Source organism: Mercenaria mercenaria, chromosome 12, assembly GCF_021730395.1.
Source record: "Mercenaria mercenaria strain notata chromosome 12, MADL_Memer_1, whole genome shotgun sequence".
In the NCBI taxonomy this organism is placed as follows: Eukaryota; Metazoa; Mollusca; class Bivalvia; order Venerida; family Veneridae; genus Mercenaria; species Mercenaria mercenaria.
In genome coordinates, this window is record NC_069372.1 from 79,183,741 (window position 1) to 79,251,059 (window position 67,319).

Genomic DNA, 67,319 nt, shown 5'->3' on the forward strand with positions numbered 1-67,319 from the left:
TGATTAGTGTTTTTAACAAAAATTTGGTTTAAGTCTAAACTTTGCCCTCCTTTGAAAAAATTTATTTGGTTTAAACAGTATACATGTGTGTTAGATAAATGTATATTATCTCATAAAAGCAATAAAATTCAGAAGAGTTTTATTGTAATGACAGGGGGATATTGGTGGCTAAGAAATTGATGCGAAAAAACACTTAAAGCATGTTGAATTAATCATATCTGACAATGCAGTTAGTTATAGGGAACTGTGTCTCAAAGCATTCCTGTTAAGCAGGTCTATCCAACTTAAAACAGGAAATAGATTGCTGATCCGTGTAAAGTGCTTCTCATTTTGAGGGCATTTGGAGAAATAACCAGGCAAAAATCTGGTAGCTTAATGACATTCTCAGATTTAATCGTGCCCATCCTCTCCCCCAACCATATCGATAGACTGTTTATAATCTGCTTGAGGCTTGCTTGACGACATTGTAAACATGTTTATTTGACGTTACAGAACAGAATATTAAAATCGACATTTGGGCTATACATTAAGCAAACATTTAAATGAATTACATCAATCGAAACGTTTAAAGGTGGTCAGTCACATTTGAGCAACATATTATAACATTTTTCAGTTTTAATATTTTTTTGTCAGAGATCTCTTTAAGGAACAAATAGACCCATTACATAGAGTTGGATCCCTGTTGGAAATGTGTACTATATTACTTTTTATGAAATTTTGTAATTACCTCCCTTTATTATAAAAGTATCTAAAATGTGGACTATTTCTTTTGATTTCAGTATAATCTATAGTTTTACATTTGTATATAATAAACATTGAGATATTTCAACAACCTGAAACAAAAGCTAAGCTTTAAATCAGCGTGTACCTTCGGAATTCTGTTTTGGTTTCGTAAGCGAGATAGACAAAGGGAGGTTATTATAATTTCATAAACTTGCATTTCTAATGTATTTTGGTAAAATATGTCATTGGCGATTCTAATCTTTGACAATTTTAATACAGTAGTGCTTGGATTCATATTATTCCATAGGTAAAATATGTTAATTTAATTCATACTTATGCTAAAATAACGCTATATTTGATGAGCAACCAGGATATTTGATTTGATTTGGGTTTTACGGCGCACCAACACAGTATAGGTTATATGGCTCCAAACAGGACTAAAAATTTTGATTTCACTTTAGACGGTAATATAGTGTTGATAATATTTTCGTATACTATGCAAAATAAAAGAATATATAACATAGTGTCCTGTATTTTACATGATTGAAAAACAGAATTAAACCAAATTGTTACTCTGTATGTAACCTGATACATATAAAGACGACTATATTTGCTGTTGTTGTTTACCGGTACTTAAAATTAGTGTAAAATAAATCACCCTTCCCACTACGTTTTTACAGTAGATCTCTAATCCATGTTTTTTATGATCGGCACCTCCCGTGATACGATAAGCGGAGATAGCCGAACCATAATTATAACGATCTGCAACACTCGCTAAAAATATCCGATAGTGATCGATATTTAGCTAGACGGTCGAAGGGAGACAATAATGTATAGCGTTGATCTCAATAAACAAGGAAAGATAATAGAATCGATTTTTGCCCAGTTCTTCAGTATGTCATTTAAGGGCAACCAGGATAGGAAAATCAAATGCTAAAGATACTTCCAGTAAAAGAAAATCTGACGAGTATTAACAAACTCGGTGAATAGAAATAAATTCAAAATGATTATTTGATCCAATTTTAAACAAATCCATACGTTGACTAAAACCTGTTTAACAACTTCTCAGGTACTTTAAACGCACATATTTTCGCGGGTTCAAAATTTCATGAATTTGAAATACACACGTATTTTCTCGAGATCAAAATTTCAAGACTTTGAAAATTTAAGTATGTTCGCGAGGTTTGATATTCACGAAACTGTAAAAAATGGTATCCTGCTTGAATTAGAATTATACTAATGGTGAATATTTACGGGAGGATTAATTTTTGCGAGATGTAGGGCCTCGAAAATATAGCGAAAATTAAACTCTCGCGAAAAAAAATCTGCTTTTACAGTAATGAACCCGCAATGACAATTGATAATCTCCTTTTGATAACGTTTCTCTGCATCTGATTTCGTCTTTCCTCGGTTGTTACGGAAACCAAGCACGGGTCGTATGACAATTACATTGACTGAAGAACGCCGAATAATAACAGATAAAAATACCAAATTGTTCGGATAGGAGTGTTAAACTGCGACACAGTTTCATTCTAAGAAATATCTTAATCCATAAACTTACGGCTGTAAAAAAAATGAAAAAAATGTTACAGCTGTAAATATGGCCTATAAGTTACAACTGTAGAAATATTACAGGTGTTGAAATAGATGGCATTAATTTAAAGGATGAAAGCAGAGGTACAAAACGTTTTAGAATTAATTGTAATTCTCTAGAAATGGTAGCAATTCCTACAAAAACAATGGCAAAATATATGATCTAGTAAGTAAAGAATAATATGAAATATGTTTACTGTAAAGCAATTGCAAAATTCAAGAGTATGATACAAACTATGCACCACTACTTGTTTATAAAACTTTCTTTGCCATCAATTGAAAAACATATGACAATCTTATCATGATGGCTTTTAAACTTATCAGGTTCAAATATAGTGTAAATAGTTAATATATGTTCTTAAACATGTCCTTTCACAACTATATTAGATAATTAAACATTTGCACTTACTCCATAACGGTTAAAATTGCAATATTTTAGATGATAATTTCAGTTAGGATATCCCGCCAAAATGCTTAAAAATGACTGATAATACTCATGTTTCCCTTCAAAATTGTTGAAACTGTAATTTTGAGACATGACCATTTTACAGCTGTAACTTTCAATAGTATTTTACAGCTGTATTTTTTTTTCAGAACTACATGTTTTACACCTGTTGATTTCAATTGTATTTCTGGTCATAATTTTCATTTAGGCATACAGGTCTTTTACATCTGTAATTTCAAAATACAGGCCTTTTACAGGCGTTTTAGTAAATTACAGCTGTAAAACGTGGGGGGGGGGGGGGGGGGGGGTTCGTACAGCTAATCTCGACTTTTTTCACTCCATAAATCATGAAATCTTCAAGTATAAAATTAATGTGACTCATGACTACACATTTTATTTTAATCTCAAGGAATATGAAAAGGTGAAGTTAAATCAAAATCTAACGGTTTTATGAATTATAAAAAATAGAAAAAATTTTAAGTGTGGAAAAAGTAATGTTAATTATTTCATACTTCATAATTCTACGTTTTATGGGATTTTAGAAATCGAATATATGCTTCAACCTATTGATAAAGATGAAATACAGATCTATCTAATTCTGTAACTATAATACAAAATATAAAAAAAATCCGTTCAATAGAATTAAATAAGAACCAGATATTGCAATAAACCTGGTATGTACGAATCTCGCGCGAAGACTGTGGTTCTCCATTATGATTATAACCAAAAGATTGGCTTCGCATAATAGTGTATAGTCCGATATGTAAACATAAAAATCCTCAATGTTCAGCAGACGGTTGATCAAGCGGTTGAGCGATACTGAAAGCTTTTTTTTTCTTTTATTTTGTTTTGATCACTGATCAATCTAATGATATCAAAAATTATGTTTTGATATATCTTTATAGACATTTATTCTACAGACCGCGAATATTTGTATGTAACCATCGAATTCCATCGCATCCTAATCAACATTTTGTGTTCGTACACAAAATTATTCGAACCAGTAGTATCATGGAATCCGCCGGTGGTCAGTCTAGTCGCCAGGATACTGCTTTGGTACAGAAAGTAAAGGGGTTACTGATGAGGGCCTGGCGTGAAAGATGGAATGAAATACAATGGGGAATCCACCTGAAAAAGTTAATTACTTCAGCACAAACTGGAACAGATACAAAAGAAATTGCTGGTAATTTTTCATTTAATATGAAAAAGGCAAAGCCTCTGAGCGAGCGTAGCTTAAACGACAAAGAAACTATTCACTGCTTAAATAATTCGCAAGAACCTATTCACTTGAAAAGAAACAAAAAAATTAGTATCATCATACCTGTAACAGCGAATATCCCTTACGGAAATATTATAGTTTGCCGCAAACACTTGCTGTGAACATGCAGCGAATATCCGGCGAACATGCCGCGAACACTTTCAATACAATTGGTATAACTGTTCGCGGAATGTTCGTTTGGTGTTCACTTTTCACATGCATATTAGTTTTGCCGCGAACTTCCCGCGTACAAGTAGCTGTGAACTTCCCGCGAACAAGTTGCTGCGAACATCCCGCGAACTAGTTGCTGTGATCATCCAGTGAACTAGTTGCTGTGAACATGCTGCAAACTAACTGAAAACCATCACTAGAGAAATTGTGTACAAAAAAGCATGTACATACAGAAAAAGTGCAAAAACAAATAAATTAATAGGAATCAGGGATATAAATTTATTGAATAAACTTAAGTTGAACACTGAGGTTGTAACAAATTCAAATTGTCAATGTCTGAACTTTTTCATATCATATTTGGACAATGTTGGACGGTTAAAACCGCCCCCGGTTTTAACCAGCAGTTTTAACCTGTTAAAACCGCCCCGGTCAATACTCCCTGAAGTGGTCAATACCGGTCAATACTGGTCGATTGGTCAATTAGTCAATACTGACTGTTAAGATATTTTGCAAAGTTTATGAACAATTAAATAATTACTGTTTAAGAACATCTGGGGCCAGATTATGGTAAATGCAGGCATTAGTATTTAGTTAAAGCAACCAAATCAATACATGTACTCCCAAGTTGGTCAGAAGTGGTTGATTGGTCAATACTGATTGATACTGGTTATTAAACATTTTTTGTTAGATTATATTACAAAGATATATAGTTTTGCTGAACTTCATTTGTAGAAAGTATTTCATAAACTGTAGCAGTAACTGTTTTATTCACAAGTGATAAATCTAATGATTTTTTATATTGGTATAAATAATAATAAATTTAATGAAAAACTGCTGCAAAACACCTGGACCCTTTCATGGAAGTGGTTTAATTGTGTTTTGATAGCAATTGTCACATTGCCTAACTGACACCATGTCTTACAATATACCGGTACAAAAGATGTTGCAGACCAGTCTATCTAGTCACTAATTAGCTGTCAAGATCAATAATCCCACTGTATTTATTGAGATGCTTGAACATGGTAAAATAAGTCATGCAATCAAAGTATTCAACTGACCAGTATTGACCACTATATGTACTAATTAGGGATATTGCATAGGACCAAAATTTGAATTGACCAGTACTGTCTGTTTCAATAAGTGTAATTTATATTAATAAAATCTTTAATTAATTAATTAAATAAAGGCTACTGTAAGAAGATAAAAGCATTGAATAAACTAGTATGGACCACTGACCAGTCTAAGTATATTGTCCAAAACTGAGCCTGACCAGGACACATTGCCACAGACCAAAACTGAATCGACCAGTATTGACCACTATACTTTTTAATGAAAAATTTTTTATATTATTCAAATTGCTTTATTATTTTTATATTACTATCACAGCCTGTGCCAATCTGTGAATGTGCATTATGTAAAAGTGTTGAATAAACCAGTATTGACCACCCAAGAGTGACCATAGTATTGAATCGACCAGTATTGACCGGTTTTAACCAGTATTGACCGCCGGCCTGGTCAATACTCATATTGACCGGCTTTTTGCCAACATTGTATTTGGAGCATTTTGAGTTTTAATGATAAAATATGTTTGAATTTTAACTGTTAATTGTTATTTCAATAACAGTGTCTGAGTGATTGTATTCATTTCATCCCAATGTTTTTTCTTCACACTGCTTATAAGTTATATGTATCACTACAAGTCTGTCATAGTTTTACATGTTTATTATCAGACTTATGATTTTTAATATGAAGCTTAAAAATTGTCAAAATAAGCTAGTTTTATATTTCATTTTAGATAATCTGATACAGCTCTGCAAAAGTTTAAGCATATCTATTTCATTTTTAAAATTCCATTTTGAGATATATGAGTATAGATATTAAACATAAATTATCTGACTTACCATAAAAAAGAATATATTCCTATCAGCCTCCAAGAATCACTTATGAAAACTGTCTGTAATGCATACAGATTTCCTTCTAAACATGTCCAGAATATCTGGTTGTAATTAACTTATCAGACTCATACTGTGACCTTACAGATAATGTTACAAATTAATTGATCTACAATTACCTGCTCTTATAAAAGCTCTTCATTAACAGTTTACCAAAAGATTACAATCTTCTAAGTTCTTCTCGCGAACCTGCCGCGATCATTGGTCTTCCTGCGAATATCCCACGAACTAGTATCAAATCAGTTGCGGCATGTTCGCAGTTACTAAGCAGCGAATATCCCGCGAACACTTCCTGCAAATAGGTATGTCGCGGCATGTTCGTAGCATGTTCGCAGCTTTTTGACCATTTTGTAAGGGATCATACGTTGCATAATTTATGGAAAGCTTGGGTGTCAGATTTGCAGATTTTTTATTAATGAATGCTTGCTTGCAGTTATATAATAAGTACAGGCCTATGCCACAATTCTTCCCAATTCAGTCAGTACCAGACCTTTTCCCAAAGTGACAAAAAATCGCTTGTGATCGGGTTCAAAGGGGCGATTGCCCCCCATCCATGGAGGAACTGGGGTTCAAAGCCCCCTAGAAGCCGGAGACGACCACATGGAAAATTCAGTTTTTTTTTCAACACAAAATAGACCTGGTTTTGAATCGTCTCCCTCCATATTTACTTCTTGTGATCTTTATTCATGCGGTTGAAATTATACATTGCACCGATGAATGTAAAAGCTGTATTATATGGTATGAAACGCTTTGAAAATACAGTGTCAGCATTGCCAGGCAAGTTCCATTCAATAATCTTCTACGAAAAAATTTGATTGTTTCATTTTTAGCTTGACTTTTCAAAGAAAAAGTAGAGCTATTGCACTCGCCCCGACATCGCCGTCGGCATCGCCCTTGGTTAAAGCTTTTTATAAAGTTAAATTATCTGTTACTATCAAAGCTATTGACTTGAAACTTAAAATAGTTATTTACTATCAAAGTCTACACCAGGAGAAATAACCCCCATAACTCTGATTTGAATTTTGACAGAATTATGCCCCTTTTTAATTTAGAATTTTTGGTTAAAGTTTTTGATAAAGTCAAATATCTGTGACTTGGAATAGTAGGTATGTGAGCCTGATCTAGAGCTGAAATGCATGTGACATACGCACAATGTGTCTTGACAGGTATACAATTTTTATGTTGCATTTTATCTATTAAAATACAAAATCATTAGTGAAATTTTAGGATACCTGGAAAGAATATATCCATTTTTTCCTTCCATTCAACTGATGTTTATGTGATTAAACAGCAAAACACGAGTTTGTCACTGTTTTAATCAATGCACCCTAAAGATTACACAGACTTTACATGGCTCCGCTCCATGTCTCATGATCGATAGTGACCAACCGCACTGTCAGCTGTACTTAGTGTAATGGCTGACATGTAAATGCAGCAAGGTTACAAAGCTAAATAACACATGTAACTTATTTACACTTTATTAACGCATTTTACAGTTATGTTTAAGGCATAAAATGATTCAGTTTTATTTTGTCTTACGATTTCATTGTTTAAGTATATTGCCTGATCGTGTTTTTACTAAAGCTATTTTCACCACAGAAAAGGTCTTTACTGGTTTTTACGTAAAGGGAGGGAGTCTGCCCTATCATGAAAATATCTCAGAATCAGTTCTGACGTCAAATTATTTAGACTAACTCCCAGAGTAGCTGGAGAAATATCGATGTTAGACACATGTACAATAATCATAAAACTAATGATAAAACACTTTCGAAAAAGATGTTTGATATATATCGTATTCAAAATAGAACGTGAACAGTCAAAGTACATGTAATATATGACACAGTGTGTTGTTTAATAAAAAATTACCTGTCTTGAAAGTTTTTCCTACTTATTATCAACGGCTTGGTATACTATGAAATTATTAATATTCTTTGGGGACTAATTTTTGTGGATTTGAGTCAGTCCACGAAATTTAATCCCAAATATAGAACAAGTAAAATTTCCATTCATTTTATGTTCAAAAGTTGAACTCCACCAAATCACATCCCCACGAAATTGCCATTTTGACCAAAACAACGAAATTAAATTTTTTTTTACAGTTACTGTATTTTTTATGATGAACCAAAGAAAAAAACTCAAACAAAAATTAACCCTAGGGAAGGTTTCAGAAGGCTTTACGAGAACCTTAATGAATGTTTGGGGACGGATTCAGGTACAAGTATGGGCAGGGACCTGTCCTGTCACTTGTATAGAACCATTATTGATTAATTAATGGAAGTGTCTAGAATTTGAGTTCAGAGATACAGATCCGATTCTAGAGGTAATTGAATCTGTACATTTAGACATGCCTATAAAGGATTGTTTAGGAGTATGGACCTCCTTTTTCCAGATATTTTTGGTTATTTACACCATAAATGTTGTTGCAAAGGAAATACCAGATACAACTTTATCGAAGTTCACCTAAAACTTGAATTTAAATGATACCCGGTTTCATCTGATTGTTTACATTTTCCTCCAAAACATAAAACTTAAATAGGAGGCCTCTGTGGCTGAGTGGTTGATAAGGTCGCTGACTTCAAATCAATTGGCCCTTCAGCGATCTGGGTTTGAACCTCACTCAGGGCATTGAATTGTTCATGTGAGGAAGCCATCCAGCTAACTTACGGAAGGTTTGTAGTTCTACCCAGGTGGCTGCTCATGATGAAATAATGCATGGAGGGGCACCTGGGATCTTCCTCCACTATCAAAGCTGAAAAGTCCTGTATGACCTATAATTGTGTCGCTGCAACATTAAACCCAACAAAATAAAAATATACATAAAATTTCAATAGATCAAACTTGTCTAGAGGTAAGTATCAGTATCTCTAGAAATTACTTAGATAGTAGACTTATTTCGTAGAATCAGACTCTGCATTGTTTGTACAAAAACATTTTGTTTTAAAATCTTTGTTTTGTATGTGTTTCACGTACATATGTACCTGAATGGGAACACTGTTTATCATACATTTTAATTATACAGGGGAAGCAATGTCACAGTGACGTCATTTGCTGTGCACTCATTTACTTGAGGAATATTAAAACACAGTTCCCAATTTCTTTCAAAATTGTTTCCTTAAAAAGAATGTTATCATTTTTTGCAACTAACTGAAAAGGCCCTAATTTGGATTTTTAAGTCATAAACAATTTAGAGCAGCGAGGTGCACCTTGTTAGCTTCATGGGTAAGTTTTAAAATGCATCAATATCTGTGAAAATAGTAAGCTCACATTACACTAAAGCTCAATTCTCAAGCTTGCTAAAGATAAAGCACAAAGAGATGCAGAGAGCTCTATCTTATCAATTTGATAATCAAGTTGTCTCTTAGCTAAGACTAGGTGAAGAAAAAAAATGACCACCACCTATTGATCTACAGTTACAAGATTTTTCAACTCATCAGTGTGCAATATTTTAAATATTGTATACCTTACATGTTTTCATTCTGTTCTTTTTCACATGTGTATTGTCTACCTGAGAGCACAAAAAAATGTTCTAAGGAGTGCCTTATTAGAAATGCTAATTCCTTTTGTTTGTATATTGCAGTGTTGCTCCTGCAGCAAGCCTTGGTTGGGGCACATCCAAACAGCTTAATACTGTCATATGTAAAACATGCTGTCTTCACCAAGGTTTGTATACCAACATTGTATAGAGGATATTTGTTTGTTTCAGTGAAATATCAATTTTATTTCACAAGTGAGCATCAAAAACTGATATGACTTTTTTGGTGCTCACGAGTGAAATAAAATTGATATTTCACTGAAACAAAAAAATTTTCTTTTTATTTCATGTGTAAAACTCTATTTTTGTTGCGTGATTTATAAAAATGTCGAAAATCGCGGGACAGATCAACAGAAAGCATAACACAAATGACGTCATTTTAACGACGTCATCGTCATTATGGTCCCCGGTATTCATAACGCCCGGTATACAATTTGACTTCAGTTGCGACGGAGGACCGGAACAAGTTCGGCAAAAACAGTGAAAATAAAAATGATAATCTACTGTTTCAAAACTGTGGATTATCACTTTTATTTCACTTAGAAAACTCTATAATTCACTGAAAAACATAAAATAAAATAGTATATTCTAGGGATGGCAACAAATACATGTATTGAAATATTCGTTCATTACATGAATATTTGCATATTGTTTTACTGTTCGAATATTGGAAAAAATACAGATCTATGAGAAATAAGTAGAAGTTAATTGACAGAACTAAAATGTTCATTAGTTATTAGCTCAACTATTCCAAGAATAGTACGAACTATTCTACTCACCCTGGCATCACACTTTGGTAAAGTTTTGCCTGCAAGTAAATATAGCTATTATTTAAAGGCATAGATTTGAAACTTATTTTTTTTTCTTTTTCTTTTGGTCAATTACCAACCACACTCAGTTCAAGTCCCATGCAAGTTACTGTCTCCAAAACTAATACAGATATTGATTGGAAACTTCACATGTGTCTACAGTGTTATAAAACTATGTGATAGCATCAAGTCCCATAACTCTTGACATTTTTTTTGGCCAAATTATGCCCCTTTTTGGACTTAGAAAATCCTGGTTAAAGTTTTACATGCAAGTTACTATCTCAAAAACTAATGGAAATATGGAATTGAAACTTCACAGGTCTCTTCAGCTTTATAAAATTAGGTTGTAGCATCAAGTCCCATAACTCTGACATTGTATTAATTTTTGCAAAGTAATGTCCCCTTTTGAACTTGAAAACTTCTGGTTAAAGTTTTGCATGCAAGTTACTATCTCCAAAACTAATGCAGATTCTGGATTGAAACTATAGCTGCATTTCATTTTGTAAAATAACAAAGTGGAAAACCACAGGTTGTCCAACATGACATAAACAAAATTCAATCAGGCTCAGTTTGATTGAGCCTGTTCATAGACTGTAGTGGGGATGCAAGGTACCATCCACGCCCTCTAGCCCTAGGTTGAGCAGTTTGCACATGTTATAAGTACTAGGATATAATCTGGAGACATCCGCAGATGTTGTCATAAGGTGGTGCACATGGAACCTTCAGTGATGCACAGAGTGCAGGGCCTCCTCTGCCATTCGCCAATGTAGCCAAATGCTACAAATTCAGAGAACTGGCTACAGATTTTTGAAAGTGGCTACGAGAATTTTATTAAAATCTGGCCAAATTTCAGCAGTTCAGCTTCCAGTTGGCAGTTTCTCTCAAAAAGTGGCTACATCTTTCTGAGGCTCAGTTAGGAGGCCCTGAGAGTGCAGTTCCACAAAAAGCGGCGTACCGTCCCAAGATAAAATAATGGTTTTGCCCTAAACGTGAAAACAATGGGCAAAACTTAGTAAACATTTTGATTAAGTACTACATGTATATATTCAGACAGGTAGTGTACTAAGCTCAAATATTTCTTTATATTGCCTTCATTAGACTCCAGCAGTTAAGAATACCTCATTTGATCGAAAAAATGTTCATTCTACTGCAATAATCTTCTCTCAAAATACCTAAGTTTTATTTACCGTCGCTTGGTGAAACAATTTACATAAGCTCCATAGAGCTTTTCTTCGACCCTATATTAAGAACATTTAAAACCAATTATACCTCACCCCTAGCAATTTGCTGGTACCCATTTACAGCTGGGTCGACTGAGGCAATCGTGATAAAGTGCCTTGCCCAAGGACACACCGCAATGGGAGTAGCCAGGATTCGAACCAGGGGCCTTCACCTCCGTAGGAAAACATCTTAGCCCTCTCGACCATTGCTTCCACGGATGGATCCTGACCAGACTGCACGGATACACAGGCCGGTCTGGATCCATGCTGGTCACAAACGCACTATGTTTGTTTTCTCATGGTGTGGCTCAAATCAAATGTATTATATTACAAAAGATGAACAAGTGACAAGAACGATTAGTCAGTTTTAAGTTGACTTTGTCTCAATCAATTCCGGTTTAAACTAAAGTAGAATTAATGGGAGTCGCTGATTGGGATATGATAAAAACGTAAGTTTTTGAGTTGTTTTGTTGATCAGTTGATGACTGAATAAAATATTTGATTACCAAAAATGCTATTTGTTGCCATCCCTAGTACAGTGTAACTTCCGAAAACCGGACCTTCTGAAAACCGGAAACCTTTGAAAACCGCACAAAACTCAAGGTCCAGTTTTTTTCTGTTCTTATTTCTATATAACATTAACTTCTGAAAACCGGAACTTCTGAATTCTGAAAACCGGACAATTTTTGAAGGACATTTTATATTTTAACACTAAAATTGACTTCTGAAAACCGAACAACAAAATATTTGCCAGATTAAAATTGTCACCTGTTAATCCAAAAACGCCGGTGGCAAGTTGTCAGTATTTTATTTTGTTTATCTGTTAGGGGCCCACATGTATTTTGACACGCTTTATTATCACAATGATCATTTGATGCAAAAGTAAGGAAGTAATCAGCGGTTACTTTCATTTGTATTCAATTTATAAAAACGTGATGAATTAAATATCTTACATGCGAAAAACTTTCATTGATGTTTGAATGAAAGAAAGATCTGTGTTTTAATTGATTTAGATACATCGTTTAAACTATGCATTATCAATGTTAATTAAATATTGACGAACTCGGGACTCCAAAGATGGTAAAATGTAAGGGAAAATGTTTACGTAAATGCTATTATTAAAGATTTTTTTTTTTTTTTTGCATTTGTTAATTATGTTTTTTTTATTCTTCATGTTTGTATTTTTTTAATTAATCAATTAGTTAATTACTTTATATTAACTTGTAAAATTATAAAGGATAATCATCTCCTTCATCCTACATGTAAGAAAACATAACATTTGTGCAAACATCCACTTTGCCTACCAAATTTCAAACTTCTGAATTCCGGAAACTTCCAAATACCGAACTTTTATACTGGTCCGGAGGTCGTTCGGTTTTCGGAAGTTACACTGTATATTCTCATGTATAAGTTATTTTGAGACATCATAAAAGTAACATTTTTCTGTAACTGAAGGTTTTTATTTAATAGTTTAATTGCATAGAGTTGGAGACTTAGTTTCTGGCAGCAATATTATTTCCCTAGGTTTTCAATGATTCACTCTATTATTGTGGTTATTTCAGTACTGTGCTCCACAGGGGTCCGGCTCAGCCAGACCCCTGTGCTGTGCTCTTGGTAATTGTTTTTTGGCAGCAGATTTTGTAGCCATTATTGGGACATACTCCCAATTGGAAAAGCAATCCCCCCTACCTCTCTCCCCCCCCACCTCATCTGAGACAGCATTTGGTGAAAATGATCTTTTAGACTAAGCACAAATTGCAGAGCAAAATTTATAATGAATGCGAGTCAGTGTAAAGAAACAGATGTCTGTTAGATAATATAACAATGTTGTTATTTATAATACGTGGTTGACTGATACTTTTTCACAATTTTGATCAAAATACCACTCAGAGTTGCAATGGAGAGGGTATATACCTTCTTTCTACATTACTGAGTAAAAAAAACCAGTATATATTATTTATCATTGTTACATAAATATATTAGCTGCAATAAAAACTTTATTAATTAACATGTTGTAAATTAGAAAATGTCTAAAACTGTTTTATTTTGTCTTTCCAGTTGATACCAAGTGTTGCAGCCTTTAAATATATCTACAACTATGAGGATTTCAATAAGCCACACTGTGTTCTTGCGCTGGTGGAGATGGCCAAGGAATTCGCTATACATATGAGGTAATTGGAGAAATGTTTTAATTATACTTTGTCTTCCGAATTGTTTTTATCAGGTTTCATTAATGTTCTTTTTCAAGTTGTTCTTGAACAGTTTTGTTGCGAAATTGGGATCAGTTCCCATGTCTTATATTTCTAAACAAAATCCTACTATATTTATATACAAATCATACTAAATGTTTTAAACTGATATTTAACAGCCAAAATTTGAAATGTACTTTTTTTGTAAGACATTTTTTATATTAATTTATTTTATGTATATTTCCGTTACAGCAAATATTGTCATTGAGCAGGATTTTTAATTGATGTTATTTTATCTTGTGTTTGCAGTAAACTGGTCCAGTTATGTTTATTCAAGCCTATGCATTGTTACATGTTTACAGTAAACCTGCCCAGTTACAGTCATTCAGCCCATACATTGTTATGCCCCCCTTCGAAGAAGGAGGGGTATATTGATTTGCAGATGTTGGTCGGTCTGTCGGTCGGTTGGTATGTAGACCAATCAGTTTCCGGATAATAACTAGGTAGGGTGGTTGGTCATAACCAGCAGAGGACCCCTATTGATTTTGAGATCAGTAGGTCAAAGGTCAAGGTCACAGTGACCCAGAACAGTTAAATGGTTTCCTGATGATAACTCAAGAACACTTGGGCCTAGGATCATGAAAGTTTATAAGGAGGTTGGTCATGACCAGCAGATGACCTCTATTGATTTTGAGATCAGTAGGTCTAAGGTCAAGGTCACAGTGACCAGGAACAGATGGTTTCTGGATGATAACTCAAGAACGCTTTAGCCTAGGATCATGAAAGTTGATAGGATGGTTGTTCATAACCAGCAGATGACCCCTATTGATTTCGAGATCAGTAGGTCAAAGGCCAAGGTCACAGTTAAATCGTTTCCCGATGATAACTCAATAACGTTTTGGCCTAGGATCATGAAAGTTGATAGGAAGGTTGTTCATGACCAGCAGATGGCACCTATTCATTTTGAGGTCAGTAGGTCAAAGGTCAAGGTCACAGTGACCTGGAACAGTTAAAATGTGTCTGGATGATAACTTGAGAATGCTTTGGCCTAGGATCGCGAAACTTAATAGGGAGGTTTATCATGACCAGCAGAGGACCCCTATTGATTTTGAGGTCAGTAGGTCAAAGGTCAAGATCACTTTGACCAAGAACAGTATAACTTTTGTGCATAGTGACCAAATACTTTCAGTCCCATGTGCAATTACTGAATGCATCAAGGGGGGCATTGTTCTACGAGCGCTTGTTACGTGTAGACCTGCCCAGTGAAATTCATATACATTGTTACATGTAAACAGTAAACCTGCTCAGTTAAAATCATTCTAGCCCATACAGTGTTACATGTTTACTGTAAACCTGCCCTGTTACAGTCATTCAGCCCATACGTTATTACATGTAAACCTGTCCGATGAAAATCACATACATTGTTACATGTTTACAGTAAACAGGTTGTTGTTATTAATAGTCATTCCAGCCCATGCATTGTTACATGTTTACAGTTTACCTGCTCTATTTTAGTCAATCCGGCCCATGCATTGTTACATGTTTACAGTAAACTGGCACTGTTACTGTCATTCTGGCCCATGCATTGTTACATGTTTACAGTTAACTGGCACTGTTACTGTCATTCTGGCCCATGCATTGTTACATGTTTACAGTTAACTGGCACTGTTACTGTCATTCTGGCCCATGCATTGTTACATGTTTACAGTTAACTGACACTGTTACAGTTATTCTGGCCCATGCATTGTTACATGTTTACAGTTAACTGGCACTGTTACAGTCATTCTGGCCCATGCATTGTTACATGTTTACAGTTAACTGGCACTGTTACAGTCATTCTGGCCCATGCATTGTTACATGTTTACAGTTAACTGGCACTGTTACAGTCATTCTGGCCCATGCATTGTTACATGTTTACAGTTAACTGACACTGTTACAGTCATTCTGGCCCATGCATTGTTACATGTTTACAGTTAACTGACACTGTTACAGTCATTCTGGCCCATGCATTGTTACATGTTTACAGTTAACTGGCACTGTTACTGTCATTCTGGCCCATGCTTTGTTACATGTTTACAGTTAACTGGCACTGTTACTGTCATTCTAGCCCATGCATTGTAACATGTTTACAGTTAACTGGCACTGTTACAGTCATCCAAGACCATGCATTGTTATACCAGTATGCACATTATTGTTCACATTTCTGATCACTGGAATCTGTGAAATCATTTAGTTTCATTTGCACAGGATTTTGTTGTTTTAGTCAACAGCTGTGTATTACATGTAAGCTTTTTCAGTTCAAACTGAAAAAAGTCTACTTTCCTTAACTATTATAAACAAGTCAACTTGACCAATGTCTCCTATATTTAAAACAATGTCAATGTCAAAGCTCTATTACACTAGAGTGTATTATCAATTTTAAATAATGGCTTTATTCCACTCCCACATTGTCAAACATGTGATAAATGTCTGTTTTAACTTGATAGCACAGAAAATGACCGTAGACAATAGATTTATATACAAAATAGTTTTAGAATCAATGTATCTTGACTTGAATAGTTACAGTTTTGTGTCGGAGGGTGGTGTAACATTGTGCCAGACGCTGCAGTCTCTTATCCACTGGCTCCTGAAGGTGATGCTCAGGTCGGTACAGCAGTACCAGGAGAGTCGGCAGGCCGAGTACCAGAATGTTCTCCATGCGGCGGCACTCGCTGCTGATGCTATAACAGATAGTAAGACGGTGAATGGATTGCTTTATATAGCACAAAGTGAAGACTCGGGTAAATATTTCTCTAAAAAAGCCATGGGTTCTTGTTTGCTTTACACTAAATTGTGTAAACGTCCTTGTAGTGGAAGCTGCAAGCTTATTGAGTCATCATGAGATCTTATATTACCTTATTTTAAAACTTGACAATGACAATACACAGTGGTTAATAAATGATCATACATGTAGTAGTTTCTCAGTTTTTAGCTTGACTGTTCAAAGAATAGTCTAGCTATTCTACTCACCCTGGCGTCGGCTTCGGCGTCGGTGTCACACCTTGGTTAAGTTTTTGCATGCAAGTACATACAGCCATCAATTAACCCTTTACCACACAGAACAGAAGCCAAAGTAACCTCTTTTACATAACACTGATAAGTGATAATCAATAATCAATAATCGGTATATGGCTGATAAAGGTGACTGTCTTATCTGAACAGAGGTGTTAGCATTATTTTGTGATTACACACACTTATGTTAAAAATGTCATTATTTTAATATTTTCTGTAAGTTTGACATTATTTTTGTCAATATAAAGTTTGTAGCAATTTAAATTCTCTTTCCGATGATACAAAATTTATTGTAGTTTCTCTTTGAGTTTCGAAGATATAAAGTGTTAAAGTACGGGAATATATATTTTTAGGCATAAAATTCTGTTTTGGATTACTTTCACATTGAAATTCATATACAATTTCATTTTGATGTTTGAAAGTTTGATTTATAGTTAATAGACTTATCTTCCGAATCGGAATCGGTAAGTATTTATATAAAAAAACAACCATCAAACTGAATAACACTACAAAAATAACGGATCATTAAATTTCCGAAAGTGCAAAAAGATCGCCGAGATCGAGACTCGTAACCGACTACAGTATTCTTGTGCTAAAAATTAAAAAAATTAAGATAATATTACGTAATATTTTGATGATCAAACGTCGGTACATCACGGGTGACTTCCGCAGCAATTAACTCTTGGGGTGTCATAAAATATTTGAAAGCCGCGGTCCTTCTGTTTTGATTAACACTTCCCGTTATGTAAGGCCATAAATTCCAAGCCATCGTATACACAAATTGTTGTTTAGGGGAAATTCGCATGTATCACGCGTGACCTTCATGACCTAACACATTTAAAAATACTTTGATGTTAAATGGTTGTTATTTTTAGAACGAGGAAAGCCCGCGAACCGGCCAGTTGCAAGCAGTTTTCTCAGTAATTTTCCATGACGTAGCGTCGTGCACATGTAGGAAAAAACCCCGGTGTCTTTCTTTGCAAAGTACTCGATAAATTTAAATAGTAACCACATGATCTTGTACGTAAATAATGATGACGAAATCCCATATTTTGAGTTAGTAAACATCCGGAATTTGTTTCTTTAGGAAAAGAACGAAAATAAAGCGATTGATTATGAGACACGGGATAAAACGATTCTGTTCAAATGGCCGTTAATCGGTATAATACGTTTCTATCGGGGAACCGATAGACTCGGGTCAATACGTTTCTGTTCGGTAATCGATAGATACGGTGATAAACGTATCCATGTGGGAAAGGGTTAAAAGCATATAGCTTTGAAACTTATTTTTTCTTTTTCTAGGTCAATTACCAACCTCTCTGGGTCAAGTCCCATAACTCTGACATGTATTTTGAGCAAATTATGCCCCCTTTTGGACTTAGAAAATTTTGGTTAAAGTTTTACATGCAAGTTACTATCTCCAAAACTAATGCAGATATTGAATTGAAACTTCACACGTGTCTTCGGGGTTAGAAAACTAGTTGATAGCACCAAGTCCCATAACTCTGACCTTCATTTTGGCCAAATTATGCCCCCTTTTGGACTTAGAAAATTCTGGTTAAAGTTTTGCGTGCAAGTACATACAGCTATTTCTAAAAGGCATATAGATTAGAAACTTATTTTTTCTTTTTCTAGATCAATAACCAACCTCACTGGGTCAAGTCTCATAACTCTGATATGTATTTTGAGCAAATTATGCCCCCTTTTGGACTTAGAAAATTCTGGTTAAAGTTTTACATGCAAGTTACTATCTCCAAAACTAATGCAGATATTGAATTGAAACTTCACATGTGTCTTCAGGGTTATAAAACTAGTTGATAGCACCAAGTCCCATAACTCTGACCTTCATTTTGGCCAAATTATGCCCCCTTTTGGACTTAGAAAATTCTGGTTAAAGTTTTGCGTGCAGGTACATACAGCTATTACTAAAAGGCATATAGATTTGAAACTTATTTTTTCTTTTTCTAGATCAATTACCAACCTCACTGGATCAAGTCCCAGAACTCTGACATGTATTTTGAGCAAATTATTCCCCTTTTTGGACTTAGAAAGTCCTGGTTAAAGTTTTGTGTGCAAGTACTTACAGCTATTACTAAAAGGCATATAGATTTGAAACTGAATTTTTCTTTTTCTAGATCAATTACCAACCTCACTGGGTCAAGTCCAATAACTCTGGCATGTATTTTGGGCAAAGTATAACCCCTTTTGGACTTAGAAAATTCTGGTTAAAGTTTTACATGCAAGTTACTATCTCTAAACTAATACAGATATTGAATTGAAACTTCACATGTGCCTCCGGGGTTATAAAACTAGTTGATAGCAGCAAGTCCCATAACTGATATGCATTTTGGTCAAACTATGTCCCCTGTTGACTTAAAACTCTTTTGATATTTAACCTTTTTGGGTAATATTTTTCTGCATCTGGGAAAATATTTCGAATAGTCGAGCTTGGCTGTCTTACGGACAGCTCTTGTTGATTGCAGACCTGCAAACAAATATATAACCTCAAACATTTGCTAAGAATCACATATTGTGGAAAATAATGTAACTAAGAGCTTCTTAATTTAATGTATCACTATAGTTAGGCCAAAATTAAAACTATGTTAAGACTTTGGCGGTTTGCCCTTTATCTACCCACCTTTTTAGCACTGAGTAAGTAGGTAGGTAAATTATGCCATTTCAAGCATTGCTTTTTCATTTCATGATCTATTTAATAATAGCCTGAAAATCTACATTCCAAAGATTCAGATTTCTTTGTAGAAAGATTTAATTTAGCTTTTGACTATTTCCAACTTTTACGCGTATTTTTACAAATCATATTACAGTTATCACATCTGAACATGAGTTAAAAAATATCTAAATATCTGATTAAAGGAATTCACAGGTGAAATAGTGGATGGAATTTTTAAAAACCTTTCAATTATTGTACAACCAATGTTTTTATAATAGAAAATAGTTATACCGATGCAGTTACTATTGACTAATCAATAGAATCAAACACACATTATATAGAAGATATTTGTTTGTTTTAGTGTAAGATCGAAATACATTTCACCGAGTGAACACTATAATGCAATATTTTCACGAGTGGCACAGCCACGAGTGAAAATGTAAATTATGGTGTTCATGAGTGAAATATATTTTGATCTTACACTGAAATAAACAAATTTTCTATTTATTTTAGGCATTTTTAATGGTTATAACAAAATTATATCCAGTTTGTCCACGCAACATTTAGCACAGCAATTAATGCAATTTATTTGAAATTGATTGAATAGGAATGTTCACTTGAATATAAATGGTTCTTTCTCTGACAAGGCAATATATTAAATATTTTGAGTTTGGGCTGAAATCTTGGGTTGATAGGTAAAGACCAAACATACTCAGTTTTAATTTAGGCCAGTGTGAAGATGTGTCGTTTGCCAGGTGTTAACCTGTCAGCTTATGATTGTTTACAGAGATATTTTGTGAGATGGAGCAAACAGAGTTGAATGTTAGAGGTACCCTGTCACAAATCTCCCAGGATGCTATATCAGAGGACGTCAGACAAGATGTTTCCAACTTAAACTTTCTTAAAAGGTACACTAATGATAGACCTTGTCCTCTTATTAGTTAATATGGTTCTGTTTTTCAAGACCTTACATTTCAATGTGTGTTTTACCTGTTTTTTTTTCTTATTTGTATTTGAATGTATGTTTTAAGTCTTATATAGCTTCACACCTCTGATTATTCTTGTATCTTTGCCCCACTATAAATTTAATTTTGTATCTATTGTATCTTTTAATGATGCCATATTTTTCCTGATTTCAGTGCTACATGTGTCTTTAATTATTAAGTAAAAATACATGGCAGTGTTACCAGATTTTTCCCAATTTTACCAGATTTCCTTTCATATCAGTATGAAAGATGGGAATATGCCACTATACTTCTCCTCATTTCGTTCAATGTTAAATTTATTGGATTGCCATCAGATTTTTCCTTATTTCAGTATAAAGTTGATGGACTGAAGTTTCTGGAACACAGAAATTTTCCCCTTTTCATAATTCCATAATTGTATTAAAGGAAATACCATCAGAATTTTCCCTATTTCAGTATAAAGTTTATAGTAATACCATCAATCTTTTCCCCATTTGAGTATCAAATGTATAGAAATGCAACCACATTTTACTGTTTTTCGACATAGATGATATGGGAATGCTGCCATATTTTACTTAATTTCAGTTCAAGTGTCTGGAATTGTCCCAGATTTTATCATGTTTCAGAATATATTGTATAGTTATGCCACCAAATTTTACCCAATTTTAGTTCAAAGTGTGCATCATATTTTTGCTGATTTCAGTGTAAAGTGTATGGTAATGCCAGCAGATGCTCTGTTAGATGTTGCTCACCTGCCAATCTGTCCAACAATTGTTACCATGGTAGGATTAGAAGCTGTCCTCAACCCAACAAGTGACATGCAACCTTTTGTAGACCAACTGTTTGTCCTGGAAAAACTCATGGTATATCTTACTTGTATACTGTAAACGATTAGAATGAGCAAGAACTTTGTATCACTTGCCCCTCATTGACGTGGGTTCGAGCCTCACTTGGGGCTTTGAATTCTTCATGTGAAGAAGCCATCCATCTGGCTTACGGAAGGTTGGTGGTTCTACCCAGGTGCCCGCTCATGATGAAATAATGCACAGAGGGGCACATGACATCTTTCTCCACCATCAAAGCTGGAAAGTCGCCATATGACCTATAAATGTGTCGGTGCAATGTTAAACCCAACTAAATAAAAAATAAATAAATTGGATTTGCTAACAACAAAGAGATTCATTCCTTGCAGATTAAAAGTTGTTTTTTTGCATCTCGGGGTTAATGTATGACATTTCCTTTCACTTCTTGCAGCTTTGCTGATTTAGCATTTCACAAACAGATAAAGTAAGATGAATTTGGGCAAATTTATTTAGTGTAAACAAAGTTTTGTTTGTTTGAATTTGGTTTAATAATTCAACAGATTTTAGTTACTGTGAATTTGCCATGAAATGTCATTGTTTCGACCAAGATGGCAATTTTGTTGAGATATGAATTCATGGATTTTTGGTAAGCACCCCTTTTAACAGTTAAATGGTACTATCCAGATAGAAAGAAGGACAAGTTCATTATAGAAATTAGCAGGATAAGGGTTAAGTAATTTTTCATTGACTATATGTATAGAGTTGAAATTCAGTACCTGGAATTCCATAGAACCAAGTGTTTTACTTCAAGATAACTAAAATTCAGCTTATAATGACACCAGCTGCATGTGCTTTTCACTAAAAATGTTACAAAAGCATAATATATATATGTATATGTACATGTGAAGAAGGCATTTACATTTTATATACATTTTGAGGATATATTGTAATTTGAAATACATTTTAATCATAGTTTTTATTTGCAATATCATTTCAAGGTTTATTTTAGAAACAAGATTTTAATAGACACATTGAGGGCTAAACACATATGAGTTGGATTGAAAGGGCTTTACATTTAAACCAAAATAACTTAGCTGCACTGTGTCAAATTTGGCTTAAAAGGAGTGAAAATACAGTACCATTTGACAGAAATATAATGGATATGGAAAAATTTGAGTTAGCCAGAATTTCAAGGTAAACAAGGTTGATTTACGAAGTTCCAACTGCATACTTTGTGATTGCAAAGTTTGATACTACTTTTGATTTCTGTTACAATTGTTCACTCAGACAATTTTTTTTGCAGAAACTTCAGAGGCCGTACTTGTTTTGTGAGCTGTTCAGGGCGTGTTTCATGGGCTTGATTGACCTGAAGTCAGGGGAAAGTCAAGAACAGTATAGATGGTGTGCTTTTACTTTCCTAAAGGTATGTATAGAGTATCCTCTCAGTAACTCTTCAGTCTGTTACACAGAGACATGGTGAAAAATATATGTAACTGGTTGTGTAACAGTGTTTTAGATTGGTTGTAAATGTGCCTATTTTAGTTTACGCTGATTTATTTTAGCTTGATTATAATTAAAGCTTGAAGATTATGGAGTTTTTGACTTATATGAAGGGATGGTGATGAATCGAATGGGGTATTGAGCCTCCGACAAGTGTGTGACTTACCTTATATTCACTGCACTACAGCTCTACTTTTTATCACATCCCGTTTTAATCTAGACTAGACTAGCAAGCCTTTGCTGGGCAGGTGGAGTGAGGGGTAGTACGTGGGAATGTTTTTACAAAAATTGAATATCTGGGTATTGTTTTTACAATATAATACAACTGGATTACTTTTTTTAAAATTGTTCAACTCTAAATTCGGTCCAGAATGTCAAATAAAATCTCTTTCAGAAATAGGCCCAAAAAGCATTATGGTATCAAGTGCAGGTAATTTGAATATGAATTCTTTGGAAAAACTTGAAAAATGATTGTAACTTGTCAATTATGAAAATTTCTATTCCAAAAACATAACATTTTATCCCAAACTATAAGAAAGAAATTGATATATGGAAACATAAGTCATACTTACCGGTAATCTGATCTAATCTTCAATTTCAAATAAAAAAAAAAAGCTTAATATGATCTTACTTTACATGTTAAAATTTGACATTTAACAAAAAAATATTTTCAGAAAAGAAGCAAGTAATAAATTAAGTTCAGAGGTAAAATGGGAAAGTAAAAGTAAATTTTCTGTGTCTAATCAAAGCAATGAGTGGAATGATTTTTGGCTAATATTTACAATTTGTAATGTTAGAATGAAAATGAAACACTTTAATTTTAGGAGTTCAATTAAAAGTCGTGGTGAATTTTGATGCAATATTTTTTATATCAAAATAAACATAAAACTATAGCACATAATTTCTGATGTTTTATTTTCAATTCTAATATGGCTAACAATGCTTTAATCATCACAACGATGTTATGTTGACGTCACGTCAACGTGATATTTAGCGCCATGTACGCATCTAGAAATAGCGCTTACAAATTTCATGAAATATTTTACTTAATAACATGTTTTAAACGAAATGTCACATTGCACAAACGTTTTGATTAATTTATACACATACTGAATTAGTTATTCGCTTTGCTGAATAATTCACAATAATTTTCCCTCGAAATGAATTCTGCCACAAGACGTATTACTGTTTCCGGTCCTGGCGTGTTTTAACAAATACCTACTGTTGGCGCCATGCTTGCGCGAAGAAACAGTTCCATCATATTTGATTTAAATTTTACAATAAAGAACATTTTAGAATCAAAATAATTTATAGCAAAACAGTGCTTTATCACTATTTATACACTCAGGCGGTTATACGTCGTGCGAAATAATTTCACTTGGTCTGCGCCCTCGTGAAATTATTACGCCCAAAGCATAACCGCTCATCGTGTATAAATAGTGATAAAGCACTGTTTTGCAATAAATTATTTCTTAAATCATTCATGCATAAAAATGGAATAAATAATTTAATATTCATATCACAATTTCAGGGTGATATATGAGGCCCATAATGATGTGTCCCTTCTCTATTAACTGTCGGTCCTGTAAGACATTTTGCCTGTAAAAGATTTTGACATGGGTGATGTCAACATTTTCCCATCTTAAGGCACATAGAGGGTGGTTTAATAACACAAAATGAAATATCAAAGTTCCATATTCTAAAGGGTTGATTTCAAAACATCTGAAGTTTATCATGAAACAACATGCTATATTGGCAAAATATTTCGAAGTATGAAAAAATTCTTAACTGTAGAAAATATTTTCATCCGACATCCGCAAAACAACTTTCCTGTATATGACAGGTACCACAGATTCTGCAGAAAATACAACAACAACAACCAAGTCGCGATTTCAGCTCGGACCTAGAGGAAGGCTTCAGCAAGTTATTGTACAGCTCTAACATGCTGGATCTGGCAGACATCAAACACAAGTGAGTTATTGCATAGGTCTGACATCAAACATAATAGGGTTACTGTGCTTCTTTGACATGCTAGATGTGACTGACATTAAACATTGGTATTGAAATAAGCATTCCCAAGTTTACTGTATGAATAAGCAGGACTGGTATACATGTGCAATTTGTATTGTTTGTAGGGCTGTTATCTTATAAAAAGAGTGCATGGCTTACAGAAAATTACATAAATCAGAGAAGGGAAAATGTTTTGGTATCATCTCTTCATATAATTGAGCCGTGCCATGAGAAAACCAACATAGTGGCTTTGGGACCAGCATGGATCCAGACCAGCCTGCGCATCCGTGCAGTCTGGTCAGGATCCATGCTGTTCGCTTTCAAAGCCTACTGCAATTAGAGAAACCGTTAGCGAACAGCATGGATCCTGACCAGACTGCACGGATGTGCAGGCTGGTCTGGATCCATGCTGGTCGCAAAGCCACTATGTTGGTTTTCTCATGGCGTGGCTCAATTATGAAGCCTCATTACCTGATGATTTATTTCAGTTGTGATTTACTGAGCTATCTTCTTGGGGAATGTTCTAAGGTTAATCTCATCTCAGAATCTCAACAGAAAAGGATTCAGCTTAGAAGGTAAGAACAATCTCATCTCAGAAGATTTAGCTTAGAAGGTAAGAACAATCTCATCTCAGAAGCTTCAGCTTAGAAGGTAAGAACAATCTCATCTCAGAAGATTTAGCTTAGAAGGTAAGAACAATTTCATCTCAGAAGCTTCAGCTTAGAAGGTAAGAACAATCTCATCTCAGAAGCTTCAGCTTAGAAGGTAAGAACAATCTCATCTCAGAAGATTTAGCTTAGAAGGTAAGAACAATTTCATCTCAGAAGCTTCAGCTTAGAAGGTAAGAACAATCTCATCTCAGAAGCTTCAGCTTAGAAGGTAAGAACAATCTCATCTCAGAAGCTTCAGCTTAGAAGGTAAGAACAATCTCATCTCAGAAGATTTAGCTTAGAAGGTAAGAACAATCTCATCTCAGAAGATTTAGCTTAGAAGGTAAGAACAATCTCATCTCAGAAGATTTAGCTTAGAAGGTAAGAACAATCTCATCTCAGAAGATTTAGCTTAGAAGGTAAGATAAGTCTCAACTGAAAAGAATTCAGCCTCAAAGGTATTATCAGTCCTGGAATATCAACATGAAAGGTTTTCAGTTTAGAAGGTTTACAAGATCATTTTCAGAATCTCCACTTAGTGGAAAGGATTAATTCAACAGAAACACGTTTAATTTAGCTTGTAAGGTCACTCTCATCTCAGAATTTTGGCAGAAAAGGATACAGCCTAGAAGGTGAGAAGAGTATCTTACATATTAAATGTCTTCAACTGATAACTGAACTTACAATTACATGTACTACAAATTTTACTCCTTAAAGAATCTGTAGCTCTACTTTACAGAGTACTAGGAAAAAGAATTACATAAGGTACATGTATGTTTTATTTTTTTTGATCATAATCTCATACAGATAAAGTTTTAGACTACATGTAATTGTTACTGGGTAGTCTAAACATTTTTGCCCTTAAGCCATTATCTATCTCTTGAATTGTGTGTAAAACATGACATATAGAGGACCTGTGCTACAAATTTTTATATGTGATCCATGATAGCTATGTTAAAAACACTATCAGAACTGATGTCGCTTTGAGAGCGGGAGATGGTGGGTTCGATCCCTGGCCACGTCATACCAAAGATGTAAAAATGGGTACTAGCAGCTTCCTAGCTTGGCGCTCAGCATTTAGAGGATAGTGCTAGGACTGGTCAGCCTGGTGTCAGTATAATGTGACTGGGTGGTACATATCATGCCAGGTGTGAGGCAGCACTATAAAGTTGGGCATTGTGCTCACTGCTACAAGTAGACACCGTTGTTTGTATGACTGAAAAATTGTTGAAAAAGACGTAAAACCCAAACACACACACAGAACAGACGTAAAATTTACTTTTTGTGAATATAAAAGAAACAAGCAAGTATTGTAATGGACAAAGAGAACTGCCCCAAGTTCGAAGATTAATCATGGTTATATAACAGAATAATTTTTATGACTGTTGACCTGTTCAGTGTTCATTCTCAGACTGTTTGTTGCAGGAATGGAGAATCTCAGAAGCCGCGGCCAAGTGACCAACAAGGTACACTTACCTGTGCTGCTCTCATCATCCGAGCTGAAACAACTTTCAATAGTATTCTAAAGGTAATCTGTCTAAACTATTGGGTGTCCTAAAAGTAACCTGTCTGTTTTATAAACTGTTCTAAAGGTAACCAATCTGTTCTGTAGAGTGATCTAAAGGTAATCTGTCAGTTCTATAGTGTTCTAAAGGTAACCGATCTGTTCTGTAGAGTGTCCTAATAGTGTCCTAAACATAACCTATCTGTTCTAAAGAGCATTCTAACAGTAACCTGTCTGTTCTATAGAGCGTTTTAAGGGTAACCAGTCTTTTCTATTAAGCATTCTAACAGTAACCTGTCTATTCTATAGAGCGTTCTAAAGGTAACCTGTTCTGTTCTATGGAGGGCTCTAATAGTAACTTGTCTGTTCTATGGAGGGTTCTAACAGTAACTTGTCTGTTCTATAGAGCGTTCTAAGGGTAACCAGTCTTTTCTATTAAGCATTCTAACAGTAACCTGTCTATTCTATAGAGCGTTCTAAAGGTAACCTGTTCTGTTCTATGGAGGGCTCTAATAGTAACTTGTCTGTTCTATGGAGGGTTCTAACAGTAACTTGTCTGTTCTATAGAGCGTTCTAAGGGTAACCAGTCTTTTCTATTAAGCATTCTAACAGTAACCTGTCTATTCTATAGAGCGTTCTAAAGGTAACCTGTTCTGTTCTATGGAGGGCTCTAATAGTAACTTGTCTGTTCTATGGAGGGTTCTAATAGTAACTTGTCTGTTCTATAGAGTGTTCTAAAGGTAACCTGTTCTGTTCTATGGAGGGCTCTAATAGTAACTTGTCTGTTCTATGGAGGGTTCTAATAGTAACTTGTCTATTCTATAGAGCGTTCTAAAGGTAACCTGTTCTGTTCTATGGAGGGCTCTAATAGTAACTTGTCTGTTCTATGGAGGGTTCTAATAGTAACTTGTCTGTTCTATAGAGTGTTCTAAAGGTAACCTGTTCTGTTCTATGGAGGGCTCTAATAGTAACTTGTCTGTTCTATGGAGGGTTCTAATAGTAACTTGTCTATTCTATAGAGCGTTCTAAAGGTAACCTGTTCTGTTCTATGGAGGGCTCTAATAGTAACTTGTCTGTTCTATGGAGGGCTCTAATAGTAACTTGTCTGTTCTATAGAAGGTTCTAATAGTAACTTGTCTGTTCTATAGAGTGTTTTAACGGTAACCTTTCTGTTCTATGGAGCATTCTAATTGTAACCTGTCTGTTCTATAGAGTACTCGAAAAGTAACCTGTCTGTTCTATAGAGTACTCGAAAGGTAACCTGTCTGTTCTATAGAGTACTCGAAAGGTAACCTGTCTGTTCTATAGAGCATTCGGAAGGTAACCTGTCTGTTCTATAGAGTGTTCTTGGAGTAATCTGTCTGTTTTATAAAGTGTTTTACAGGTAACCTGTCTATTCTGTAAAGTTTTGTAAAGGTATCCTGTCTGTTCTCTAGAATATTCTAAAGGTAACCTGTCTTTTTTTAAGATGGCCAGGGGTCTAGCTAGGTCCAATTCTTTGGAAAAAGTCACTTCTCCCTCCAGCTAATTCAGGGGGAAGAAGGAAGACCTCCTCAGCCGCAATGCTGTTGAGTGATAGGAAAGGTGGCTGTAATATTCTTGTTTTTATACAAAAAACATTGAACTGACAATCCATTTTCTTAGTAAGGTCATTTCCCATACATTACTATTGGTTATTGTTTCATTACAAAATTCTGAAAAAAAATGTTTTCAAAATTCAAGCCAATGCTGTTATTAAATCTAACACGCCGATTTTTGATGATATTTGTATGAAGTATTTATTATTAACAGCGAGTCACCATCTCGAGAAATACAATGTCATATTCAAATCAGTTCATCGATGGAAGTCAATTTAACGTAGTTAATACATTACATGCCATTCTTTTACCATAGATAACAAATAATTGTGTACAATATTCCAATAAATCGCATGATTAATCAGCAATTTCTTTATAAAATACTGCTTTTTTGCTCTCGAACATGTTGACAATTAAACGCAAAGTGTCAAAGACGTAACCGCGGCGCTAATTGGTTGAACACAATCGACCCTGGTGTATCAGATAATTTGATTCGCTTTCACACTTTTCGGGAAAATCTCGCAAGTGCCTGAAGTAGGCGGAGCTAAAATTATGCTATTGGCTTGTGTCTGTGTATTCAACACTCATTTTGACACCGTGCAAATTGTCAACAGTCTGGGAAGTGGTAATTAGCAAATGCGGATATCAAAGAAAATTGGGCGACTTGCATTTTGCTTTGAGGTTAGTTTTGAGTGAAGTTTGGTGTTCAAAAGCGCCTATTTTGCTCAAATTGCTCGCTCGCGAGAGCCCTGAAGGCATACTGTTTTCCTTAATTCTTTGTAAGAGTTTTACATCCAGTGCTTTGAAAGTGCAGTTGCATTATATTTTGATTAGAAGAAATAAATTATCATAAAATATTAAGGAAGAATAACTTTTATGTGAAACCAGTTTCTAACAAACCTTATGCAAGAAATTTTTGTTTGTTCTGTTTAAATTCTGTGCTAATTTTTTAGGAAAGAAACTATAAAAATGTTTTACGTTTCTGAATATCTTCGAAGAAGCTTTTACTGCAGATGTCAGAAAAATATATGAGACTGACACTGAATCCAGATATAATGTAATGAACAGTTTTCAGAAGTCTGTTTAGAAGCTGTTTCTTTTTATATCCAAAAAATGTAACAGAGTTTGGTTATAAGAAACTTCTATTTAAATGTCCATATAGAGTTGTATCATGTAAATACTATGATATTTTTCAGACTATATGCAGACTGTGATATTCTTGAGACTCTATATGAGGACAGATATTTTTCAGACTATATGCAGACTATGATATTTTTCAGACTATATGCAGACTATGATATTTTTCAGACTATATGCAGACTGTGATATTTTTGAGACTCTATATGAGGACAGATATTTTTCAGACTATATGCAGACTATGATATTTTTCAGACTATATGCAGACTATGATATTTTTCAGACTATATGCAGACTGTGATATTTTTGAGACTCTATATGAGGACAGATATTTTTCAGACTAGAGTAACTTCGGGTATATTCGACACCTTAAGCATAAAAACGGTGAAGCAGTTTTCGTTGCAGAATGACCGGTGCGAACATTTCATGAAAACGAAAGTAGACCTTTTCTGCGTCTTCAGTATAAAACGCTGCCAAGTGTTTGCATCTACATCGTCAATATGATGGATTTTATTCTGATTGTTGTCGTCGTGTAAGTTCGACATCTTTCGGGCAAATTCGGCACCCTGATGAATTTTAAAACTATACAAGTTGAACATTAATCATTTTTGTAGAACTACATTAAAAACAGCTAATTTCACAACAGACATAACACATGGTTTTATGCTGACGAGTAGGCTCTAATTTTTCAGATTTCATAACTCGAGCTATAAAAAGTAAAACAAACAATAATATTTATTGTTCAGTAGATTATACAAACGCTGGCTAATTGTTTCGGGAAACAATATAAGATATAGCCTCATTAATGATGTTTATTTATTTATTCGCTGCTGCCTTTTTTTGACATGTATGGTACCATTTTCTACCATCTGAACGGCGGAAGCAAGTTTTGACGGAGAGTAGCTGCAACATTTCGCATGAATTTGTCTCGACATTTTAATCTAATAGAAGGGTTTTTGTAACTAAAATCAAAGAGCTATAAAAAATAAATGTATTTTATACTTCTTTGCTAAAATATGTAGAGTACTCAGCTATGATTGTTTTAAATAACGATCGGTGATATGTTCTTATTGTATGCTAATCAATATATTACACTTTGCATGAATTTTTATTGTCTATTGATAATTAATTGTCATATATTCATATTGGTCCCAGGTGTTATTATGTGCACGCTAATTAAATGTACAGGTGCTTTTTTAATGATGTAATTAGCGACGTCTGCTCAGGTTACATACTCTAAGAATCTGTGTGGTTAAAATTAGGAAAGCTCGGATTGGTAAAAAACGCTTAAAAACCACTTGTATACCGTAAATATCCTTTAAAGGAGATATAATCGAATAATTTTTAATAGTATGACGAATTTGCACGACAATGTTATATCTTGTCTTGCAAATTCGTCACCCCCTAGCCAAGGTCATGCTTGGAAACATGGGATACTATTTGGTTCTAAACATCAACATCAAATATAGTTCTGTTTATATTTCAGTTAAATAAAGTCAAAATGCAATTGTAAGAATAGTTTTACACACCTTAGGTTCGCTGACCATTCTTACAGAAAACTGTAACTGCGGTTTTCGTTCAAAATGAATTTGACTGTCGAAGTTACCCGATGAGCGTATCGGAAAGGAACGAGCACCTGTGTGATCAAAATGTTCTCATGATGTCATACATAAATATGACGTCATATAAATTACCTAAGAAGAATTATTCTAGGACATTATGGGTTTTTCCACACGGATATTAATTCAAGGTGTCGAAATTACACGACTGTCTAATTTATCCGAAGTTACTCTATATGCAGACTGTGATATTTTTGAGACTCTATATGAGGACTGAGATATTTTTCAGACTATATGCAGACTGTGATATTTTTGAGACTATATGAAGACTGTGATATTTTTGAGACTATATGAGGACTGTGATATTTTTCAGACTATATGCAGACTGTGATGTTTTTGAGGCTCTATATGAGGACTGTGATATTTTTCAGACTGTATGCAGACTGTGATATTTTTCAGACTATATGCAGACTGTGATATTTTTGAGAATCTATATGAGGATATTTTGTAGTTCTATACCTCATGTTTTTATTTCGATGTAAATGAGATGTGAAACCAAAACTTGTAGTCCTGTTTGGCGCCATATAACCTATTCTGTGTTGGTGCGCCGTAAAACGCAAATAAATAAATTAATTAATTGTAGTTCTATATGCTGACACTGGGATATTTTTGAGACTCTATATGCTGACTGTGATATTTTTCAGTTCTATATGCTGACACTGAGATATTTTTCAGACTCTAGATGCTGACTATGATATCTTTCAGTTCTATATGCTGACACTGAGATATTTTTCAGACTCTAGATGCTGACTACTCGAAGAATCAGGAGTCATTGTTTGGAGTCCTGCAGCACATGCTGTCTGGGAAGAACTTTGGTTTGATTCTGGCCGCTGCAGCAGCAACAGGAAAACTGCAGGTCTTCTGTTTCAAACTGATCAAGTATGTGGTTTTAAACAGCATACTGTGTGTTTTCAGAGATATACAAATGTATGTTCTAAGCTGGCAAAGTCATTCAGGAAAGCTTTAAATTTGAGCTTTTAGCTTGAGTCTCCCAGATTACGTTTGCCCATCTTGTTTTATATGATCAGTTGTTACTGTTGAACTGTTGAAGTAGTATGGAATGTCAGAACTACAGTGAGATAGTTATCAAGATTGCTACACTAAGGTACAGTGAAATAATTTATGATACTGCAAATGATATTGTTTTTCTTTTATTATGCCCCCACTTCTGGGGGATGGGGGGCATATAGATTTGCCCTTGTCCGTTCGTCCTCCGTCCGTCCTTCCAAGAATGTTGTGTCGCACATAGCTCCATAAGTATTTGACATAGAGTCTAAAAACCTTACAGGAATGTTGGTCAGCATGTGTAGTTGTGCACCTGGGGTTTCGCGTCCGGATTCATTCAGTCGTGTAGGAGTTATAGCCCTGACTTTGTAAAAATTGGTCATTTTAATGTTGCATCGTGCCTAGCTCCAAAAGTATTTGACGTAGAGTCACAAAACTTTACAGGAATGTTGGTCAGTATGTGTAGTTGTGCACCTGGGGTTTTGCGTCCAGATTCATTCAGTTTTGTAGGAGTTATGACCCCTGACTTAGTAAAAAAATTGGTCATTTTAATGTTGTGTTGCACGTAGCTCCAAAAGTATTTGACCTAGAGTCACCAAAGTTTACAGGAACGTTGGTCAGCATGTGCAGTTGTGCACTTGGGGTTTCGCGTCCGGATTCGTTTAGATTAGTAGGAGTTATGGCCCCTGACTTAGTTAAAAATTGGTCATTTTAATGTTGTGTCGTGCGTATAGCTCCAAAAGTATTTGACCTAGAGTCACCAAAGTTTAAAGAAATGTTGGTCAGCATTTGCGGCTGTGCGGAGTTATGGCCCCTGACCTAGGAAAAAATTTGTATCCTTTGTCATGTAGTGGGGGCATCTGTGTCCTATGGACACATTTCTAGTTTTTTGCCTGTATTCATCAAATAACATAAAATAAAAAGAAAACTTGTTTGTCTTTCATAAATATGGAATATATGATACTAAAAGTCAGGCCATATTTGCAATTTTCACTTTCACTGTGTGGTTTTCATAAATATGGCATATATCTCACTTGTAAATGAGACAGTTATCACATTTTTAGCTCACCTGTCACAAAGTGACAAGGTGAGCTTTTGTGACCGCGCAGTGTCCGTCGTCCGTCCGTAAACTTTTGCTTGTGACCACTCTAGAGGTCACATTTTTCATGGGATCTTTATGAAAGTTGGTCAGAATGTTCATCTTGATGATATCTAGGTCAAGTTTGAAACTGAGTCATGTGCCTTCAAAAACTAGGTCAGTAGGTCTAAAAATAGAAAAACCTTGTGACCTCTCTAGAGGCCAGATATTTCACAAGATCTTCATGAAAATTGGTCAGAATGTTCACCTTGATGATATCTAGGTCAAGTTCGAAACTGGGTCACGTGCCATTAAAAACTAGGTCAGTAGGTCTAAAAATAGAAAAACATTGTGACCTCTCTAGAGGCCATATGTTTCACAAGATCTTCATGAAAATTGTTCAGAACGTTCACCTTGATGATATCTAGGTCAAGTTCGAAACTGGGTCATGTGCCTTCAAAAACTAGGTCAGTAGGTCAAATAATAGAAAAACCTTGTGACCTCTCTAGAGGCCATATATTTCACAAGATCTTCATGAAAATTGGTCTGAACGTTATCTAGGTCAGGTTCGAAACTGGGTCACATGCCATCAAAAACTAGGTCAGTAGGTCAAATAATAGAAAAACTTTGTGACCTCTCTAAAGGCCATATTTTTCATGGGATCTCTTTGAAAGTTGGTCTGAATGTTCATCTTGATGATATCTAGGTCAAGTTCGAAACTGGGTCACGTGCGGTCAAAAACTAGGTCAGTAGGTCTAAAAATAGAAAAACCTTGTGACCTTTCTAGAGGCCATATATTTCATGAGATCTTCATGAAAATTGGTCAGAATGTTCACCTTGGTGATATCTAGGTCAGAGTTCGAAACTGGGTCACGTGCAGTCAAAAACTAGGTCAGTAGGTCTAAAAATAGAAAAACCTTGTGACCTCTCTAGAGGCCATATTTTTCATGGGATCTGTATGAAAGTTGGTCTGAATGTTCATCTTGATGATATCTAGGTCAGGATGAAAGTGGGTCACGTACCCTCAAAAACTAGGTCAGTAGGTCAAATAATAGAAAACCTTGTGACCTCTCTAAAGGCCATATTTTTCATGGGATCTGTATGAAAATTGGTCTGAATGTTCATCTTGATGATATCTAGGTCAGGTTTGAAACAGGGTCATGTGCGGTCAAAAACTAGGTCAGTAAATCTAAAAATAGAAAAACCTTGTGACCTCTCTAGAGGCCATATATTTCACAAGATCTTCATGAAAATTGGTCAGAATGTTCACCTTGATGATATCTAGGTCAAGTTCGAAACTGGGTCACGTGCCCTAAAAAACTAGGTCAGTAGGTCAAATAATTAAAAAAACCTTGTGACCTCTCTAGAGGCCATACTTTTCATGGGATCTGTATGAAAGTTGGTCTGAATGTTCATCTAGGTCAAGTTTGAAACTGGGTCAACTGCGGTCAAAAACTAGGTCAGTAGGTCTAAAATTATTAAAATCTTTTGACCTCTCTAGAGGCCATATTTTTCAATGGATCTTCATGAAAATTGATCTGAATGTTCACCTTGATAATATCTAGGTCAGTTTCGAAACTGGGTCACATGCGGTCAAAAACTAGGCCAGTAGGTATAAAAATAGAAAAACCTTGTGACCTCTCTAGAGGCCATATTTTTCATGAGATCTTCATGAAAATTAGTGAGAACGTTCACCTTGATGATATCTAGGTAAAGTTCAAAACAGGGTCACATACCTTCGAAAACTAGGTCAATAGGTCAAATAATAGAAAAACCTTGTGACCTCTCTAGAGACCATATTTTTCAATGGATCTTCATGAAAATTGGTCAGAATTTTTATCTTGATAATATCTAGGTCAAATTCAAAACTGGGTCACATGAGCTCAAAAACTAGGTCACTATGTCAAATAATAGAAAAAACGACGTCATACTCAAAACTGGGTCATGTGGGAAGAGGTGAGCGATTCAGGACCATCATGGTCCTCTTGTTACTTTTACCAACGAGTATACTGGAATTTTTAAGTTCTTGATAAAATATCCAGTATATAAAATCCAGCTGACTTACCTAAAGCCAGCGTTTCTACCCAAATACCTGCCTATTGCTGAAACTGTCTGGAGAAGCACATGGGGTCATCCTCCACCATCAAAAGTTGCAAAAGCTGTATAATCTAAATTTTGTCTGAGTGCCTCAAAACCCAACAAAATAAAGTTTGTTATTCACAAATAAAAACCTCCTCTAATCTTACATGAAATATGTGTATTTGTAGAATAAGTGAGTTTGCTCGACAGAGCCCTGGTGAAGGAGGCAAGGCATCACAGTACAGAGCATGGTTGTTTGACATTTCATTTCTCATGTTATGTCATATTACACAGGTTTATGGCACTGAGGTAATGTTGTTTGACATATCATTACCTCGTTCTGTGTTATATAACACAAGTGTAAAATTGTTTGACATTCTGTTTCTCATGCTATATCATATAATACAGGTCTATGGCACTTTTGTAGTGTTGTTGTGAATTATGGCTTTTTATACACCCGTAAAATGAGAAATATTTAAGAAATAATAAATTCCCAAACGTTTATCATAGAATAACCCGTGTTTTGAGTTCTTATGCGTAAGAATATATCACAAGGTTTGAGTGATATATTTTTTCACATAAGAACGTAAAACTCGGGTTATTCTATGATAAATCACACTTGGGAACTTGTTATTTCGATTCTAACACGACATACTAGTATCAGCAGTGTTAGAAAAAATGGTAACTACTTTTTACGACCGTGCTATGCACCTGGATCGGATGACGTCATTGCACGCAAGTGGTTTATTGCAGAATAACCCGAGATAGATTTTGCTCTACATGTATGTAGGTTATTTGCTGGTCATGTTAAAATATGTGATAAAACTGTTGCCTCAGATGGGTTGGCGGAGAGAAGGGACCACTAAGATTGTCCATCCTTTATCTTAAGTCTGTTAGCATTTGCCTTGTGATCACTCTAGAGGCCACAGTTGTGACCCAGTCTTTATGAAACTTAGAATGTAAGCCTTGATGATCTCTAGATCAAGTTTCAAACTGGGTCATGTTGGGTCAAAAACTAGGTCACTAGGCAAGATCACAGAAAAGCTTGTGAACACTCTAGAGGCCACAGTTATGACCCAATCTTTATGAAACTTGGTCAGAATGTTTGTCTTGATGATCTCTAGGTCAAGTTAGAAACTGGGTCATGTTGGGTCAAAAACTAGGTCACTAGGCCAGATCACAGGAAAAGCTTGTGAACACTCTAGAGGCCACAGTTATGACCCAATCTTTATGAAACTTGGTCACAATGTTTGTCTTGATGATCTCTAGGTCAAGTTTGAAACTTGGTCATGTTGGGTCAAAAACTAGGTCACTAGGCCAGATCACAGGAAAAGCTTGTGAACACTCTATAGGCCACAGTTATGACCCAGTCTTTATGAAACTTTGTCAGAATGATTGTCTTGATGATCTCTAGGTCAAGATTGAAACTGGGTCATGTTGGGTCAAAAACTAGGTCACTAGGCCAGATCACAGGAAAAGCTTGTGAACACTTTGGAAGCCATAGTTGTGAGTCAATCTTTATGAAACTTTGTCAGAGTGTTTGTTTTGATGATGTCTAGGCCCTGTTGGAAACTGAGTTATGTGGGGTCAAAAACTGGGTCAGTAGGTAAGATCAAAGGAAAAGCTTGTGAACACTTTAGAGGCCACAGTTGTGACTCAGTCTTTATGAAACTTGGTCAGACTGTAGCCTTGATGATTTCTAGGTCAGGTTTGAATCTGGGTCATATGAGGTCAAAAACTAGGTAAAATGGTCAGATCATTGGGGTCAAAAACTAGGTCACCTGGTCAAGTCAAAGGAAAAGCTTGTGAACACTCTAGAGGCCACAGTTATAACCCAATCTTTATGAAACTTGGTCAGAATGTTTGCTTTGATGATCTCCAAGTCAGATTCGAAACTGGGTCATGTTGGGTCAAAAACTAGTTCAGTAGGCCAGATCAACTCTGGTGAGCGATATAAGGCCATCATGGCCCTCTTGTTTAACTTGAGCAGTTCTAATCCAAGGATTATCTAACTGGGTCACAGTGTTTATCAATATAATATCTTGACCAAATGAGATAACCATCTAGAATGTCCCAGTGACCCTTGAGCTTTTGCCCTTGAATTACTAAAGATTGCAAAAATTGAATGTGTCAGCTCGCTGACTTGAGCAGGTCTTATCCAATATTCACTAAACTTGATCACAATGTTTTACTTTAAAGGCATAATATCTCCAGCAACCAGGTGGAAACTTTCAGTCATTCTGAATAATGGCCCTTTAATTACTTAAAATTGTGAAATTGGTACTGTCCACTAAATAATTCCATTGTTTACCAAACTTATGAGCATATTATCTTAGCCGACTTTGATAACTAGCCGGGTAGTCTTTGTTGTTCTTGGGGTAATGACCCTTGAATAAGTCAAAATTGGGAAAGCAGATAACTAGTATGCCCAGTAAGTAAAATATTTTAAAAGTCAATTATAGTAGTTTGCTGTGATTAGCATATTGTGACAGTTTGCCATTCTTGTTGAACTTTGAAAGTTAAGGCCAACTTGTTTAGAATGCCAGCCTTTTAAATTGGTACACTTGGGGAGTTAGTTAGTTAAACAAGAACGACGGCTTATCTTACATATTGCATAATATGTTGACCTAATCAGAGGAGCATTGACATCTCTAGATGGTGCATAGCAGCTTGTCTTAATTGCAAACATAGGGTATTGCATGAATGTATTTTATGAGCTGGTGTGATTTTTAAAAAAGAAATCAATGAGGTGTGGTTTTTAGTTGATAACAGGCATTTGGCATTTGTTCAGATATTTGTTGTGGTCCACTTTTTTTAACAATCTATAGGAGCTATGGTCTGTAGTATACATATATCATTATTTGGTATGAAAGTAGATCAAGAACCGTGACTCACTCTTCTATTTTGTTAGATTATCAAGCATTTACATACAAGTGACGACACTCATAGGAGGTGCTCTTGTTTATGAACACCATTATGCTGTTATAAAATTTTGTGTATATTTTTTAGATGATAATGTCAAGTGCAGAGTGTATGGACACATTCTTTGTACAGTGGGCACTACGATGTTTCCCAGAGGATGGCAAGTACAAATCCATAGACAACAGTATGCCAGTAGATACAGCTAAAGTAGACTTCCTCCTCAATGCATTAACACAGGGGACAGATCTATCACAAGGGTGAGTAACTCTCAACAAAACAGGTTAAAAATTAAGAGTTTAACTGACAATGTGCTGAAAATAGTGTACCATACAGTGCTTTGAAATTGTAAGGTCAACAAACACTTTCCTGTGACTGTAGAGGAAAAGAATGTTTTTAATAACTACAGTAACTGTAAAATCATTTAATTTCGTGGGCATGAAATTTCATGGTTTTGGTCAAAACAGCAATTTCATGGGGATATGAATTCGTGGATTTCAACTTTTGAACATGAAATGAATGGGAATTTTACTTGTTCGTTGGGATTAAATTTTGTGGATTGACTCAACCACGAAATCCACGAAAATTAACCCCCCACGAATTTTAATTATTTCACAGTATTTCTCTTCTAGAGCACCAAAATGGCATGAGATATGTACAAACATACCCTGGGCAATACAAGAAGTTCTGTTTGCCTGGGAACATGGATCCTTGGCATCTGAAACTATAAAGGTTAGTGTTAATGTGTATATGAAATTTTATATGATATTTTCCTGTCACAGTGTGCAAATAATGTGAAGCCAGTCCAGGGCTTGAACTTGAGACCCCTTGCTCACAAGATGAGTGCTCTGGAACATGATCTCGAAGTAAATACTATTACAGTCCTATGTTGGGCGCCAAAGGTCACAGAATGAAAATACTGTAAAGTCAATACGGATTTGGAACCAGAGATCTTTTGCTTACAGGGTGCTCTACGGATAGAGCTAATCATCTACCTACACAAATTCTCCCCATTTCTAGTAACCAAGTCCTAAACCGTGACATACAGATTTATTTGCAGATTTATCTGCCGTTCTATCTGCATAGACTTCACTAAGGTCAGGTGAATATGCCAAAGTTTCCTCTTGGAAATTAAGACCAGTGTACTTTCCTGTTGTAAACTAAATAGCATTTGTTCAACTATCTGTAGGTTTTTTTTAGCTCGACTATTCGAAGAATAAGTAGAGCTATCCTACTCACCACGGCGTCGGCGTCACACCCTGGTTAAGTTTTTCGTACCAGTCCACATTTTGACAAAGTCTTTTGAGATTAAGCTTTGAAACTTTCAACACTTGTTTACCATCACCTTGTCCAGTTATAGGCAAGAGTACATAACTCTGTCAAGCATTTTGACTGAATTATGGCCCCTTTTGACTTAGAAATCTTGGTTACGTTTTTCGTACCAGTTCATATTTTGACAAAGTCTTTTGAGATAAAGCTTTGAAACTTTCAACACTTGTTTACCATCACCATGTCTAGTTGTAGGCAAGAGTACATAACTCCATCAAGAATTATTGCCCCTTTTTGACTTAGAAATCTTAGTTAAGTTTTTCGTACCAGTCTACATTTTGACAAAGTCTTTTGAGATAAAGCTTTGAAACTTTCAACACTTGTTTACCATCACCATGTGCAGTTGTAGGCAAGAGTACATAACTCCATCAAGCATTTTGGCTGAATTATGGCCCCTTCTGACTTAGAAATCTTGGTTAAGTTTTTCGTACCAGTTTATATTTTGTGTAAAGTGTTTGACGTATGGCTTTGAAACTTTTATATCTTGTTCAGTATGATAGTCTCTATCAACAGGCAAGAGTACATAACTCTGTCATCTTTTTTGGCTGAATTATGGCCCTTTTTGAACTTGGAAATTGGTTCTGTTTTCGTATATGTCCATGTTTTGTCAAGACTATTTGACATATGGCTTTTAAACTTTAAACACTTGTTTATCATTATGATTTCCATCTGTAAGCAAGAGTACATAACTCTGACAACTATTTTGGCTGAATTATGGCCCTTTTTGGACTTTGAAATTTTTGTCAAAACTATTTGAATTGTGGCTTTGAAACTTTTAACACTAGTATATCAACATGATTTCCATCTGTAGGTAAGTATACATAACTCTGTCAACTATTTTGACTGAATTATGACCCTTTTTGGACTTAGAAATTAGTTAAATTTTTTATACAAGTCCATATTTTGCCTAACATATAACTTAACATATTTGCCATCATGGTCACACATTGCCATTTAGTGCAAGACTAATCGAAATCCACAAATACAATAACATTTTTTGTTTAATCCATTTTTTTCTTTTGTCTGAAAATCTATGGAAATATTTTGACTCCATTCTTCAATCAATTCTTCGAATAGTCGAGCGCGCTGTCATCCGACAGCTCTTGTTTCTTAAGGTGCAAATAAAACATGGGAACTGGGCAAAGCCAGGATCCTTTAGTATCTAAATCCTCTTTGAAACAATGTTTTTCAGCAATATTTTAGCTACAAACAGTGGTAATTTAATCTAACCAGTGTTTATTAATCTGTCCTCAAAAAGTAAGTGACAACTTGCCCACATTGATTAATGGTGGACAAATGACGCTGGCAATATTGTCTTAAGTCTGTCATCATCAAGAGCAAATGCAGCAGAGAGAGTTGAATCTATGATATCTGAAGTAGAAGCCTTGTATTCTGTATATAAAGTTTATAAGGCAGTTACTATACAGCTTCATGGAATTTGTTTTGTCTGAAGAACTGAAATGAGCTCATTGTCTGGAGTTTATGATCTTGGCAAAGTAATTTGTTGTTGATATACATAGGAAGATGTACAAATGTTCTTTTCTTGTTGGTTGACTAAGCAGATAAATATGTATCTTGCATAATTATATACTACTACAGATGATATTGAGCCATGTGAAGAACCGTATGTTATGTTTGCCGATCGTTGTGGCAGCGTGGTTGTGTAGTTACATCAACATGCTCAGTGACGATGCGAGGACTAAACCACTGTCCATGCTTCAGCAGTTGATACAACCATTGACTGGAGAAAATACACCTCAGTACTATTCTGAAAGGTGAGTGAAAATACACCACAGTACTATTCTGAAAGGTGAGAGAAAATACACCACAATACAAAGACAGTACTATTCTGAAAGGTAAGAGAAAACACACCACAGTTACAACTATTCTGAATGGTAAGTAAAAATACTTCACAATACTTTCTTGAGAGGTAGGAGGATACATATTAAAACCACCTCAGATTCCAAGTCTGTACCAGAACAGAATCCATGAACACTGGCACGGCTTTTTGTTTAGTGTTGGAATTTTTATGCAGTAAATTGGGAAAATGTATTGACAAATCAAGAAAATTGTGAGTTTTTAACATTTAATTATACTTCTTTAGAACTTTATCTTCAAGTTTTATGGTAGTAGGCATTCAAATGAGTTACAAATTTCTTTGACAACCTTTATTTTTCTGTCATATCTTTGTTACTATTGCTTATATCTTACTGTAACTTCACATAAACATTGTCCAGCATACAAGCAAAGTATGTGCAGGGGCTGGGCCCATTATATCCAAGGTCAAGGTCACCAAGGTGTTATACTTAGGTTAAGATTAAAGTTTTTCGTCAACCTTATTTTTTCTGTCATATCTTTATTACTATTGCTTAATATATCTTACTGTAACTTCACATAAACATTGTTCAGTATACAAACAAACAAAGTATGTGCAGGGGATGGGCCCATTATACCCAAGGTCAAGGTCATAAAGTGCTTATACATGGAATTATCTTCATGTTAATTTTTTTTGAAAGATTCATTTATAGACTTCTCTTTGGTAGTTTAAAAGATAATGAGTTGAAATTAAAAATATTTCTTAATAATCATCATCTGCATGTGTGTTTACTTAAAGTTTTTTGGCAATCTTTGCTTTCTGGATTTAACTTTAGTACAATATATTAAGATAAAAACTTGAAACTTAAATGTATCTTTATCATCATCGTAACAATCCCCATAACTCTAATTGTATTTTTAACAGAATTATGCCCCTTTAATACTTAAAGATTTTTGATAAACTTTGTTTTAAGGACATTATATGGTAGTATATAAAATAATGACTTGAAACTCAAAATATATCTTTACCATCATCATCTGCATGTGTGGTAACAATCCCAATAACTCTAATTTGTGTTCTTGACAGAATTATGCCCCTTGGTGTATCTTCCTTTTAAAGTAGAGGTCTCTTATTGAGACATATATTCATTTTACTGTCAAATCACTGCATAGTGGAGTATGCTGTCTTAAGGACAGCTCTTGTTAGACTTGGAAATTTGTTCAGTTTTCGCACAAGTCCTACATTGTATTTTGTCTAAACTGTTTGACATATGGTTTTGAAACTTTGACCACTTATTTACCATCATAGTCTTCATATGTAAGCAAGACTACATAACTAGGTAAAGGAATTTGGCTCAGTTATGGCCCTTTTTTAGCTTGTCTGATTTTTAAAAAAAAAATCGACGAGATATTGTCTACACTTGATTGTAAGTGCCTGTGTTGGCATTAGTTAAAATTTTTGTTTACGTCCACCTTTTCTCAAAAGCGAAAATAGCTACAGTTTTGAAACTTTCCACATTTGTTTTTATCGTTATCATATACTATTATATTATATAGGTCAAGAACCATAACTGTGATATGAATTTTGTCAAAAGTTTTGCCCTCCTTCGTTAAATTTCTGTTTAGATCCAAGTTTTGTCAGAAACTAAGAGCAACAGATTCCAATTTTTGCACATTTGTTTGCCATAAGGTGATTGTGTAGGCAAAGAATCTTAACTCTGATATGCATTTGTCAGAATTATGGCCCTTTTTATACTTAGAAAAATTGATTATCTTGGTTAAAATTCTTGTTTAGAGTCAACTTTTCCTAAAAAACTATAATAGATACAGCTTTGAAACTTTGCAGACTTGTTTATCATCATTAGTTTGCTATGTAGGCCAAGAACCATAACTCTGATTTGTATTTTGTCAGTTCCGTTTATCCGTCCATACAAGGTTAACCAAATGGGACCGTTTCATCTAGCATCAATACCCCTTACTAGAATGACTTGATACTAATGCAGATGTAACCTGTGACCATTCCTCATCTTCAGACATTATCTGACTTCAATTTGACCTTGACCTTGACCTCAGTCTGGACTTAGGTTGCTTTATATGGGCCATCTCTTGGTTAATAAAATGGGACCGTTTCGTCTAGCATCAATACCCCTTACAAGAATGAATTGATACTAATACAGATGTAAACTGTGACCATTCCTCATCTTCAAACATCACCTGACCTCAGTTTGACCTTGACCTCGTTTTGGACTTAGGTGCAAAATCTATCGACAAGGATGCCAAGGATGCCACTGGGGGCATCAAGTGTTTATTAAAAGCAGCTCCTTGTTTTTGTTGTTGTTGTCGAACGATCTGGAGGCCAGTGCCTTTAACTGTTAAATTTGAAAATCTGATATTTCTGTTATCTATATTCTCTTTGTGAATATTTGTGTTTTTAATGAAACTGACACTGGCATCATCATTATAGTAAATTTTAATTAAGCCGATATAGGGTTGCCTTACACACTCATCAGTGTATTAGTTTATACTAATTTGTTTTAGCTCGATTGTGATGACAGCTTTAAGCTTATTGGAACCACTCTCGAGTCTGCTTCCTGTAAAAACCAGCACTGGTGTCATATGAGAAGTCATGGTTGTGACCCCAGTGGGGCTTGAACCCACGACCCCGGGATAGAGCGTCCGATACCTTATCCACTAGACCACCGCTTTCCTTTTTCAAGACACTTAATGGTTTTATTCAGAGCAGAATTTAAAGTACATGTATATGATGTAACATGGATGCAAATGGTTTGAATGTTATACTGTTTCATGGAAGTGACATGAACTGTTACAGCGGGTTTCAACCTTTCTGTGCTGTCAGCGCTTTGATTTGTCATCTTCTTTCTGTCTTTTCTCTGAAAATCTCTAGTTACATTTTGATCCCATACTTACATGATTTCTGCGAATAGTTGAGCCCAACAAGCTGTTGTTTTTAATATGCAGTAGAAAACCATGTGAGCATTTAAGCTGTATTTACAACAGAAGAATGCGGTATTGGTTAAAGACATAATCCTATGCAAATTGACAAATATCATTACTGTTCCACAGCCTGAAATTTAATTGCAGAAAGTCACTTTAAAGATACAAACTTTATAACAGTGATATATCTTGATTTAATTTTTTTTCCAGGTCACATCTTATGCATCTGATAGTTCAGAAAATGATACATGAAATCCTCCCAACATCAAAGAGACCGCCTACACCTCAGTATATCCCAGCAAACAGTTTACCAGCAGAGGTAATGGCAAAGACAATGAAGGGATTGTTCTTCAAGGGTTGGATGGATATGGAGTGTCTACGAACATTGGAAGCAATATTGAATCTCTGCGGATCAGACTGGTTTGCAGACCGGCTAGTTATGGTGAGTTATTTTATAGCTGGATCAGACTGGTTTGTAGATAGGCAGGTTATGGTGGGTTATATCCTAGCAGGAACAGACAGGTTCACAGGCTTGTTATAGTGAATTATTTTCTAACAGGGTTGGACTGATTTTTGTTGAGCCTGCTTGCGGAAGCGAAGACATATGTCCAAATGGCTGTTCGGTGTATGTGCGTGCGTGCGTCAGTGCGTGCGTGCATTCGTCCGTCCGGATTTGTTTGTCCGGACCATAACTTTGACATGCATGGAGCAATCTCGTTTATATTTGGCATGAATGTTAACCTCAGTGAGACGGAGTGTCATGCGCAAACAGCAGGTTCCTATCTCGAAGTTCAATGTCACACTTGGAGGTCAAAGGTTAAATTCAATAACGACTTTACCCGGAGCATTTCTTCTTCATGCATGGAGGGATTTTGATGTAACTTGGCACAAATGTTCACAACCATGTGACAGAGTGTCATGGGCAAGAACCAGGACACTAAGTCTAAGGTCAAGATCACACTTAGAGGTCAAAGGTCAGATACAAGAATGACTTTGTCTGGAGCATTTCTTTTTCATGCATGGAGGGATTTTCATGTAACTTGGCACAATTGTTCACCATCATGAGACGGAGTGTCATGTGCAAGAACCTATAATTACTTCCCTTTGTTGTTACTATAAATAGCTTATATTTTAACTTTTTTATTACTGGTTGTAGGGAAAAACCAAGATCACTTTTCTGTAGTACAGTATGCATGTTCCATCCAATTTTGAGGTGTATTTTGACCTATCTCTACTGGTAAGGATTTTTGTGTGGACTTATATTTTTTTAAAGATTTACTTCCCTTTGTTGTTACTATAAATAACTTATATTGTAACTTTTTGCAATCATTTTTTATTAGCTCACCTGTCACATAGTGACAAGGTGAGCTTTTGTGATCACCCTTCGTCCATCGTCCGTCCGTCCGTCCGTCCGTCCGTCAACAATTTCTTGTCTGCACGATAGTGGTTTCATTTATGATTTTATTTTAACCAAACTTGCACACAACTTGTATCACCATAAGATCTCGGTTCCTTTCTTGAACTGGCCAGATCCCATTATGGGTTCCAGAGTTATGGCCCCTGAAAGGGCCAGAATCAGCTATTTTGACCTTGTCTGCACAATAGCAGCTTTATTTATGATTTGATTTTTACCAAACTGGCACACAACTTGTATCACCATAAGATCTTGGTTCCTTTCTTGAACTGGCCAGATCCTATTATGGGTTCCAGAGTTATGGCCCCTGAAAGGGCCAGAATTAGCTATTTTGACCTTGTCTGCACAATAGCAGCTTCATTTATGATTTGATTTTTACCAGACTTGCACACAACTTGTATCACTATAAGATCTTGGTTCCTTTCTTGAACTGGCTAGATTCCGTTTTGGGTTCCAGAGTTATGGCCCCTGAAAGGGCCAGAATTAGCTATTTTGACCTTGTCTGCACAATAGCAGCTTCATTTATGATTTGAATTTAATCAAACTTGCACAAAACTTGTGTTGCCATAAGATCTCAGTTCCTTTTTTGAACCGGCCAGATCCCATAATGGGTTCCAGAGTTATGGCCCCTGAAAGGGCCAAAATTAGCTATTTTGACCTTGTCTGCACAATAGCAACTTCATTTATGATTTGATTTTAACCGAACTTACACACAACTTTTATCACCACAAGATCTTGGTTCTTTTTTTGAACTGGCCAGATTCCATCATTGGTTCCAGAGTTATGGCCCCTTGAAGGTCCAGAATTGGCTATTTTGGCTTTTGCAGCCATATAGAGACTTCATTTATGGTTTTATTTGATACAAACTTCCAAAATATCTTCAACAACAATAAATCTTGGATTCCATGACAAATCAGATCCAATCGTAGGTTCCAGAGTTATTTTATATCTAATTATCTCCCCTGATCGTAGTCAAAATGGATTTATATCAGTAAGTACTTATAGGACTTATTTGAAATTTCATTATTATCATTAGTTGGACTGAGTCAATCAGGGTAGATAACTATGGACTGATTTTATATCAAATTACCTCCCTTTATTTCAAATTAAAATGGGTATATCTCCATAACTAATGAAGATACTGATCTGAAATTTCATTTATGTCAACAGTTTTATTTGGCAGATCCTTCTTTTGTTCACTTACAATAATTTTCTTTTTAATTACTTCCCTTTTACGTTACTATAAATAACTTATTTTTAGTAACTTTTTTATTATTGGCCGTAGGGAAAAACCGAGACCACTTTTCTGTGGTACAGCATGGATGGTACCTCCAATTTTTAGGTGTATTTTGACATATCTATACCTTGTAAGAATTTTTGTTTTCTTTTTGGTTAAATTTCTTCCCTTTGTTGTTCCTGTCCTTTGGACTTTGATATTTTTTCTGAGGACCTTCTTGTCCTCAAGTGCAATGATAACAGGTGAGCGTTATAGGGCCATCATGGCCCTCTTGTTTGAAATAAATGTTTTCCTAAATGAAACATGGTGTCATGTGCAACTCCTAGTCCTTTTGACAGCTGACGGGCTCGACATGTTGCCCGTGGGCATGTAGTTAGATAGGCTGGTTATGATGAATTATTTTCTAGCAGGATCAGACTGGTTTGCAGATGGACTGGTCTTGGTTTAGTACTGTATAAGTGGATATTTCCACAGGTTGAAAAGATAGCGAATTTTGAATTCCAGACTTTTTGCCTTTGGAAATATGAGCGAATTCCCGATTTCCCAAGTTGCATAAAAATAGCACATCATAAGAATCACTAATTTGTCTGGCACAAAATTGCACTTTCATAGACAGCATTATTTTCCCTTGTTTGAGCGAAATTCACCTATCCATTTTTCATAAATCATAAAATTATTATTTCAATATATATATTGTTAAAAAAATGATAAGTAAAATGGTATATTTTAAGGTATAGATATTACACACTATTGTAGCTGTAAGTTATTTGCGAATGTTCATATATTAAAGATCATGCCACACATTACTAAACTTGTTGTTTTGTCTTTTCTTTATAAAAATAATTACTTGAAAATGTACTAGTATTCCTTATGGAAAGCTCTATACACACGCAAACATGTAATTGTAACTAAAAAGGTGTTGAAGTAAATCCTTTTGTTACGTTTGGTAAAGGTGGGAAATGCATTTATAAAAGGCAGTGTGTTTTCTTGCTTATGATAGTTTGCAATAATTAGCTAGTTTTGTACTTGTCAGCATGTGGAAATTTAATTGAATTGTGCTTTATTTGTACAATTCTAACAGCTCTGGCTATTTATGATGTATTTAAAAACCCACAGAAGTGATGCATATACCACGCCAAATAACATTCTGTTTGTCTTCATCCCCCTTCCCATCCTGCACAGACCAAACCGAACCACCACACGCTATCCCAAATTAACTTTTTTAGAGATGAACTTAAAAATTGTTTCAAGGCCTATTCTGACAGTGTTTCCGAAAAAATAAAAAACAACACAAACTTCACTGATATTGAATTATGCACTTGTATTACAGCACATGTTAGACAGTTATAGAGTGGAGGACATGAGCCTCAACCTGAGCCTGGTGTTTGCTGTCTCACATATGGATCTGGAGCATATAACACTGAGTCTGCTGCTACACACAATCCCTGGGTTGCTGCTCTCTGCTGACAAACATGTACAACTTACAGATCCTAAAGGTTACACACTAGCCAAGTATTGTGTGCTGACCATCACTGCAGCTCAGACCTCGAAATCGTCACAGAAAGGTGAGGTTCGTGACTGCATAGTAGATTTGAAAGTTAAGGGTTTAACCCTTACTATGCTCGACATGATTGGTTCTGCCATTGTGACCAGTGTAGATCATGATCAACCTGCACATCCGTGCAGTCTGATGTTGATCTGCACTGTTCGCTATTCAGCCAGTATCTTTTTGGTATGCACCCCTTTTAACAGAAAATAGTACTGTCCAGATTGGAAGATGGACAAGTTCCTTATAGAAATTTAGCATGACAAGGGTTAAGTAGGCTAGTACTGCAAAGCTCATGGCTGGGATATCTTGCCAGTGTTACAGTCGTGCTGTATACTTACAGGATTGTGCTTGCATAGGTTCATAATATGGAATACTGCATTCAGAAGATTGAAATGCATTCTTTGATATTCATTTAAGGTGTGGTTACAGATATTCATTTAGGTTTGGTTACAGATATTCATTTAGGTGTGGTTACAGATATTCATTTAGGTTTGGTTACAGATATTCATTTAGGTTTGGTTACAGATATTCATTTAGGTGTGGTTACAGATATTCATTTAAGGTGTGGTTACAGATATTCATTTAGGTTTGGTTACAGATATTCATTTAGGTGTGGTTACAGATATTCATTTAGGTTTGGTTACAGATATTCATTTAGGTTTGGTTACAGATATTCATTTAGGTTTGGTTACAGATATTCATTTAAGGTTTGGTTACAGATATTCATTTAAGGTGTGGTTACAGATATTCATTTAAGGTGTGGTTACAGATATTCATTTAAGGTGTGGTTACAGATATTCATTTAGGTTTGGTTACAGATATTCATTTAAGGTGTGGTTACAGATATTGATTTAGGTGTGGTTACAGATATTCATTTAGGTTTGGTTACAGATATTCATTTAAGGTGTGGTTACAGATATTGATTTAGGTTTGGTTACAGATATTCATTTAAGGTGTGGTTACAGATATTCATTTAAGGTGTGGTTACAGATATTCATTTAAGGTGTGGTTACAGATATTCATTTAGGTTTGGTTACAGATATTCATTTAAGGTTTGGTTACAGATATTCATTTAAGGTGTGGTTACAGATATTCATTTAAGGTGTGGTTACAGATATTCATTTAAGGTGTGGTTACAGATATTCATTTAGGTTTGGTTACAGATATTCATTTAAGGTTTGGTTACAGATATTCATTTAGGTTTGGTTACAGATATTCATTTAAGTTGTGGTTACAGATATTCATTTAAGGTTTGGTTACAGATATTCATTTAAGGTGTGGTTACAGATATTCATTTAAGGTTTGGTTACAGATATTCATTTAAGTTTGGTTACAGATATTCATTTAGGTTTGGTTACAGATATTCATTTAAGGTGTGGTTACAGATATTCATTTAAGGTATGGTTACAGATATTCATTTAAGGTTTGGTTACAGATATTCATTTAGGTTTGGTTACAGATATTCATTTAAGGTGTGGTTACAGATATTCATTTAAGGTTTGGTTACAGATATTCATTTAAGGTGTGGTTACAGATATTGATTTAGGTGTGGTTACAGATATTGATTTAGGTGTGGTTACAGATATTCATTTAAGGTTTGGTTACAGATATTCATTTAAGGTGTGGTTACAGATATTGATTTAGGTGTGGTTACAGATATTGATTTAGGTGTGGTTACAGATATTGATTTAGGTGTGGTTACAGATATTCATTTAAGGTTTGGTTACAGATATTCATTTAAGGTGTGGTTACAGATATTGATTTAGGTGTGGTTACAGATATTGATTTAGGTGTGGTTACAGATATTTATTTAGGTGTGGTTACAGATATTCATTTAAGGTTTGGTTACAGATATTCATTTAAGATGTGGTTACAGATATTCATTTAAGATGTGGTTACAGATATTCATTTAGGTTTGGTTACAGATATTCATTTAGGTTTGGTTACAGATATTCATTTAAGGTTTGGTTACAGATATTCATTTAAGGTGTGGTTACAGATATTCATTTAAGGTTTGGTTACAGATATTCATTTAGGTTTGGTTACAGATATTCATTTAGGTTTGGTTACAGATATTCATTTAGGTTTGGTTACAGATATTCATTTAAGGTGTGGTTACAGATATTCATTTAAGGTGTGGTTACAGATATTCATTTAGGTGTGGTTACAGATATTCATTTAGGTTTGGTTACAGATATTCATTTAGGTTTGGTTACAGATATTCATTTAAGGTTTGGTTACAGATATTCATTTAAGGTGTGGTTACAGATATTCATTTAGGTTTGGTTACAGATATTCATTTAAGGTTTGGTTACAGATATTCATTTAAGGTGTGGTTACAGATATTGATTTAGGTGTGGTTACAGATATTCATTTAGGTTTGGTTACAGATATTCATTTAAGTTTGGTTACAGATATTCATTTAGGTGTGGTTACAGATATTCATTTAGGTTTGGTTACAGATATTCATTTAAGGTTTGGTTACAGATATTCATTTAGGTGTGGTTACAGATATTCATTTAGGTTTGGTTACAGATATTCATTTAAGTTTGGTTACAGATATTCATTTAGGTTTGGTTACAGATATTCATTTAAGGTGTGGTTACAGATATTCATTTAAGTTTGGTTACAGATATTCATTTAGGTTTGGTTACAGATATTCATTTAGGTGCGGTTACAGATATTCATTTAAGGTTTGGTTACAGATATTCATTTAGGTTTGGTTACAGATATTCATTTAGGTTTGGTTACAGATATTCATTTAGGTGCGGTTACAGATATTCATTTAAGGTGTGGTTACAGATATTGATACTTTTTCTTTTGTTTGTTAGTTTACTGTAATCTTTGTGCAGAATACTGTTTCCAAAATATCTGTTGTGTGATTTTTAGCCTGTCTGTCCCTCCAGAAATGTTCGTCAGTCAGTCAAATTCCAGACTTTTTATGTCATTAAGTGTGATAGCTAAAACTTTCAGACTTCACACAATGATTAACAACCTCTAGGGAAAGATCCCTACTGATTTTAGGGTCAGTGGCTCTAAATCACCAAATATAATGGCTACAGCTTTCAGACTTCGCAATCATGGTGACATAACGCTGTTTGAGGATGATCCCTATTGTTTTAGGGGTCATTAGGTCAAAGGTTAAGGCCACAGTAACCAGGAGACTGAAAATGATTTCTGGACAATAAATCCACACAGTGTAATAGTTACAGCTTTCAAACTATGCACAGTGACTAAGTACCACTAGAGGAAGATCCCTATTGACTCACAGGTCATAGTCACAAGAACCTGACTTATTTCATATTACATGTATTTGTTACTGGGCTGTAAGATTAAACAATAATAGCGATGAATTTCATATTTTACACAGTAACTAAATTCAACTTGTGGATCCCTGTGGATTTTATTTCTTGATACTGTATATTGCTGTCTCCTTCCCACACCCCAAGACGTTCTCCATTCCACAACCCCTCCAATGCTGCAAATTTTATTTTCTTACTGCATTGTCCAAGTCTACTTATCGTCACCTTAGCACAAAAAGTGAATAAGTCCTTCTTTAAATCAATGCAGTTATCCACTTCTTGCGTTGAGGTGAAGTTATTATGTTAGGCTTTTGCTACACAGATGCTTTTATTGTGAGTTTGACATAATATGCTAAGATAGAAAGGCCGTTTTCACTAAATAGGTATTTAAGGAAAAATGTTATTTCATAACAAAGAGAAGATAGAACTATGCAAACTTGAACCAAAACCGTGGAGAATAAGGTAATGTTAAGGTATTCTGTTTCTGGTATATCTCAAGTAAGCTGTCTACTTTATTGAATATTTTAGCTGAAACATCAGCCATATACAGACGTGGGAGGAAGAGGTCACGTAAAGAATTTGACCTTGATGACCTTGATGATACCCAGCCACAGAAACGTAGTAAAACCATGGAACCACAGATCACATTGGACTCAGAGGGATTTAATTTTGGTATGTTGTGTAATTTATGAATAAATCTGTTTATATATTTTGAGTTCATATACTGTCCATCTGTATTGTTGCGGCACTTGACATTTCACGTAACGGCATTAAATAAGAAACAACACAACAATGCATCAATAACTGTGTAAAAATGAATCCGATATACAAGAAACAATCATGTGTACTTCGAACAACAATAGTCAGCCATTGTCATCATGTGATGTCACATCACCAGTTTCGCGGTATAGGTCAACAGTTGTGGCAATCAAACTACCATAGGTTAAAAAACACTAAATATTATTCAAAACATTGAAAACTTATCTAAGTCAAACTAACAGGAACACTCAAAAGTCATTAAACGCCAATTTAAACGTTATAATTATATTACATTGGCACTCGAAAATATTCTCCTATAGGCAGTGGAACACCAGATATTTTGTAAGTAAACCAGAAGGTTGCCTGCGTGGTCATAATGTATCGGAGCCTAAGAATTGTACTATTACTGAATATTTTCTATCTGATACTTATCTAACCTGTTCCAGTTCACTGCTCAGTACCATGGGTGTATTTTTAGGAGATGGTCGCTGGGCCCCCATTCCCTCCTCCCCCTTAAAATCCATCGAGTTTAGACGTTTTGATGTTTCGCCTAATACTGATATTTCATTCATCTTTGTGTAGCTGGGGAATGTTATGTAAAATTTGGTGTCCTCTAACCTGTAGGCGGGACTTCGTTTGCATAATCAATGAGGACAAATGCCGATCAGCTGGTAGACGAACTTGTAAAGTCAACATTGCAAATATTTGCTAAATTAATGGATATTTTTTTGATTTTTGCAATAGATATCTGAAAAATACAATTTTGATAAATATTGACAGATATTTAGCAATGTAGCTGCAGGTAAGAACATTTTTCTCTAGAATGCGTAAAATAGATAACCAACTTAACATGTTAACACCACGTAGGTGGCGCAGCTCAAATACCGGGAAATTATTGATGACGCTAGCTTAGTGATGTCGAGTATGCTATACAGCCCGTCCGCTTAGCTCAATAGGGAGAGTGCAGATCTACAGATCGCGGGGTCACGAGTTCAAGCCCTGAGCAAGGCGTATGTTCTCCATGATGATTTGATAAAAGACATGGTGTCTGAAATCATTTGCCCTCCACCTCTGATTCATGTGGGGAAGTTGGCAGTTCCTTGTGGAGAACTGGTTCGTACAGAATCCAGAAACATTGGTTAGGTTAACTGCCCGCCGTTACATAACTGAAATACTGTTGAAAACGGCGTTAAACCCAAAACAACCAACCATCAATCTATACAACATTCTAAAGGGCTCCTAGGGTGGCTGTAGGATCCTTTAGAATTTTCAAAATATCTTTAGTAATGTTAATTTTATGACCAGAAATCTGACTAGTGCCGCATATATTTCAAGTATGGGTAAGAAAGTTTAAATTGTATTATTTAATTTCTTCCATTTACACAGCATATAGCTCTACAGATTTTGTCTTATTTTTACAGAAGAAATATTCTGTAAGAAACGATCATACATCTACTGGTAAAAGTATAATCCCTCCACCAAAAAAAAAAAAAGAATTGCCTACATACCTACCCAACTTTTAAAAAGTAGGATCGGGAGACAGCAAACAAAGACATTTTTAAATGTGGCCAAACAACGTATTTATGTTTTGATATTTCAGATTTTCTGAATGTGAAGGATGATGGTGATTCTAGTCCAGTTATTGACACCAAAGATCCACTCAACAAAGCTCTTAGTAAGTTCAGTATTGTGTATAGATACTCCGGTGTTGTGTATACATACGCCGGTGTTGTGTATACATACTCCGGTGTTGTGTTTTCATACGCCGGTGTTGTGTATACATATGCCGGTGTTGTGTATACATACGCCGGTGTTGTGTATACATACTCTGGTGTTGTGTATACATACTCCAGTGTTGTGTATACATACTCCAGTGTTGTGTATACATACTCCAGTGTTGTGTACACATACTCCAGTGTCGTGTATATATACTGTAGATTGGGTATTTTTCTCCACAGTTTTCGTTTTATTAATATTTGCAAAATATTCATGATTATTTACCTGCATCATGTCCTAAAACACAAAAACTCATGTTTCACAAATTCTTAACACCACTTGTGAATTCAAATGTGACTGCTAACCATGAAATCACTAAATTCTGTAAAAATAACCCAATCTAAAGCACTTTGAATATGAAGATGAAGAGTTGTAGCTGCCTGTTGCATATGTTATGTCCATTGCATATGGGTTTGTTACTCTGCAGAAATCAAAAAGGTTGGATTCTGGTAAACTCTTTTCATGCTTTAATTGTAAGTCACCTTGTAATCTTAGCTGTTCTATAACTTTAAAGCCCTGCTCCGTGGCTATTCAAATTCTATTGTGTGTATGCAACCCATGATTACAATAGGTAAAAGTTAATGGCCACGCGCCACACTTTAGCATGCAAAACCACAGTTATTATCCCCCGCCGATGAAATCGGGAGGGGGGTATTGAAATGGCGTTGTCCGTCCGTCAGTCCGTCCATCCGTCCGCAGCCATTTCTCAGTAACTACTTGGTAGAATTTCATGAAACTTGAAATAAACATGAACCAACATACTGCGATGATGCCCGTCAAGTTTTTTTTTTGATTGGTCAATTTCCCTCAGAGTTATTGCCCTTGATTTAATAAAAAATGTCCGTCTGCAGCATTTGCTCAGTAACTAACAGGTAGAATTTCATCAAATTTGAAATAGACATGAACCAAGATACTGCGCTGATGCCCGTCAAGTTTTTTTTTTTTGATAGGTCAATTTCCCTCAGAGTTATTGCCCTTGATTTAATGAAAAATGTCCGTCTGCAGCCATTTCTCAGTAACTAGCAGGTAAAATTTCATCAAACTTGAAGTAGACATGAACCAAGATACTGCGACGATGCCCTTCAAGTTTTTTTTCGATTGGTCAATTTTCCGTATAGTTATTGCCCTTTAATTGTTTAAAAATCCACAGATCTGTACATAACAAACCAACCAATTGGAAGAATTTCATTAAACTTCTTCCATTCTTTTCCATGAACATTTATTATAAACATGTGATGTTGTGTACCTACACCTGGTCACCACCTTACTTTGGTCACCCTCACCAACCCCCCCCCCCCCCCCCCCCCCCCTTTTTTTTTTTTTTTTTTTTCATTTTTCGTTTTCTATCAATATTTATAATCAACATGTAAACTGTTGTATCCTCACCCCACCCCCCCACCCCTCACCCAAACAAACCATTCATTTTCTTTTAATTTGATTTTGACTAATGAAATTATTTGCTTCTTGGTAACATTCTTAACTTTTTGCTGGATATATTTTTTTGCCGTTCCTCAACTCTGACCCTTTCGTCGGGGGATTCCAATTCATCAAATTTGCTTGTTTTATATAGAATTTTATATAAAATAGAGTCTATTTTGGCAGGCGTCATTGTTCATAGTCAGGATTTTCATGCATTTTCAGTGACAATTTAAGGTTAAAAGGTAGGACTGGAGCAGTTCTTTAAAAAACAACAACAACAGTATGAGATATGGTTAACTAAACAAATTTATCTACCTGAAGCAGTTCAAACAAGAAGAATGATACAAACAAACATCCGAATGAAATAATTTCTTATTAACATATTTCAGTGAATTTATTCCGGTTGATGAATGCTATTGTACATGATGGGAATGTAAGCCCTAAGACAAGTTTTGTGATCAGTTTTGTTGATGAGGCAATCAGATGTGGCCAGCATTCCAGATATATACTACAGTTCATGCCACATAATATGGTATGGTCTTATCATCTTTAATTGAAAAATAGTTTCTGTTACCGGTCCTTTGTTTGTTTTTAGCTCGACTATTCGAAGAATAGTCTAGCTATTCTACTCACCCTGGCGTCGGCGTCGGCGTCGGCGTCACACCTTGGTTAAGTTTTTGCATGCAAGTACATACAGCCATCAATTAAAGGCATATAGCTTTGAAACTTATTTTTTCTTTTTCTAGGTCAATTACCAACCTCTCTGGGTCAAGTCCCATAACTCTGACATGTATTTTGAGCAAATTATGCCCCCTTTTGGACTTAGAAAATTTTGGTTAAAGTTTTACATGCAAGTTACTATCTCCAAAACTAATGCAGATATTGATTTGAAACTTCACATGTGTCTTCAGGGTTATAAAACTAGTTGATAGCAGCAAGTCCTATAACTCTGACCTTCATTTTGGCCAAATTATGCCCCCTTTTCGACTTAGAAAATTCTGGTTAAAGTTTTGCGTGCAAGTACATACAGCTATTTCTAAAAGGCATATAGATTTGAAACTTATTTTTTCTTTTTCTAGATCAATTACCAACCTCACTGGGTCAAGTCCCATAACTCTTACATGTAATTTGAGCAAATTATGCCCCCCTTTTAGACTTAGAAAATTTTGGTTAAAGTTTTACATGCAAGTTACTATCTCCAAAACTAATGCAGATATTGGTTTGAAACTTCACATGTGTCTTCGGGGTTATAAAACTAGTTGATAGCATCAAGTCCCATAACTCTGACTTTCATTTTGACCATATTATGCCCCCTTTTGGACTTAGCAAATTCTGGTTAAAGTTTTGCGTGCAAGTACATATAGTTATTACTAAAAGGCATATAGATTTGAAACTTATTTTTTCTTTTTCTAGATCAATTACTAACCTCACTGGATCAAGTCCCATAACTCTTACATGTATTTTGAGCAAATTATTCCCCTTTTTGGACTTAGAAAATCCTGGTTAAAGTTTTGCGTGCAAGTACATACAGCAATTACTAAAAGGCATATAGATTTGAAACTTATTTTTTCTTTTTCTAGATCAATTACCAACCTCACTGGGCAAGTCCCATAACTCTGGCATGTATTTTGGGCAAGTTATGCCCCCTTTTAGATTTTGAAAATTCTGGTTAAAGTTTTACATGCGAGTTTCTATCTCCAAAACTAATGCAGATATTGAATTAAAAGCTTCGCATGTGCCTTCGTGGTTATAAAACTAGTTGATAGCAGCAAGTCCCATAACTGATATGCATTTTGGTCAAATTATGCCCCCTTTTGAACTTTTGATATTTAACCTTTTTGGGTAATATTTTCCTGCTTCTGGGACAATATTTCGAATAGTCGAGCTTGGCTGTCTTACGGACAGCTCTTGTTAAACAGCTTTTGATATGTTTATGAATTTGTATTGTTATAAATGTTTTTTTCTTTTAACTTTTAATTCATTTCTTCTTATGTATCGCTAGAAAAAAAATTTAATACTTGTTTTAATGTCATTATTTCTCTTCCCCCCTCCCGCAACTTTCAATCAATAACTGGAGAACCATTTGACCTAGAACCTTTAAACTTTATAGGGTGGCAAGGCTTATGGAGTAAATGATCCCTATTGTTTTAGGGGTCACTCCATTAGAGGTCAAGGTCACAGGGGCCTGAACATGGAAAATCTTTCTGATCAATAACTTGAGAACCACTTGACCCAGAATGTTGAAACTTCATAGGATGATTGGACATTAGGAGTAGATGACCCCTATTGATTTTGGGGTCCCTCAATCAAAGGTCAAGGTCACAGGGGCCTGAAATGGAAAACAGTTTCCAGTCAATAACCCTAACCACTTGACCCAGAATGTTGAAGCTGGACGTACCAAGTAGATGATCCCTATTGCAGCCAACTATCAGTGTCTCATTGACTTTAACTTTTGTCCCCTATTGACCTCTTGCCTATTACAACTATGTGCTGGGGGAGACAAAAAGCGTCTGCTAGTTTATTACTGGTTTTAATTATCAAGAAATGAAGGCTTTAGAATCAGAATTGCCCAGAGAAAAAAAAAGGTTTGTAATAAGCCCTACCTTTTGCAACATAATTACAACCTGTTGTACAAATTCTGTCTGGAAGATATTTCATTCCAAGATTCAACACCATCCTGATATCAGATATGCATAACACATTTTTGTATAGATCAATGCACTATCCTCTTAAGGTAATTAATGTTATTCCACCAAACACTTTACAGTTTAGTTATTGTTAATTGGTTCCCTCAGTATACAAGATACTAAAATTGAACAGAATTCATCCACTTGTGTTTTGCAAGTTTCAGCATAAATCTTGCAGCATTTGGTCATGTACATTCTTTTACTCATATTTTTCAGCTATGCCAGATCCTGAAATGTATCCCAGGCGTGTTTGGGAATGAGAAAATACTTCAGATATGTGACCTGGCCAATGTGACTGGTAGAAAAATAGCAGCTAAAGCAATATGTCAAAGTGCTAGATATGAGAAGGACTGAAAATTTATGTGAAATGTTGGGTTATCTTTGAGGTGTAAAGTATAGGGAGTGAACAAGAGGCTGGAGCAGCCTACATAGTCTACTACAACTACAAGAAAATGTGTACTGTGTTAGCAATAAATCCCACTAACCAAACATTGAACTACACTGACAGTTTGGTATGCTAGTTTGCATAAGTAATACTGGCAACTTTCAGACATTAAATACAGTAGTATGACAAAGTTTCAAAATCTAATAAAATGTGTGAGGTTAAGTGCTCATGGATTCATATATCATATTTATTATATCAAAATTTCAGTTGAAACTGACTATAAAATGAACTTTTCCTCTTAAGTTATATTAAGTAGGTCTATTTTGTTTGTTTTTTGTTTTTTCTGAATATTTTTGAATTTAAACACTATGGAAAAAAATCTTCCAAAATTTACCTTAAATTTAGTTGTATCAGACCCATGGACCCAGTTGCCAAATTGTGTGTTTGTACCAGTGCTATGATTTTTTTGAAATTTAAAAATAGCAACCCTACTTACAAAAAAAAGTAGTTAACCATCTGAGATCAGATACTTGATCAATGGTATTTCAGTGAGAAAATGGACAGATTATCTTACATGAAATTAGTTCCAGTTCTCGGTAAAGAAGGTATCCGATGTGCTGAATAGAAAAATGTGTTCATAAGCTATTCTATATACATGATATAGAAATATTGTATTTTGTAAAATGTGCTATAAAATATGTAAATGTGACCTGTTGTTTTGATTTTATCCTGTAGAACAAAGCAGATGGAATTTATAAATCTATCATCTTTTTTTGTGAAAGTAAGCCTTTGGTATTCAGTCTGGTTCCGTGCATTTTGTCAAAAATATTCCACTTATGGTAACGTATTTTTTTCTGCAATTCTTTGTTTGAGCAAATGAACACCTTACTTGAAAAATAGACTGAGGAATAATGACAGTTGCTAAAGGGCCTCCGTGGCCGAGTGGTTAAGGTCACTGACTTCAAATCACTTGACCCTCACCGATGTGGGTTCGAGCCGCACTTGGGGCGTTGAATTTTTCATATGAGGAAGCCATCCAGCTGGCTTACGAAGGTCGGTGGTTCTCCCCAGGTGCCCGCTTGTGATGAAATAATGCATGGAGGGACACCTTGGTTCTTCCTCCACCGTCAAAAAGCTGGAAAGTAGCCATATGACCTTTAATTTTGTCAGTGCGATGTTAAACCCAACAAAAAACCAAAAATGACAGTTGCAAACAGGCTTGATAATATCTGTCATGATCAAAGAGCTATAGAAATAAATTATTTTTAGTAGTATGTATTTTATAGTTCTTTGTCATGACTTTTTTATAGTAGAGTATGTACACAAAGTGTGGGAAATTAACGTCCGTAAGCAGAAGAGACGTCATGACGTTTTAGTGATGCACAATAACAACGTTCCACTTCAGTTTTATGGTTTGTAGCGTAACGTTATGTTCTTATCGTAAAATAACGTACGTTGAATCGAGAAATATACTTTAAGGAACAGAGAGAAACTATCGCGGTACCTGATTCTTTTTTTTTTGCATTTTACATAAACAATATACATATATTATCAGTACATGAATTGTTAGTTGCCATTAACAGCACAAGAGTCACTTGGCATCGGGGGTGCCAGAGGTAGTTTGGCATCGGGGGTGCCAGATGGGTTTTGTCTGCATGGGTAAAATCACTGGAAACCCCAGTCCGGTGTGCAAGAAACTTTGAGTATTTATTGCTGTACTTTATAGAGTTTTGCCGTAACACATATGTGGAAATATTGAAAAATAACCTCAGGCAAATTATAGACATACATGTAGAAAGAAACAACAAGTGACAAAGTGTTTTTCGAGTTTCTTGAGTTCTTCTGTACCTAAATTACTGTTCTGTGACAACAGTACATGCATTTGTTTCCGCCTCCTTAAGGTCAAGAAGGTGTAATTCAGCGACGTCTGGCGGAACGCTAAACGTTACGCTTCACAACATTGCGTCATTACATTCTATAAAAATGTTGAAAAAGAAATTGTGTGCTGAAAAGTGTATATATTCTGTGATCATGGTGGTTTACCTACATTCAACTCGTTGGATTATTCCCTTGTGGTGGATTTGACACGACACACGACGGTTCGTCTAGATAGACAGTATTGATCTGAAGAATACAGAATAGCGTCGAGCGATGCAGAGACGTTTTTAGCTTGACTATTTGAAGAATAGTCTAGCTATTCTACTCACCCTGGCGTCGGCGTCACACCTTGGTTAAAGTTTTGCATGCAAGTACATACAGCTATCATTTAAAGGCATATAGCTTTGAAACTTATTTTTTCTTTTTCTAGGTCAATTACCAACCTCACTGGGTCAAGTTTCATAACTCTGACATGTATTTTAAGCAAATTATGCCCCCTTTTGGACTTATAAAATCCTGGTTTTACATGCAAGTTACTATCTCCAAAACTAATGCAGATACTGAATTGAAACTTCATGTCACCGGGTGAGAAAAATGTGCAGCCAGACCGGAACTCGAACCCGGGGCCTCGGAATACCGTTCCGATGCTCTACCGACTGAGCTACCCGGCCGCCTACACATTTTCTCCCCTGTTTTAATATTCAAGTCCTGTACCGTGACATAACCCCCGCTATATGAAATTCGTCCTCGAATTTCTGATGGGATAGAGAACAAGGTAAACATGATCTCGGAGTATATTCAGTCACGGCCCCACGTTGGGCGCCAAATGACACAGGGTGAGAAAAAATGTGCAGCCAGACCGGGACTCAAACCCGGAGCCTCTGAATACCGTTCCGATGCTCTACCGACTGAGCTACCCGGCTGCCTACACATTTTCTCCCCGTTTTAATATTCAAGTCCTGTACCGTGACATTCACATGTGTCTTTGGGGTTATAAAACTAGTTGATAGCATCGAGTCCCATTACTCTGACCTGCATTTTGGCAAAATTATGCCCCCTTTGGACTTAAAACGCTTTTGATATTTTAACATTTTGGGTAATATTTTCCTGCTTCTGGGACAATATTTCGAATAGTCGAGCATTGGCTGTCTTACGGACAGCTCTTGTTTTTTCATTCTCGGCTGGATAATCTGAGATTTGAAGGGCAAAAGCGAAGAGGATGTTGGTGTGTCAAAGGAATAACTGGAAAATGAAAAAAACGATGAAATTATGAAATGGTTACATGGCAAAACTCTACAAATCTGACTGCTGGGCTCTGATTGCTGTACCAACATAACGAAAATCTCTGTATAAAAGTACATTTTCTGTGGGTTTTGTTTTAGATTCTATATCAAATTACTGATCATCTTTGGAAACAGAAAGTGTGCATGTATGATAAAATCAAGTCAATAACTTCTTACAACAGAAATCAGACGTCTACACGGTCATCTTTCTCCAGAATGGTAAAAGGGTATTTATTACTGTGTAACAGCTTTATCTCGAGTTACCCATGTAAACCATTTATCAAACAAATTTGCAAGCGTATTGTTTCGACATTAATGTACAGTAACAGTTGAAAATGTTCATGATCTACAGGAGAATTTGAAAAAGAAAACGTCTTCGGTACTAAAAAAATCGACTTTGATTAAAAAAAATCATTTGATCCAATCTACTGAAGGAAAATCAACTTTGGTACTAGATAACATAAAATTTCATTCGATTCAAATCAACTTTGATATATTTACTAGTTTGCTTAAATATTCTGTTCAACTGTTCCTGTAAAATGTTATATGGGTAAGTAATGTTGTCAGTTTTAGAATTTTCGAGTATTATCTGCTCTACTTTGTAATATCATCTGAGGTAAATCTTTAGCCAAGCAATTTAGTTTGGGATTTTCTTCTGCTAAAAGATGCAGATCTCTCCAACTGCAAAATTGGACAGTGATCAGAAAATTTTCAATGCAATAATGAATATCTCTATTAACCAATTTAATATAGGATATTTGGGTAATAACGTTATAAATTTGCATGTTTTTAATGTAACAGTAAACTTTTTCATACAAAACATTCTTTTCTATAAAGAGTTAACTGTAACAAAGAGAGAGAGAGAGAGAAAAAAACAGCAGAACAATGTTCTAATAATTTCAGTTATTAAAGCTGAAAAAATCAGTTTCATTAGAGCTTATTATTTTATCTTTTAAGGCTTCTGTGACCTCTTATTTCCAATTTTCACAAAGCTAACCATTGTAGCTAAAAAGGCTCTTGTGACCTTTTATTTCCATAATCATAAAAAGCTAACCTTTGTAGCTAATAAGGCTCCTGTGACCTACATTAAAGCTTATCTAGGTAGATAATAAGGAAACTAAGACCACTTATTCCCAGTTTTCATAATACTAACCTTTGTTAGTATTCATCTTACAACTCCTATGGCCTCTAACATTTAAAGTAATTAAAGCTAACCTTTTTAGATAAAAAAACCTGAGACCTATAATTTTTGGATACCTTATTACTTTTGATGTAATGCCAAAATAGAAATAGTAGATACATTTATTTCTTAAATCTTACTCTGTCAAAGAAGCCATCGTATTCTTTTTACATTGGTAACTTAAGTAAACTAATCCTAAATGTATATGATTGATGGGATTTTAGATTGTTTACTTCAGAATACACATAAAAACTGATAAGTAATTCAGTTCTTCTTAAATTTACTTCCTAGATTCATTGCTACATTCTATGACTGACAAATTTTTAGCTTTTTATAGAATTACTAAAAAAATTAATAAAGATTGTTAAAAAATGCCAGTGTATTCCCAGCAAATATTGTTTTGTTGATCCGATTTTATAGTGTATAAAATATATGTTTTCTGGTATAAAGAAGGTAGTAAATTTCTGTTCTAGTAAACCAGTATATAAACCCTCATGCACATCATGTTAGCTGAGTAAGTGTTACAGGTGCAACAACATCAGTTTTATTTGCAAAGCATTATGCATGTTTCGCTGCACATTTTACACCTGAGACAAGGTCATTCAATATTTCTGGCGCAGCTATTGCCTCATTCATCATTTTTATATAAGAATTCAGAAACTATAGAAAAAAAGGTATTTTTGTTTACATACCAGTGGCGAATAATCGAGAAAGCTATCTTCTGGAGACAATAAGTGGCAAATCTAAAGAAAAACTCTTTGTTAATTATATTAGAATATACCTACCATAACAATTGCTTTTTTCAGTAGTGTTAAAATTAAATGAGTATAAACATTATTAAAATTCAACATTTTCAGACATTTTACATCAAATGGGAGGAACTTGGCTAATTATAATACACATGTATAACTAGTAGTAGATTTGTCTATTCTCAAACACTTAAATGTTTATAACTCAACATGAACCTTCTGTAAGAACTTACAGCTTGAAAAAGATACACAATATTTTTTAATGATATTCACTTTTTGTAAATTGAATGAACGCCAAGAGGAAGACTTTTTGTAAACTTTTAGGCCTATGATGATTTTTATGCTGGATTTACAGCAAGTGTCACTAATGAGGCTCATATGATAATGGGTAAAAATGAAAAATGAATGTTCTAGAAAGTTAAGTTTGAATTGTATTGCTATTAACACATTTTGACATAATAGAGTCATCTGTGATATTTTTACCAACATAAATTTGTGAAAGAAAAGTTATTTCACACCGAAGAGAGGCACTACTTGTCAATAATTACTGTGAAATGAATATGCCTACTTTACTCAGAACTTAACTTAATCAAACAAATATTTGTGTTTTCAAGCTTTACCGTAGATACATAATGTGTAGTTATAATTCAGCTAACTCATTATCTTTCTTCAAATTCAGGCAATTAGTGTAACAACATCTAACTTACTCTCGATAAAAATGAACTGCCATGATGGTGACTTTCAAACACACTATTATCTGTAACTTTTATACAAAACACTCAAGTGGCATTACATGTTTCATGACTGTTTTGATCTAAAAATGAAAACAGTATTTGGTATAAACATCAAATCGCTGTAACGACCATACAGCGTTATGATTAAAATGTTACTAAGTAAATTACTGCAAAGACATTTACATTCACCTCAGTACTAAATATTGGCACACATGTGTCATGGTATGAATGAAATTTCACAAATAGATATCCTGTAAATATTTTTTTTTTGTATAAAAATACGCTTTTCTGTTTGCAATTCCTCTTTTGTTAAAAATACTTCTATATGAATTTCAATGTTTGTTAACTAGTTATCTTATCAAAATTCTACGATTTGAAAGTAATTTATGATAAAAACTAATGGAATGGATATTAAATCAAAATATACCTGTTTAATGCTGTAAAAACTAATATTTGAACTATAAAAACAAGTAACGTAAGAATCGATACAAACGTTACCGAGGACACATGCTGAAATAAAAAAGATTGGCATTTTCTGTGTATATTAAGACTATAGATTTCTGTGATGAATATATTCACAAAGTATGCAGGCATAAAGGATATACATTAGAAACATTTTTGTCAACAATAAAGTACGAACTGCAGAGTATTGGTATAACATTTGAACTAAAGTTGGTGGCCAGAAGTTCATTAGCAACTTTGGTTATATTTCTATATTCAGAGTGCACATTTTCTCTATTATTACTACGAAATTGGTGATATCTGTTAAAAAATAATATTGGTAAATCAAAAAGCAATTCAGTAACAAAATTTTAGGCATAAGACAGTGGTACATACGTTACGTTACCAGTTATAACGTATGTATAACGTATGTATCCTAGCATTTTCTCCCTTTTTCGAAACATGCGCATGTATTCAGCATTGCATGTGCACGTACTTATTTCAAACGAAAAGACGCCGGACAAGAGGATCCTTGTAACAAATAGATTCATTGGAAAAATGTTGCTGTTAAAATAGGTATCAATATATCTGGTGTATGTCAGTAAGAAGGTTTCCATCAAATCTAATCGCATTTAGGACGATCAAGGCAGATTTTCACTCTTTAATATAATGACCACCAATATAACACAAGACAATGCAAATCAAAACTAGGAGGAGGATATTGAACTATTTCTGTTTTTGGTATCGTATTTATCAGTCACCGTACACGGTAAGCATCTTTTTAAAAAACTAAACTATATCTGATTGTCTCTTAAGTTGTTTGTAAAAATAAAAATCCGTTAAAGAAAGTGATTTACCTATTCTTCCAGTACTTTTTAGACAGTAATTGCTTTATGACATTTGTAGAATTATCTGTAACGTATGTATTAACGCATTTGTTCATGATACAACACATAAATCTGCATTGGAACTATATGCCTAGTTTTTCCATCACAGTAAGGATTGACATCTGTCAGATAGTCAAAAAGTATCATCTTTACTACATGTACTATTTTTCATCTCTATGTCTGATAATTATTGATAGTTACGTATGTATCAATGAACTAGGGTCAGGCATTTAACATATGGTAAGATATGTAAATAATGCAGTAAATCACGAATCTAGTGTCTGACATGTGCTGAAACGTATGCTACAACAAAATAAGAGGCCAGTACTGGTTATTTCCAGGAAAGTGGGCTGTATCAGTGCTTTTAACCGGATAAAGTTTGCTGGATATGACTTTATCTAAAAAGGTCATACCGCTCTGTATCTGCACTGGTTGAGCATGAATTTACCGCCATTAGTGGGTGGGTTTGTTTATATATATGAGTGTATTTAAAACACATTTTAATGTGCTTATTACGAAAATGATTAGATAATTCTGTCTATAGAATGTAACACAAGACAAGAATTAAAATAATATTAATATTTGAAACTTAAAGATGCTACCTTCAGAAACAGATTGCCCACTTTCACAGATATTTTCCATCTTGATTCATAATAAAATGGTACCAAGGCGCCGCGCTATATTGTTACTCAAAGAAAACATCGTCGGGCTTAAACATTGTCCAAAGTCGTGGGACTAAAATATGGTCAAAGGTAGTCAGGATAGTTGACCATCTATCAATATATTTTTAAAATATCTGGAATACTTTTTACATCTTCTTTGACTCGCCAAAGTAATTTGGCTGAAATGTACCTTTTCTAAGTGTTATCTTTTTAACGGTTATATAACCTTTAAAAATCAGATGAGCAATTTAGGGCTTAATAAGAAAATAAGGAGCACATGATCTTTAGCTTTTGTTTAGATAATTAGGTATTGTATCTTTAACAATACTTATTATTTCTATTACTTGTTTGTTTCTTGTATCTTATCGTGATATTTTAGTTAAAGAGAATAAAGATCTCAAAGTCATTTACCTCAAAA

At 35.0% G+C, this 67,319-nt stretch overlaps 1 protein-coding gene across 1 annotated transcript; it reads left to right on the forward strand.

Annotated features, from left to right (window-relative positions):
- The first annotated feature begins 3,544 nt into the window (after positions 1-3,544).
- LOC123533502 (mediator of RNA polymerase II transcription subunit 24-like) lies at positions 3,545-59,796 on the forward strand. The gene is made up of 21 exons (XM_053520413.1): positions 3,545-3,944; positions 9,720-9,802; positions 13,762-13,874; positions 16,452-16,672; positions 20,402-20,522; positions 21,283-21,442; positions 22,686-22,805; positions 24,726-24,853; positions 25,381-25,467; positions 26,968-27,070; positions 32,116-32,258; positions 35,730-35,850; positions 38,551-38,720; positions 39,093-39,192; positions 41,389-41,564; positions 44,770-45,001; positions 48,541-48,775; positions 52,590-52,733; positions 54,421-54,495; positions 56,405-56,547; positions 58,919-59,796. The coding sequence occupies exons 1-21, from the start codon at positions 3,773-3,775 to the stop codon at positions 59,054-59,056; spliced, it is 2,985 nt and encodes a 994-aa protein (XP_053376388.1). The 5' UTR covers positions 3,545-3,772; the 3' UTR covers positions 59,057-59,796.
- The last annotated feature ends 7,523 nt before the right edge of the window (positions 59,797-67,319 follow it).

Excerpts from the sequence above, each read along its gene's own strand:
- LOC123533502 (XM_053520413.1), top strand. The coding sequence starts at position 3,773 with ATGGAATCCGCCGGTGGTCAGTCTAGTCGCCAGGATACTGCTTTGGTA. Across the intron at positions 21,443-22,685 it reads TTGTCCTGGAAAAACTCATG|AAACTTCAGAGGCCGTACTT; the intron begins GTATATCTTACT and ends TTTTTTTTGCAG. Across the intron at positions 32,259-35,729 it reads TTCTGTTTCAAACTGATCAA|AATAAGTGAGTTTGCTCGAC; the intron begins GTATGTGGTTTT and ends GTGTATTTGTAG.